Source organism: Sphaerodactylus townsendi, linkage group LG06, assembly GCF_021028975.2.
Source record: "Sphaerodactylus townsendi isolate TG3544 linkage group LG06, MPM_Stown_v2.3, whole genome shotgun sequence".
Classification (NCBI taxonomy): Eukaryota; Metazoa; Chordata; class Lepidosauria; order Squamata; family Sphaerodactylidae; genus Sphaerodactylus; species Sphaerodactylus townsendi.
In genome coordinates this window covers 133693676-133764832 of record NC_059430.1, presented here as the reverse complement: position 1 = coordinate 133764832, position 71157 = coordinate 133693676, and the positions used below count along the sequence as shown (strand labels likewise).

Below are 71157 nucleotides of genomic sequence, written 5' to 3'. Positions count from 1 at the left end.
TTAAACCCCCTTTGTTCGTTTGTTTTAAAGACGGATAAAAAGGAATGTTTTCACGGGTCTCCAGTCTTTGCCAGCTGGCGGGCACCTCTGGCCTTCTGAGAGTGTGGCGGGTGCAGCTCACCTTCTGTCCTCCCTGTGAAGGCCCTTCTGGAGGCCAGCGTTCCACAGCAGCATCTTAAAAAGCCTGCACAGCCAATCAGCTCCGCCGGGGCCCACGGGGCCCACCTGACCCTGCTCACTTTCTAAAAAGACTTGTCAGGAACAGAGGTGTAGCTAGGCCAGGGCGCGCCCGGTGCACACTCTGGCTTTTTCGCCCCCCCCCCCACAGCCCCCCATTTACTGTTAGGAAAGGAGCAGGCCGAAGAAGCATTGCCTGGGCCTGGTAGAAACTACATTTCCCAGGAGCCCCTCGGAAATGTAGTTCCCACCAGGCCCAGGCAATGCAGGCAGGCAAGACTTCTTCTCTGCGATGTTCCATTCCTAAAAGTAAGTGGGGGGTGCGCCGCAGGGGGGCGGGGGGCCGCGGGGGGGATTTTTCTGCCCCCCACATGACCAGAATCGGTGTGCCCAGTGCGTTGCGCACCCCCCCGTCCCCTGGTGGCTTTGCCACTGGTCAAGAACCAGGAAATGTAGGCACCAAAGCATACAACGACATCACATGGGGGGAGGGGTTCCTGAATGCCCCTGACTCTTTTCCTGCTTCTTTCATCTTCCAAACTGTTCTTGCCTCTGAAATGCCAGCTCCACAGACCCCTCACCTCGGGGAGGAGGTACCCCCGGAACTGAGTATCCCGGATCACAGTGTGTGGCAATCCCATGGGGACAATGTCTGTCAGCCTTTGGATCTCATGGATGACGGCATCTGTGTAGGGCATTTGTATCCTGTCCTCAGTGGCCGGCATGCGATTGTGTCCAATGACCTGGTCAATCTCCTGAAGGACTTTCTCTGCCAGAACAACAAGGAAAAAAACTCTCAGGAAAGCAACTTAGATTCCACATATCAGTGACTCATCATGGCATGGAAGGTGGGAAGAGGCATAAAAATGAAGGAAACCAGTGAGTGAATCATGTCTTCTGAAAGGTGGGTTCCTGCTTCACATGTAGAAGACCCCAAGTTCAGCCCCTGGCATCTTCCATTAATGGAACAGGGAGTAAAAGATGTGAATGACCGCTGCCAGGACAAGCAGAGGCTCCCAGACGTCTAGTTTCATGTACAGCAGATGTCCATATTCCAAGGAGATTAAGCTAAACTTGGCACATGGGTGCCTTCCCACATGACTGTGGAGCTCACATATGAATGGGAGTCTTTACTATCAGGCAGGCAGATCAAGCAGTATATTTGCTGCCATTTGGAGCAGACACCACAGGTGAGCGTAAGCTGGAAGAAAAGGAACCCCTTCCCAAAGGTAGCTCTTCCATTTCCACACACACATTTTGGAATATGGAAGTGCCTTTTTTGTTGCTCTTGGCTTGATGCATAGAGGAACCCCTGAAGTCACAGGAAAGGAAGAGGGTGGCACGTGCCCATCTAATGAAACTCCCCTCTAAGGTAGGACACCAGTCATGGGGTTAGAAGCAGCCCTCTCTGGTCAGCATTTGGCTTGAGAAAATGATATTGTGCATCCAGTTCTCACTTGCTTTTAATTCTCCTCCTCATTAGTGCCTTCCTACCTTCCACATCTGGGTGCTTCATCAGAAAAAGAAATCCATATCTCAGGGTGGAGCTGACGGTCTCTGTCCCAGCAAAGAATAAATTGAGAGTGGTAAGGATCAAATTCTTCAAATTGAATTCACTGGAAGGGTTTTCTTTTTCCTTTGGAGGCGTCAAAAGAAAGAGTTGTCATAAATTACTATGCAGGGGTGGGAGGGGTCTCATCATAACTAAAGAAAAGGTGACTAAACTTTGCATGGGAGCCCAACTTTCAGCTTAACACCAGAACATTAATTCATAAATGAAAGTTATAAAAACCTCTGCCCTATCAAGGACAATATGGATATTCAACTTTCATTTCACTGTTCACAACACTTATGAGAAGGAGCGAGAGACAGCTCTGAACTGCCTTGGACTCCAAAAAGAATGTTCTAGTGTAGCCACTCAGCAGTGCCTTGCGATGCATGGTGTTCATGCTCACATTTGCCCGTTTTACAGATGTGAATCTGACTCTGAGAAGGAGTGGGTCCTCTGGCTGGCTCTGAAGCAACAGGCACAATTTTAAAAGAAATAACCCCAAACTCTAACCCAGGAATCCCCAGTTCTTTTGGGCGCCTTTGGAATCACAGGAGGGATGTTGCAGGAGGTGGCCCCACTTCCAAATGTCAGGGAGTTACATTGTTCATCACTGTCATGGTAAGTCTTCAATATTTCAGGCAGATGCTCTGTTTAAAAGGATGGCTTTTAATCTGCACAGCCAATCGGAAGTCCTGCTGGCCCAAAGCCCTGCCTAGCCTCACTCACTTTCTTAAAGCCAGAAAATATGTTGGTGGGCATCTTGATGGGGACCTTTGCTCTAGCCTTTCTCATGATCATTAAAGTTACCATTTTCTGTGCTGATTTCAGCTTCTTTTAGGGAAAGGGTGGTTAGAAGCATGCACAGAAATCCCAGTGCAGCCATGCTAAAGAAGCATACCCACAAATAATTCCTGCTCCCCCTCCCTTCCCCAGATCTCTTAGGACACAGGAAATTAGGGTTCTTCTTGGCCACTCTGTTGGTGCCAATAAATCCACTTTAATACCTTCTCCATCTGGATGAGAAAGCAGTCTATGAAGTCCCGAGGGTTGTTAGGATCAAGTGTTGCTTGGTTGGTTTTGACTTTCTGGCCAATGAATTCCTTCAGATCCTCAATGAGGTAGTAGATGCGGTTGTGTCTCCCAGGCAAGTACTGCATGATGCTAGAATACATATCATAGAGCTGAAGAAAGAGTGGACATTATGAGTTGTGATTCTTACCTGATCCACACAATAAACACCTTGGTGATTGTCTGTGTATTATTTCCTATCCCATTAAAATTAGACTTGAATGTTTGGGCTCCAAGTAACCATCTTCTCCCCAAAACTCCTCTGAGTAACCAGATGGAACCAAAGTGCCTGGAGAACTGATCTCTGTGGTTGGTTCTTCTCTATCATGGAATTCCTTTTCCTGTATACACGTTTTCCAACTTGTCTCTGGGAAGCTGGGGGTTCCTCAGGGAGTTTTAGAAGCTCTTGAAAAGGGAAAGTCAGAATTGATGAACTGATGAGAGAGACTGGTTCTGGTGGGTTTTCTGGGCTGTGTGGCCGTGGTCTGGTGGATTTTGTTCCTAACGTTTCATCTGCATCATGTTTTCCGAGGGTTGCTGCACGCAATTCCCAGCGTGTGGCATCCCTGGTGCGCGCCCGGGCGTCCCCACGACCCCGCGCTCTGCGCAGGGTCATCAAAAGGCGCCCTTTGAAAGAGCGCCAGGAATGCCTCGCGCTGAGGGGCGCGACAGCAGCAGCGTCGGGGCAGCTGCACTGTCGCCGCCCCTCTCAGTGGGGAGTGCCGAGGGACCCCGTGCTACTTTCCTCGAGTAGCGCGGGGCTTAAGGTAAGTGGGGAAAGGGCCTGTGGCTGGCATCTTCAGAGGTGTATCACAGAGAAAAGTCTGTTTCACACTGTGTCTAAGTGAGAAGGGAAAGTTTAGTGTGGTATATTGTCCACGTCCCAGTGTGGGGAACCAATCATTAAGTGATTCAGACCCTTAATACGGGTCTGAATGCTGCGTTTTGTGGTTCCTAAGGAACACGAAAGACACTGTCGGCTTAACCATCCTGAAAAATCTGCAGTTGCAAAACATGTGTTAAACAAAACTGGACATAATATTTTATTTGAGAACACCGAAATTCTGGACAATTCAGAAGCTTACTATGTCAGACTGCACAGGGAGGCCATTGAAATTCACAAACACCAGGACAACTTCAATAAGAAAGAAGAGACGTTAAAAATTAGCAAAGCCTGGCTCCCAGTACTTAAAAAATGGACTGATAACCCCACTTGCAACACAATGCACTCAACCACACCTTTGCATAGCAAGTTGCACCCAAACACTTAATGATTGGTTCCCCACACTGGGACATGGACAAGACTTTCCCTTCTCAGACACAGTGTGAAACAGACTTTTCTCTGTGATACACCTCTGACGATGCCAGCCACAGATGCAGGCGAAACGTTAGGAACAAAATCCACCAGACCACGGCCACACAGCCCGGAAAACCCACCAGAACCAGTTGAATCCGGCTGTGAAAGCCTTCGACAATACATTGATGAGTTTGCACATGGCCACTAGTCTTCTCCCTTTGATTAGGTGCCCTCTCAAATTACATGAGGCAAAACATGTCCCAGCAAGTCTGGGGCAGGCCCTAGATTAGGGTTGGCAACTTCCAGGTGGTGGCTGGAGATCTCTCACTATTACAATTGATCTCCAGATGACATTTTCTCCAGGGGAAAATAAAGACCAATGATTAGCAACCACATCTCAGTGGCAGTGTCACTCCCTTCTTCTCCAGTCTGTATTAAAGTCTGTCTACTTGAGTCTTTCTTCAGTCCCTGTGGGAACATCGAAGTATAAACCGAGTAACTCATAGGGTGAACACAGCTCAGGTTTTGGAAATCCCTGCAGATTTGGGGGTGGAGCCTAAGTAGGTTTGGGTTTAGTGATCTCACCTCACTGGGCAATAGTGTCCCGGAGTCCATCCCCCAAACCTGCCATTTCCTCCAGGGGGACTGAAATGTGTTGTCTGAAGATCAGCTGTCATTCTGGAAAATCTCCAGACACTACCTGGAGGCTGTCAATCCGACTGCAGCATGCCTGTTTCCAAGTGCTAGAAGGAAAGGCTTTTCAAGCCCTGCTCATTACCTGAGCCCAAGGGGTACTCATCTCAATGAAGGATTCGTTGATCATGTGCAGGAGGGAGAGGAAAGTCTTGTCTTCATAGTCAAAGCGGCTGCCAAAGACAACGGAGCTGATGACGTTGGAAACTGTGCGGCTTAGGAAGAAGGTGGGGTCAAAGGGCAAACCTGAGGAAAACAAAGAATGTGCCAGCTTGTGGCCGTGGCCTCTTCCCACTCCCCTCTCCAGCACTAGGTGATGCTGCTGTCAACACCAACCTTGGGTTTTCCTGAATTCTTCCATCAAGTACTGGGCCTCTTCCTGGATCCGCTCCTCAATGGACCTTTTCCCCATCCCAAAATTTCTCAATACAGTGAGAGAAAAGCGACGGAGCTGCTTCCATCGTTCCCCATTGGCGAAGGCAACTCCTGGAAATGAAGTAATTCAGGTCAGCTTCAAGACCTTCTCCCTCAACATCCACAGTGGTTGTCCCAGGTGGAAATTCAAGAATTGTGCAATTAAGAAAAAAAGGACCCTTAACAGACTGCCTCTCATTCTCCAGTATAAACCTATTTACTCAGTTTATACTTCGATGTTCCCACAGGGACTGAAGAAAGACTCAAGTAGACAGACTGCAAGTTCCCCCATGTTTCACTAGGATTCCTCACCCCCAGCACCAAACCAATCAAGTCCACTCACCAAAGCCATTGAAGTTCCGGTCAATGCTGGCCAGCTCTCCTCTCCCACTGAAGTCATCAGCTTGATCCACCAGGGCTTCCTTAACTGCCTCATGCCCACACAAAACCACAACCCGCCGAGGCCCCAGGTACACGGTGAAGACTGGGCCATATTTGTCCCTGAGCTGTAGGAAATATCAAAGTGGAGGATTTTGTGGAACGGGCAACGCTTTGATGGGGGAACATGCCAAGCTGCCCGATATTCAAGTCAGACCAATGAACAACATATCTCAATATTGCCCACTCTGAGTAGCTCTCCAAGTTCTCTGGGTAAAAAAGGTATTTCCCAACATCTCCTTCAATCGTGGCTGCCAGGGATTGAACATGGAACTGTGGGGCCAGGACCGCATTTCTGGTCCTACCGTTTTGGTGACCACGAAGGGACTAGCGAAAAGACTCTTTTTGTGAACTGAAGGTACTCTTGTGAACTGTAAGTGGCAATAAATTGGGACCATTACAAGGGCTGAGTGTGAAGGTAAAGCAATTTTTAGCGCGCACATGGGCCTTTTTGCCTGTGAAGGATTGCTTCATCACCACCTCACAGCCTATGGAAAGACCAGGTAAACTTTCTAGTAAAAGGTAAACTTTGCAAGGGTGGAGTATGGTTGGGTTACAGGTAAAAGGTTTTGGGAGGAAAGCCCAAAATCTAGGAAGTTAGCTGGACTAACTGTAGAAATCCTGGGTGGCCAGAGGTGCAGACCGCAGGAAGAAAAATCTTTTCCAAGGACGCTTGAGAAAAGTAAGTGGTCACAGAGGACCATGGGTAACCAACCAGTGAAGCCAGAGGGGCTTACTCCATTGCAATGTGTATTGAAATACAGGAAAGACTTGGGATTTTCTTCTTTGAAAAAGAAAACACTTTCTAAACTGTGTAAAAAAACTTGGCCGCTTTACGTTCTGGAAGGGGGGATTCATTGGCCTTCTGAAGGGTCTTTTGATTGCAATGTAATTCTTAAAATGAATGCTTTTTGTCGACAGGCATATAAGTATGATGAACAAAATTATCTGGCGTGTTTTTATGCATTGATAAATAACCCTGCCTATGTGGAAAAATGTGTGATATCTAAAAGTGATAAAAGCAGCATTGTAACTCAGAATTTGACCTCATGTGCTCCAGAGCGGGGAAAGATTGAGGAACAGGTTAGGAAAGGGAAAGGGTATCCAGATCCCCATGTCATCCCAAACATTTCTCCTTCTTTGCCTAAGTCTGACTCTGTGATAGTGACATCAGCGATTTCTGCGTCTGTGGCAACTGAGATGGATGAGGAACTGAAAGCTCCAACAGCTTTGAGTGGAGAGCCTGAATTGCCTTGGAAGAAGGTAACAAAAGCAAATCTAGCTAAAGTGTTGCCTGAAGAAGGAATCTGGGAAAATGAATGTCAGGAAGACATAAGTGAAGTGAGTTGTATCAAGCCATGCAGAAGTGATACCTCTATGTTAAACCCTGACTGTGATATCTTTCCAGATAGCAGCAGCTTTGAGGAAAAGAGTGTAAGAAAGGCTGGCTATGCTGTTGTGACTTTGTCTAAAACTGTTGTGCTAACTGTTGAAGCAAGTGCCCTGTCAGCAGAGATTTCAGCTCAAAAAGCGGAGCGGAAGGCTTTAAGCAGAGCATTGGAATCGGCTGAAGGTCAAAGGGTAAAAGGTTTCACAGAAAGCAAATATGTTTTTCCTATGATGTTGCCTGTGCAAGGACACATGTGGAACAACAGTGCTGTGATGTACAGCAATCCTGTTAAGCGAGGGAAGAAGATTCTTCTCCTCCTGCAAGCGGAATGGAAGCCCAAAGGAGAGATCCAGTGCAAAGTGCACCAGAAAGGTACTTCACCAGAGGTAAGAAGAGATTTCTTGACAGATTCTGCAGAGGAAGCAGCAGCAAGTGTCTTACCTAACGTGACTACCAATTGCTGTGGAACAGAGACTTTAGAGAAAAGTCCTGGAATCCAGCAAGTGGAATGGACTGAGAAGCAGCAGAAGAGACTTGAGAGCAAAATTTGCCAGGAGGCAAATCTGAAAAGAACAGAAGTTCTTCTGACAGCTTCGTCATGTAGCAAACTTCTCAAGAAATCTGGGTTTAGTCCTTTTGAACTGACCAGTGCAGGTCTAGAGTTCGTGAGGAAAAATTCAGATTCTGAGAGTAGGGATGTGTTATTGCTGTGTTGTGCTTTGTTGTTCTCTCTTTCAGATGTGTGCAGGAAAAATCTACCTTAAGCAGTGGACATCAGAACCACTCCAGCAAAAGTGGATGGCTCCAGGTTTTGCTAACTATGACTGCAGCTTTAAACTGGAAAAGGTGAAGAATTGGATTCATCTCTCCAGATGCAAGGTTGTCTGTGTGTCAGCAGCAGCAACTGAAGAGTGACAGCGTAAGAAGATCAAAGTAACAGAGACTATCTCTGTGAAACCACTGAGAGAAGTGTGTTTCTTGTTAAAACAGCACTCTGATTTTGGTTTGCTAGATTCCAAGTGTGTTGCAAAAATTGTGACAATTTATTGTTCAAATCATTCTCTGTTGTGGGATTTTGAGAGATTTTAGTACCACATTCTGTGAAGCTAAATTATGAATTAAGCATGTTCAAACTTTGTTTGACCAATGTGGAAATGATTCAGTATTGCATTATAAACAACTACAATCTGTAGTAGAACAGTTTTTGTGCAAGGATGGATTAATGATACACATTTGAGTGTAAGTGCTAGGAATAGCACCCAGAAAACTCCTACATAGTTATGGCCCTTACATAGCTACTAATGTTAATAGGATTAGAAGGTTTAACAGTTAACAAGTAACATGGGCTATAAGTGGATAAGTTTTGGAAAAGGGGAAAGTATAATCAAAGCCATTACACAAACTCAAAGGTTTCAGGGGAATTTCACTATTGGACAAGTGTTATATTCTAAAATATGACAAAACTTGCTTGGCTAAAGGAAGTTTTTGTAATAGGATGATTACTGATTCGTGTGGAAATCATAAATTGTTGTGTGACCTCTGTAATTCTGTATCTATAAAAAATAAGGTTCTTCCTCTACTGGGTGTGCCTCTTTCGAGAGCCACCCGGGAGGGGGCAACCTCCTGTAACGTTCTAAATTCTGCTAAGTAAAGACTGTCTGTTTGTTTCTAATGTCAGATGTCTTTTGCTTTTATTTCTAACTTTAAGTTTTTCTTAAACTAATTCAGCTGTGTAGGACCAGTAACGCGGTCCTGGCCCCACAGAACCTTGTGCATGCAAAGGAAAGAGCCGTGCCCTTCCCAAAGCTTCAAATTGCCTGGCCGTGTTTGGATAACTTTCAACATTGCAATTCTTTAATACTAAGACCTCCTTTCCCACTGGAGCTTTGACTTCCTGCCAGCTACACTTCCAGATCCCATTCCTCCTAAACTTGCTATGCCCATGAGGACCCAACTTACCGCCATGAAGGACTTGAAGGTCTTCTCTGTGCTCACTTGCAACAAATTGCCAATGAAGGGGAGGGGGGTTGGCCCTGGGGGCAGCTTCCCCTCTTTAAGCATTCTTTTCCATGCTGTGAGGAGGACCAAACATGAGAGGCAAATGCCCAGGAAGGCGGTCAGCGCCCCTCCAAGCTCCATGTTGGACAGGTTCCGAAATTAGCTGGATGTGCCAGCTGAGCCATTATATGCAGCCCGCCCTGTAAGTGAAACCAGCCGGTCCTCCTTGAGGTTGTCCGTACCAGGAAAATAGGATTGGATTTCAAGGTGGTTTTTTGCGGGTGGTGCCCACCTTGAGAAAAGGTTTGGAGGGCATTCCTTTTGGATATGCTGTCCTTGTAGAGGGATTTGTGTCGTGGGGGCAAAGCTGTTATATAAAGAAAGTATCAGTTCAGAATCTTTATCTTATGGATAAATAATATTCCCCCCCCCCCTTCCAGGCCTTTATACCAGCCCTACTACATTGTGCTCTTTCGTTAGGATTTTTTTGGGTTAAATTGAAATGTTAACTGTTCAAATATTTTGCAATCAGCGTACTGATTTACTGAATATAGTGCTATTGTGCTTGTAATGTGCCTTCAGTCTCAGTGAGAAAGATGGATTACAAATGAAAATATTTTCTAAAAAACCAGTTCTACTCTTCTGCCCATGGTTGGAAGCATGTGGAGTCTTCCTCACCTGAACCATTTTGTGGTTGTGCCCACACTCTGAGCTAAAATGCCAAATGTGTGCACAGATTCACAAAAGTTGGGGACCCCTGCTGTTACCACATCCACCCATACCCTCAAGCCTCAGGCCCCTTCCGCACATGCAGAATAATGCACTTTCAATCCACTTTCACAATTGTATGCAAGTGGATTTTGCTATTTTGCACAGTAACATCCAGCTGCAAAGTGCATTGAAAGTGGATTAAAAGTGCATTATTCTGCATGTGCGGAAGGGTTTCCTTCTTTCTAGGGTTGTCATGTCCCTCCTGGCAATCAGTGGAAAATCATTGGAAAGGGGGCACACTGTGGGCAGCAATTGGCATGATGATGTCATTTTTAGGATAATGCAGAAGTCCTAGCTTGGCATGAGGGTAAGCTCATTTGCCCTCAAAACCATGGTTTCCATAGAGTTTTAGCAGACCTGTTTTTGCCCGCCAATCAAGTTGGCAGGCAGTGGCAGGAATTGGTGAAAGACTGCCCAGATTTTGCTTCATTTCACCATTGCACTTCTTCTGGCCATAAAAAAATGAGAAACAACCACATGTAAACGTCAAAATTGATGTCCAGATAAATGACCACAGAGACCCCCTCTGTGACCCAGGCAGGGGTTCAACAGCGCAGGCCTTTGTCTAGTGAAGCCTGTTCAGTCAGGCTGACAGGTTGGTGGAGGGGGTTAGCTTAGCACATGCAGTTATATAAAAGGAGATTGAATTTTCTTTTGGCACAGGTGACGTTATGTAAGTGTGTGCTGCACAACAAATCTTCCCCACATGCCTTTTGTGATTTTCACCTTTGCTCTTAAATATGTTTACCCAGTAATCACTCAGTCCTTTGTGAAAGTTGGGTGGGGAGAAAGTCAAGTGATTACACATCAGCTCAAAAGTCCTGATTGCCCAAGATTTGTCTGGCCAGGAAAAGACTTTGGAGGGCTCCACCAGGCTTAGCAACATGGACACAAATTAACAGATTCCCTCAAGACTGTCTGTGGGCCTTGAACAAGCCTTGTATGTCTTGCCTCTTCTTCTGTAAGCACCATTGTTTGATAACATTCCTGCTTGCAGGAAAAATTCCTCCTCCATGCAAGTCACTCCATGCAAGTCACCCATTTTCAGGGGGTCCTTTCCTTGTCTTAAAATCTGGACCTTCTTCCCAGAGAAGGCTTAAAGACCACAAAACAAGAAACAAAGTACTGCAAATATGTGGATTCCATGGTGTTTGGGTTGAGAAATTATGATCATTGCCAGAGTTAAGAAGAGTACCAAAACAAAGCAAAATAAAATCCCAGCCTGGCTATCTTTGGAAAAGGGCAACAGTGGAAAACTCACAGGCCATATATAATTGTTCTAAATTTTGTAGGAATTGTATGTAGGGTATATATATAGGATCAGATCAATAGTAATTACCAAAGAACTTACAGTGACTATTATACTATGGTTTTGTGATCTGTTCAATTCTTGTATGTTTATTTGTTTGTTGCAATAACTTTAAATAAACTATTTTAAAAAAAGAAAACCCACAGGCCATAAGAGAGGCAACATTTCAGTGTCAAGTTTCTTCCCAGCCCATATTTCCCAAACACAAATTGGACATTATCCTTACAACAGTTGCTTGAAACTGAACAGGGATGGGAGCATGGCTATGAGGTCAGTATATCAAGTCACTCACTCACTCACTTACTCACTCACTCCAGGATCTTGTCTTGTTTCCCCAGGTGCACAGAAACAGGAAAAAGAATGGAAAACACAGCTACACTTCACAGCCATTCTAGTCACTTCTCTGTGACCTCTTGGAGGACTGGAGCTATAATCTTTTTATACAGCCAGGAAGGCGACTGCCAGAGGACAGTGCACTTAGACTAATACTCCTAGCCAAGGCAAATGTGTTCCGTCGAGGCCCCACCACATGCTGCACTAGGGGAGCTGCTGAAGTGGTATCAGACTTCAGAGCTTCATCCTCCTCCACTTCGAGGAAAGCAGAAAATATTTCATCTGTGGCAGGGTAAGGAACCTCTGACTTTCCATCAGTCCTTGAAAGAATGCTAAAATCGCCAATAAAACATGCACAACTTCAGCTGGCAATGGAAGCATGAAGTTGGCAATGTTTTGAGAGCACAGACTTAAAGTCAGTACTCCCCTGAATAGACAATGAAACACTTGAAAGTTCAAAGGCTTTATTGCTTGACAGGTAGAAAGCAGAAGTCTGCTTTCATTGGATAATATGTTGCAAAGGTTTACCCCCCACATCACCACCACCACCACCATGTGAACCAAGACAGTACAGTATTCACTTGACTATTTCACTCGCCCCTCAAGGCCAGACCTGACTGAGATAAGGCAGCTTCAGAAGAAAAGCAAAGCAGCACAAAGCCCCAGCAACAACCCAACCCCCATGACACAGAACCTGACATCCTACCCTTGGGTAACTTGGCTCCAGGGATGAGTTTAATTTTACAGTCCATGTGTTTATGAGGGGGCAGCTTGTTGCATTCTTGCTCCTCAAATACTTTGCTTAAATCACAGTACACCCTTGGAATGGTTGAAGATTGTTCCCCCTGGGCTGCTAGGGGGCTGGGGGGCAGTTGCTCCAGTTGGGGGGAGCATACGAGGATGGAGGGTTCCATGAAGTGGATCACCCTGTCTTTCCAGCGGATCTCCTGGTCATGCCTGGAAAACCAAGACATTACCAGGATCTCTGGGTAGGAGCCCAGTTTGGCCACAATAAATTGCTTCCTTTCCCAGTGTGAGCCACATTTGACTAAAACCTCCTCAGTCTTGTGGGTTGAGCAGGACCCATCCCGTCCATTTGCGCAAATTTCATGGGGGTTCTCAGTCTTGAGTCTCAACCCTAGGTCTTCCGCTACTATTGGGTTCATTAAGCATTTTGAGCACCCCGGGTGTAAGGGTCACAGGTCAATTAGGGTCCCCACAGTTACTTGGGTTTTGGCGAGGGCTAGGGGAACAATTAAGGGAGCAGAAGCTTCACTTACCTGATGATTGGTGCCTTGTGGGTTAACCTGGCTGTTGGTGCATTTTAGGCCAGGTTGTTGTTTCCCGACCATTCGCTACTTTCCTTGGCATCCAAGGTGTCTGGGGCACTCTCCTCATCGGTGGACAACCACGTGTGCCTCGAGTGCCATGGTGGCCTTTGGGGAAGGTTGGCGTTTGGGGCCCTTCTTCGCCCCTTTGCACTTGGGGGCCACAGTTGGTTCCTTGATGGCTGTTGGAGTTCGCTAGGCACGTTTCCCAGGGCAATTGGTGATCAGGTGCTCCGCTTGTCCACAATGCAGGAAGAGCCTGAGGTGGCGGCAGCAGGCATAGACGGTCTCCCAGGTTCCTTGATGCACTTGAACTCCTGTTCCGGCACTTCTTTGAGTGGACTGGCAGGGGCTCAGTCCCTGGCACTGCTTGATTTTCTGGACCTCCTTCAGATGGGCCTCTGCATCTCCAGCAAACCCATCCCATCAGGGTGTCTGGGTCACCAGACACGAGGGCCCACTGTAAGACCACTGGATCCAGGCCATCTTTGAACACGTGGGTAAGATGCGTTCAGGCCAATTCTGCAGGTGGCTGGCCAATTGGCGGAATTCAGCCCCGCAGTCAGCCACTGATCGGGATCCCTGATGGAGGTGCTGCAGCCTGGCTCTCACCTTCTTTTCCAGGAAAGGGTCTTAGAAACAGCGGCAAAACGAAATCATAAAGTGGTAAAAATCACAAAGTTCAGGGGCATCCTCTTTGAAGAGGCTGACCAGTCAGGCCACCACTTCCCACTCAGGGAGGGCCCCGATGTACACGCTTTCGGCATCATTGGCATACTCATCATCCATCATGTGCATGTAGGCTCCCACCTGCACAAGGAAGTAGGGCAGGTTCTTGGGGTCCCCGTCAGATGTTGCTTTCAGCTCCCTTCTCCTCCAGGTGCCGCACTTGCAGCGCTGCTGGCTTGGGCAAGGATTTGGCTGGGTGGGTTCTGTGCTCTCACTGCTGGGCCTGGCAGGGGTGTCACCATCAGGTCAGTCATCTGGCGTTGCATGGCCCGCATTTTGAACCACATTTGGTCACACTCCTGCTGGAGATCTTCCTTTTTCCTCCAAAGTGCTTCGGCCTCACGGTGCCATCATTCAGCCTCTCACATCAGGCCATGCTCAAACTGGCAGGGCTCCTACTGGTCACAGGCAGGGAGGGTCCCCTCATGCACTCGTTCCCATTGCCTGGAAGGGGCCGGTGTCATCCACGAATCCCAGGCTCCCAGGGACTGGACAAGTTGTTCCTAGCCATAGGCCCCAGCCAGGGTTCCTAGGTCAGCTTGAATATGTCCCCGAGTGAAGGGGGCTGACAGCCTCCCACACCATGGCCGGCTGGTTGTCCCCCATCGTTGGTATCTGACCCACTGTCTGAGGTAGTTTGGTTCCCCTTCGACCCAGCCATACTGAGCATAGAATTGGGGATCCAGAAGTTTTGACTTAATGTAAGGGTCTGTTACTCCAGTCAACAAACAAGACTCAGTAAAGTTTCAAGAGCTTTATTGGAACTGTTGTCAGTCCAAGATTCAGGGAGCCAAAGCTGGCTCTTTGTCCCCTGAACCCCAGTATATACCTGAACACGCCCCCATATGGCTCATCCCGTATTCCCCCCTCCCTCGCATTCCCAAAACATCAGCATAAGAAAAGATGGTGAGAAAGAAGCATTATTTGTGATAGCCGCTGATGCTTCCCTTCTCCAGGAAGTTGGAGATAAGGAAGCAGTTCGTCTGTTCCACTAAGTTACAAGCAGGCAATAGGAAATCTTCCCAGCTGTGACCTTGGCGTGGGCGTGGCTTCGGCCTGTCCTCTCCCGTCTCCATTCCCAAATCTCCAGGAGTTTCCTTCCTGGGTCTGGTAGCCTCACTCTACTCCCACATCCAATGGAGGGATTCAAATAATTTAACCACCGATTGTTTACAAGCACCATTTTAACAACCGGTTCTGCCTAAGTGGTGCGAACCGGCTGAATCCCATCATTGCCGACATGATCCCCCGCTGGTGATTGGTGGGCCTGACAACTGACGTTGCCAACCTTAAAGTTGTAGATGGAGATCTCCTGCTAGTACATCTGCTCTCCAGGTGGCAGAGATTACTTCATCTGGAGAACATGGCTGCTTTGGAAGGTGGACTTTATGGTATTATTCCCCATTGAAGTTCCTCACCCTCCCAACCCCCCCCCCCGCCCTCCCCAGGCTCCACCCCTAAAATCTCCAAGTATTCCCCACCTCGGAGCTGGCAACCCTATGCCACGCAGAGGCAGGCCATAGCAAGCCACTTCTGTTTGTCCTCTGCTTTGAAAATTCTCTGGAGTCAACCTACATTAGCTGCAACTTGACAGTTCTGTACACCACTAATTTGCCCTGACCTGCCTAGTCTAATCCCATCAGATCTCAGAAGCTGATCAGGGTTGGTCACAGTTAGTACTTGGATGGGAGACCACCAAGGAAATCCAGGAGATGGCAAAGCACCTCTGCTTGTCTCCTGCCTTGAAAACCCTGTGGGGTCCCCACAAGTCAACTTCAACTAGATGCCAAAAAATATGTTTTGTCCTCTCTGCCATGCTGTAAAATTCCACAGGTGGGACCCCAGCATCTGGGTTGAGGGGGAGTGTAAATTGCCACCAGAGTTCTCAGGCCTTCCGTGTTTACCAAACAGACTGTGTAAAGCCTGCCAAGGATTCAGGAGAAGCGGCTCACTGCCTCCACACCCAGAGTGAAGAAACCGGAGAGGCTCCCAGGAACACCAGACTATGAAAGGCCAGATTAGTGCTGCAAATCCACCCTAAAGGTAGCAGGAAACCTGAAACCTCTGACAAAGGTGGTCCAAACCAATTCTCAGTTGTGCTGCTGAAAGGAGGCTTAATCAGATTACATAAAAGCACATTCCTCCCCAAGGACATGGAGTACTTCTTGTGTTGTAATATATACTTTTGTCATGTGGAGCTGCATGTGTGAATGCAGAAAGGAGTGAGGATACAGCCAGACACTTTGGGCCAAATCACTGGGAGGCTGCAGCTGGGATGCCTGAGACAATCGACTACGGTTGGGTCAGGACTTCCCCACAGCCAGGGCAGGGAACTGTGGGAAAGATAGCCCAGATCCACCATCTGCCTGTGGCTGGGTGGCTGGTGAGAGTGTGGTGTAAGGCCAGGTGTGGCAGGGTCTCCAAAAAGGACTGCGGAGAAATAGACTCCCAATCCTCCATTTCTTTGGGCTGGTCCCTGAGAGGTCAGAAGACTCTGTGGCTGCCCCAAGGCCTGTCACAATGACTGGAATATTAGTCTGAATTCTCCATCAGAATATTAAGTGGGGTGTGTGTGTGTGTGTGTGTGTGTGTGTGTGTGTGTGTGTGTTGGGGTTGGGGTTGGGGTTGGGGTTGGGGTTGTGGATAAAGAGAAGGATTGGACTTCCAGGACAGTGGAGGTTTCCACAAGACTCCCTTCAAGAACCATAACTTTGAAACCACCCCCACCCCTATCTCAGGTGTGAAGAGGTATCTATAGGCCAGTCTATCAGGGGGTGGGTGCCACTGCCCTGCCTTTGTTTTGCAAGGATAATGAAGTCTAAGTTTGAAAGTCAGGAAGGTGAACCCAAGGCCCAGGAGGGTATTGAAAGGCTTAGATCAGTAATCTCCAACCTTCTCAGTATGGTGACACAGAAGTCCATCTTTACTTGGCAAGGTGACCAAACCAGGTCTGGCCAAAGGGTTTTTGGAGCCCTAGGCAAATGGTGACCTTGGCACCTGTCTAGTTCAGTATTCTATTTCCTACAGAGGCTAGCCAGATGCGTTTGAGAAATCAACAAACATTGCACAAAGTGTCTATTGCCCCCATCATGAATCCCAAGCAAGGGGCATCCTGACATGGACAGCCTTTGCATGTAGATCAGGACTTATACCAGCTAATGCATGACATGGAGGATTCTGTTTCTAGGATCAAATCTTGGTTTCCAAAATACCCAGGAGAGCAGTGGAAAGGGCAGGGGTGGCCATTAGAAAGGGCTGGCTTGTGACCCACTTTCAGAGGCCCACTTTGGGGTCCTGACCCACAGGTTGGGAAACACTTGATGAGATGATGAAGCACCAGTCTGGCCGCTCAGCACTCCGAACAGCAGAAGACAAAGAGCCGGGAACTGTGCTGCTTCCTCCTTCATCCTTCCAGCCCCCATTGAGGCACCAGAAAGAAGAGAGAAATCACTCTGAAACTAGTTCTCTTGTTACCAGATATTGACAGTCACATCTCTTATAGGTCAGCACTCTTTGCCCGCCCTGGCAACCAGGAAAATGCAAGCCAAAGACAGGGATATTCCACCTGCCTTTGGGCTGAGGACATCTTGTGAGTGGTGCATATCATCTGTTGCATCTGGCCTCCTTCACACATTATTTTACATCTAGTGCCAGATTATAACCACCTGCACCACATCATGAGCTCCTGCCCCCCCCCTTTTAAAACTAGGCTAGGGTTTTTTTAATTGGTGGCCATCTGAATTGGTTTTACATGGATGTTAGAATTTATTTATTTATTGTAGCTTGTTTGTGATTTTATTGTGGTATTGTTTTAATTTTCATCTGTAAGCCACCCTGCCTTGGTAGGGAATTGGGCAGGGTATAAATAAAATAAAATAAGAAAGAAAGGCTTGTTGATTGTGTCCATTTTCAGAGATAAACAGCCCTTCTCTCCACTTCTGTAATATGGCACTCCAATAATGAGTCGTTTGGCCCAAAGTAAGATACAACTTTATTGCATAATTCACAGCAACCACCACCTGTTACAACTCCCAGAGTTAAATGGATGCCTCCCACCTCTGATGATTAATGAGTGAATTGCTAACTCAAACAGAGAAGCATTATTGCATGGCCACTGCACAGGGGAACACAAGGTAATTAGAATAAAGAGTTCTGCAGAATAGATGCCAAACAGCCTCTTGCAATTCACTGATTGGTAGGGGCTGAGGGTGGAGATCTCTCTTCCTCTGCCTTTGGGAACCATTCTTATTATTGATTGGGAAAATGCTGGCGTGGCTCCCTTTCCAGAGATCTGCTCAAAACCATCTGCTGGGCTGGCCTCAACCGAAATGAATCACATTTCTCCCTTGGCCGGGTCAGCATCAGGAGAGCAAAGGGAGGATCAAGGGAGGACCCATTCCAAGGGAGGCTTCTTGGCACATCAGCTGTGGCTGACAAGTCATAGAATCATAGAGTTGGGAGAGACCCCAAGGGCCACCCAGCCCAAACCCCTGCCATGCAGGAAGAGACAATCAAAGCACTCCTGACAGATGGCCATCCAGCCTCTGCTTATAAATGGCCAAAGAAGGAGACTCCACCACACTCTCAGGCAATGTACCCCAGTGTCAACACATTCTCTTACTGTCAGATCTTAAAAAACTTATCTTAAAAATGCGGAGGAGCTCATCAGGGAGCGACTGTAAGGATGGCAGTTCTGCCTGGTTCTCTCCCAGCCAGCTGGCCTTGACGGAATGCCTCCAGCCGGGCGGTGGGCCAGAATTGGCGGCAACAACCTTGGTGGACGGCTTATCTTGCTGACCAAGATGAGCATTCCGTTCCCATGAGATGGGCCTGGATGGCCCAGGGAGGGGGAAGGGATTGAGTACGTTATAACCTGTAGTTTGGGCGGGAGGTCTCATTCCTGTCATGTCGTGTGTGTGTGCTTTCTAAGATGTCTGAATAAACGGTCTTATATCCAAAAGCCTTTTATTTCTGCTCTTTGGAATTCCTTACATTATGACAGGAATCACTTTTTAACCTACTGTTACTTCGAAGTGGATCTCTGGTGTTTCGACATGCAGAGATTGAGTACGCTTGACCATGTGGAAGGCACGATAGCCCCCATAGAGGGCTTCGAGCCTTCCCTTCCAGATCCCGAGGATCCTAGGAGATGGAGGATGGCCCGACATTTCTCTTGGTGACTCTCTCCAGACCTGAGAGACGAAAGAGTATACAAGTTTGCCCTTGTTTCATTGGGATGAACAAGGTGGAGTCCGATACACGTGGAGATGCATGAAACGCGTTTGGTGCATTATCATCCCATGGATCGGGAATACCTGTCGACTGGTTCGTTTCCCTCCGACAACGAGTGGATTACAAACCCCTTAAATGCAGCCAGTCCCTTGAGGAACTGGGACTGACAACCATCCATGCTGACACCCTAGGAATCCATATGGAAAGATTCCTAGACAAGTACTGATTACGATATTCCCAAGGAGCAGCAGTGGCACAGTACCTGGGCGCGATCCCCAAGACTACGGACTGCCAGAGGCTGGAACAATGGCGAGTCCGGATCACGATGATCTCTGCAGGGTTCCCATATTTCAAAACCGCGGCTCCAGAGCCGGGAGCAGAGAGTGAAGCGGATGGAAGAGCTCCGTGGAGCGGTCGGAGGGAATGTCGAAAGAAGTCCGTCTCGAGGTGGAACTTAATCCCGATCACTGACCCGTTCACAATGCCCTCAGCGAAGGAGAAGTTGGGACTGATGAAGTAGCAGCCTGCTGCGTGAAGCCAAACTTTGCATGGGAGCCTTGAACGCGAACTCTGGGAAGAGGAGCGAGAAACTCTGCTACGGGACACGTGAGACAGCAACTTGGCGCTTAGGAAATCCAAATGGAGTTGGATCGCTTGAAAGAGAAGCGTTCGTCACGACAGTTCCAGCAGAGATCTGACAGTTCATGACAAAGTTACTGGATCAATCAAAAATGGATTTACAACGCTTCAGCCTTGGCCGAAGGCATCAAAGGCCATCCAAACACAGAATGAACTGACTACAGCCATTACAGCGAGATGAACGAAAGCCAAATTAGATTGGGAAAGAGGCATGGCCTTTGCATGCGCTTTCAGGACCCCTTAACACATGAAGGAAAGAGAGTTGGCCGACTCTAGAGCGAGATTTGCGAAAACAAAGCCGGGCTACACTGGCAAGGGCTCCAGATAGAGGCCATACCTTCCGGCTTCTCCCGAGCGCCTACAGTTTCCCCTCCCGCCGGAGGCACGGGTACTTCGAGGTCCACGGATTTCAGCGGCCCCCAACTCAGGACGCCTCCAGCCTTTCCCGGTTCCCTCCAGCTCCCGCCCACTTTACTCCTTGCAACAACTTTCAGGCCACCTACAGCCCAACAACCTCAACACGCTACCTCGAGCTGTTGAGAGAGGATTTTACAGAACCCCGCTTCCATCCCAGCTTCGCTTTTGATGGGACTGCATCAAAACTCCCCTACTTCATCTTTACAACTTCGATGCTCCATATGCAAGGAGTACTTGATGACCTATATCGTTCTGAGCGTGGGAGAGAGAAAGTCCGAGACATTGGATCCAGTACTGGATGGCATAAGCGGCTGAATGGTTCACGTTACTCTCTACGTAGATTACAGGCTTCGATGACACTTTCGCCACCAGTGGGGGGGTTCCTCCAGAAGCGTTACGCCTTCGTTTCCAAGACCCTGGATGCAGAAAGCGTTTTTAATGCAATACGCATTACAGTAAAACCATCCAACAAGGTAACCGTTCTTTTTTAAGCTGTGAATACCTTCGGGAATTTCGTGCGGTAGCGGACCAGTAAAACTCCTCTCTCCAGATTGGCATGAAATGTGAGTACTTTTCCGAAGGCATGGTCATCAAACTGCTTGTGAAAGCGGTTATCCCTCATCCGGATCCCGCGGACCAATAGCCGTAATGGATCCGAACTGGGATCTCACAGAGTTAAGAAACTGCTCGTCCGCGCCCCAAACCTCGCCATGCGACACCCAGCACCAAGTACTTTCGCATGGAAACCAACTCCTGCCGCTTGCAGCTGGAAACCACGTCGAAGCGTCGCGCGCGCTTTGGGATTATGCCTTTTACTGCGGGGGGGCAAAATTCTGGCCAGCCTGGCTGCCAACTGCCCGAAGAAGCAAAAGCCCCAAATTCAGCTCTACACGCCCGGTGGCAGCCAAGCCCTCCACGTAAATCAGGTCCGCCGCCTCAGGGGATCGCCTTCACAAAGAAGCTGCTATCGAGTGAAGATTTACCGAGAGCGGAGATGTAGTGCTCTGCCTGTCAGCAGCACCCGAGGACACAATAACCCCACTCCAGATGCTGCGGTGAAGAGTGAAGGCGAGTGCTCCCATTACCATTTTAACCACATAGCCAATCCAGAGTAAACATCACGGCGCATTCTGGCTTCCGCGACTTGTGGACTCGGGCTGTTCCCCACTGTCTCCATGAGGCCACAGAGTGGCCGTGATTTAACTTGGTTTAGACCGAGTCCCCTTTGGTGAAACCCATTCCCTTCACCCAAATGGATGGTAGTCCTCTAGGAGGTGAAGGTCGAGGGCACGCGTTTAAAACCCAGCCAGTATTTCTCCGTTAGTGCCGCGACCATTGGGAGAAAATAAGTTTCATCCCTTGCTCCTGTTGCTAAACACACTATTGTAAGTTAGGGCATGCCTTGGTTGCCCGTACATGAACCAACCCTCATATGGAAAGAGCGGATCCTCCAATTCTCGGATCCCCCCTGTGGAGATCACATGAACGGGGAGGAAAGCCCGCACCTCTCACTGAGAATCGAGCTCATGGATCCTAAAGAAGCTTTAAATGTATTGTCTGCCCCTGGTCCTGCGGAAATCCCGCAGGCATATCGAGACTTATCCAGAGTGTTTCAAGAACAGGAGTGCGACCAATTGCCCCCCCCCATAGGGATACTGACTGCAAAATTTTACTGCAACCCGGAGCTCAGTTACCTAAAGGTAGAATCTATCGCATGAGTCCTACCAAGGAGAAGGAACTCCGCGCCTTCTTAGATAAAAACTTGGCTCGCGGATTCATACGACGTGCCACAAAACATACCCATGCCGCCCCTGTTCTATTTGTTAAAAAAAAGGACGGTTCGTTAAGACTTTGTACTGATTACCGCGGATTGAATGCAGTGTCCGTATCCAACAAGTATCCTTTGCCCTTAATTAAAGACCTCTTGGATGCATTGGGCAAAGGGCGGATCTTTACCAAATTGGACTTAAGAGAGGCTTATTACAGAGTCCGTATTGCGGAAGGCTATGAACACTTGACAGCTTTCAATACAAAGTTTGGACAATATGAATATTTAATAATGCCATTCGGATTAGCTGGAGCCCCAGGAGCCTTCATGGCTCTTATCAACGAAGTTTTACAGGATCTGTTATACAAAGGGGTGGTCGTATATTTAGATGATGTATTAATTTACTCACAAAACATTGAGGAGCATGAGAAACTAGTATGAGAAGTCTTACAATGCCTACTAGATAACTCCCTCTTTGTCAAGTTGTCAAAATGCTGTTTCCATCGCTCCTCCATTGACTATCTGGGGTATCGAATCTCTCATGAGGGCTTGGAAATGGACCCAGCAAAAATAGCCGCAGTAATTGAATGGCCTGCCCCCACCAACAGGAAGGAACTGCAATCCTTCCTCGGCTTTGCCAATTTCTATCGTGACTTTATTCCTCGATTTGCTGAAATTGCCCTACCACTCACCGATCTCCTACGTACCAAAGGCAAAGACTCGCAGGCTTCTAAACCCGGAGCTCCCCTTCTCTGGTCTCGAGAATGCCAGTCAGCATTCCAGCAGCTAAAAACAGCTTTTACTACAGAACCAATTCTAAAACACCCAGACCCAGATCTTCCTTTTATCGTGCATGTGGATGCTTCGGATAAAGCGCTAGGCGCTGCCCTCTTGCAGAAAAATAAAGATAACAAATTGGTACCGTGTGCTTACTTGTCCAAAAAGTTTTCTGGGGCTTGACTAAATTGGACTGTGGGAGATAAGGAGACCGCGGCTATCAAAGCTGCATTGAGTGTTTGGCACCACTGGCTAGAAGGAGCCAAACACCCCTTCCAGGTTTGGTCAGATCACAAAAATCTGGCTGCCCTGTCCACACCACTCAAAATGTCTGCTAAACAATTGCGTTGGGCCGATTTTTTCTCCAGATTCTCTTTCACTGTCCATTTCTTTCCCGGTAAAAGCAACAAACTGGCTGATGCGCTGTCTCGCCTCCCCGGGGAGGGGGGGGGGAAACATCGCTACGAGATATCCCGCGCACCGTTCTCTCTCCCTCCCAGCTGGGATTAGCTGTCACCCGATCACAAACTACGGCAGCTCCTCCCCCTCCGACCATCCCTAACATCGTCTCCCCCTTCCTCCAGGGATTCAAGGAGGCGGGGCTCCGCTGAACCGTCGGCTGAGGAAGAAGATTGACAACTGGGTTTATAGGATGGTGTTTGGAAACGGGAGGGTGTTGGTACGTCCCTCCTCCTCTCCGGAGGCAGGTTCTCGAAATATGTCATGATGCCCGTCAAGCTGGAGCGCCGGGTTTTTGAAAACGTTGCATCTGGCCCGCCGACAGTTCTGGTGGCTCCATGCGAAAGACATTGAAACGTATATCAAAGGGTGTTCCGTCTGTGCGGAAGCCAAGTCGATACCGGGAAAGCCGCATGGGTTATTAAAACCCCTCCCTGTTGCATCTCGACCCTGGCAAGTCATTTCCATGGATTTTATAACCGATTTGCCGGAAAGCCACGGGAACACTGTTTTATGGGTGGTGGTGGATCTTTTTTCTAAACAGGCGCATTTTATTCCTTGCACCACCATCCTGTCGGCACCTAAACTGGCCCGTTTGTTTATCCAACATATCTATCGCCTACACTCCTCTCCCGACAAGGTGGTATCCGACCGCGGTCCCCAATTCATATCTAAGTTTTGGAAGGCTTTCCTGGAGCTGTTGGGAACCACCCCAGCGGTCGCCGCCCCCTACCACGTTCAAAGTGACGGCCAATCAGAACGGACGAACAGAACGTTAGAACAGTATTTACGTTGTTATACTAACTATCATCAAGACAATTGGTGCGAATTACTTCCTTTTGCAGAGTATGCGTATAACAATGCCATTCATAGTAGCACGCAAAAGACCCCGTTCGAGATTGTTTCTGGTCGGTCTTTTCCACCGTTGCCCCAGCTGCCTGCAGAGGTACTGCAGCCTCCAGAGTTCAAACAATGGATTTCTTCGCTAGCCGAGGGTTGGAAAACAGTGCAGTCTACCTTGCAGCAGGCCCAAGAATCACAAAAGGTTCAGGCGGACAAGCGTCAGCCGGACTTCCAACTGCGTGTTGGGGCATGGGTCTATTTGTCCACTAAAAACCTTAGAGACGTGCACAAATATTCAAAACTTGGCAAGAAATTTGTGGGCCCTTTTCGGATTACAAAGGTGATCAATGATGTTACTGCTCGTTTGGAACTACCTAACTCATTAAGTAACATTCACCCTGTCTTTCATTCCAGCTTGCTCAAGGAGGCTCCCGTTTCAGATGCCTGGCACGACCCTCCGGAGCCACCCCCGCCAGTTATAACTGATGGCCACAAGCACTTTGAAATAGATGCTATTCTGGACTCCCGCTTTTCCCGTAATCGTCTACAGTATCTAGTTTCATGGGTTGGCTATCCCTCTGGCCATAATCAATGGGTATATACAGAAAATATTGATGCCCCCTCCCTCATTGCTGCTTTTCACAAAGCCTTTCCTGACAAGCCGGGGGGGGGAGGTTTTCTTGGGGGAAGCAGAGAGTAAGGATGGCAGTTCTGTCTGGTTCTCTCCCAGCCAGCTGGCCTTGACGGAATGCCTCCAGCCGGGCGGTGGGCCAGAATCGGCGGCAACAACCTTGGTGGACGGCTTATCTTGCTGACCAAGATGAGCATTCCGTTCCCATGAGATGGGCCTGGATGGCCCAGGGAGGGGGAAGGGATTGAGTACGTTATAACCTGTAGTTTGGGTGGGAGGTCTCATTCCTGTCATGTCGTGTGTGTGTGCTTTCTAAGATGTCTGAATAAACGGTCTTATATCCAAAAGCCTTTTATTTCTGCTCTTTGGAATTCCTTACAGCGACCACATGGAACGGCAGCTGGAACCGATATCAAATTACCCTGTCAGGAAGTTCTTCCTAATGTTGTCATGTTTCTAATCTTGCCCAGTAAAGAATCTTTGTTTGAAAGAAATCTTTATTGAATGACAGGTATCAGAGCAGAAACACAGGGATCCCCTGACAGAACTAACAATTGGTGCCAAGCCTTATCCCACTCACCCCCACCCACTGCTAAGCAATCAGCAGGCTGTCCCCATTGGTCCCTCGCAGTTCACAAGCATTGCATCAATTCCCAAGCCTGGTTATTTCCCAGGCTGAGGCCTCGAGTCACTTTGAAGCACGCAGGCAAGGCGCAGCTGACCTTCACAGCAGCCAAAGCAATTACAAAGCACAGATGGGACAGACGAAACCATTAAAGAATCAAGTACATCATTAGGAAAACAATGAGAGAAGATAGATGTCATATTCTGCCCAGGAACTGTGGCACAAACTGACCAGGACATGACAACTGTTTATGTGGAATCTCTTTTCCTGTACTGTGAATCTATTACTCTGTGTCCTCTTCTCTGGAGCAGCAGAAAACAAGCTTGCTCCCTCTTCAACAGGGCATCCTTTCAAATATCTAAACATGGCTATCATGTCACCTTTCTCTTCACCAAACTAAACATACCCTAAGCCTCTCCTCATAGGTCATGGATTCCAGACCTTTGACCATGTTGGTTGCTTTCCTCTGAACCCGTTCCAGCTTGTCAATGTCCTTTTTGAACTCTGATGTTCAGAACTGGAAACAGAATTTCAGGTGAGGTCTGATCAATGCAGAATTGATAGGTACTGTTATGTCCCTCAATCTAGCCACTGTTGTGTTGTGTTGACTAATAAGCCTTACTCCTTGCTCAGGAAGACAATGGATCACAGTGTGAGGGAGGGGCCATTGTTGAATCATGACCAACCAAAAGTGGATGTACAATTTAAACACAGGATGATATGACAAAGACCTCAATGTTTTGATTACTATCCATTTATTATTATTATTATTATTATTATTATTATTATTATTATTATTATTATTATTATTATTATTATTATTATTATTATTATTATTTGCAAGTAGGTAAAATGCAATGAAAAAGGAAAATCCCTTTGGTACAGGCTACTGTGATGGAGTGTGACCCTGGGGAACTGCTAGGGAAGGGGTGACCTCAGTTTTCCCCACCTATGAAGAAGAAGAAGAGTTTGGATTTATATCCCCCCTTTCTCTCCTGCAGGAGACTCAAAGGGGCTGACAATCTCCTTGCCCTTCCCCCCTCACAACAAACACCCTGTGAGGTGGGTGGGGCTGAGAGAGCTCCAAGAAGCTGTGACTAGCCCAAGGTCACCCAGCTGGCATGAGTGGAGGCTTATCTGAATCCCCCAGATAAGCCTCCACAGCTCAGGCGGCAGAGCGGGGAATCACCCCAACTAGAGTTGCCAACCTCCAGGGAGACCTCCTGCTGTTACAACTGATCTCCAAGCAACAGAAATCAGTTCACCTGGAGAAAGTGGCTGCTTTGGAAGGTGGGCTCTAAGAAGTCCCCCACTGAAGTCCTTCCACTCCCTAAACCCCGCCCTCCTTTGGAGCCACTCCAAAATCCTCAGGTATTTCCTGAGGTGGCCACCCTTCCCCCCTCCCCCAACGCACTTGCTCCACACTTGGGAACAAGTGCTAACCTGAGTGCATAGTGTGAAGTTTGGCTGCCCTAATTTCAAAAAACCCCTTTGTTACATCTGATAAAGGTCACAACACCCCAACCTCCCCCACCCCCCAGACACACACCCTATGGGATTCTTGCTTGCTCAGATAGGGGAGCAAAAGCTTCAGGCTTGACTTCGCTCAGCGGCGGACCATGCACATCTGGTACATGGGTGCGATGTTGGCAAAGCCGCTCTCCAGGGGACTTGGGTCGATGTCCTCAGGGAGCCCGAGGGGCTTCAGCCGGAAGCTCTGGAGGATGGTGGTGAAGAAGAGGAAGAGCTCCATCCTGGCCAATGCCTCGCCCAGGCAGATCCGCTTCCCTGCAACAAGGAGGAAAACCGACGGGAAGAAATGTCAAGACAAGAGGAAGACAAGACAAGAGGCCATGAGTCAGCCTCAACGGCATTTGGTCAAGTCACCAGCAGCATCCTCTGGAATGTGAGGAGAGCCTCAGCATGTTTCAAAGCCTCAGAGATGATCCCTTTGCACAACACACCATCTGGCCTCAGGGTTAACTTCCTGGACTAGATGGCCATGGGAGGGACCTATATCGGTAAGACAGGCAGGGGCAACTGTGTGCTCCCACAGGTGGCAACCCGGGACTTTGGCTACGCTTCTCAGGAGTGAGGTTTGGTTGGGCTGACTGCACCGCCTGGCTTGAGTCCTGTTTGTGCGGGGGGCAGGGGCATAACGAGGCAAACTGTAGCTCTGGGCAAAACCTGAGTTGGATGCCCCCCCCCCATGGTCAGCCACTTCACCATGACCATTTTTTTTACACCCGGACATTGGTACATGCAGGGGGTGCATTTTTAGACATATCAGCACTACAATTTCAGCGTATCACCAGGAGACTGTCGTTATGCTATTCCCCAAGTTTGATGAGGTTTGGTTCAAGGAGTCCAAAGTTCTGGACTCCCAAAGGGGGTGCCCCATCCCCCATTGTTTCCAATGGGAGCTAATCCCCAAATTGCGTGCCCTATGCAACCCTTTGTCTGGAGTCAGGTCAAAACTCCTTGGCTGAGGGCTTTTAGATTCTGGCTGCGAATTCATTTTCTCTCGGACTGTAATTCCCTGGTCCACCGTCTGCTCTCTGACACCCATTCCAACCCCTGGTTTTCCATAATTGAAGAAAAAACGGCCTCTATTGGACTGTCAGTGAATTCACTTTGCCCTTTGTCCTATTCAGAAGCTTATAGAAAAGTAAAAGGTCAACTATTGGATAGAGAGTTCTCTACCCTAATCACAGCAGCCAAGAAAACATGCTCCCCCCTGTATTTTTCTCTCCCATTTCAACGGGGCCACTTGGCACACTACCTGTATTGCTTAATAAACCCTGCTCGTCTAAAGGAGAGAGCCATAATAGCACTTGCCAGGTTGAATGTTATGCCTTCTGCCTTGTTACATGGCAGATTTAATAAGCTTAAGAAAAGGTTAAAAGATTGTGCCCATGTAATGATGGTGGCTCAGTTGGAATCTCTGACCCACCAATCCGACTACACTGTCTCAGATCTGCTGAATCTCAGATCCAAGTATGTGAATCTTACTCCTTTATATTTACCAGATCTCCCTGTTTTAATTAGATTACACTACTTGTTGGACAATCCTGATCCTTCTCTCTGTATGATAGTGGCCGACTTTCTCCTGGAAATTACTAAATGCCAGTAGATTTCCTTCGACCTAACATTTATTTCCTGTATTGTATATGCTTTTTAATCCATTTTTATTATTGTTGTACTGTTGTCTATGCCAATAAAGGTTTGCAATGGGAGCTAATAGGAAATGGGGGCTACAGTTTTGAGGGTCCATAACTTTGGACCCCCTGAACCAAACTGCACCAAACCTGGGGGTATCATCAGGGCAGTCTCCTGATGAGTCCCTGAAAGTTTTGAGACTGTGCCTTCAGAAATGTGCCCCCCCGCCTGCATCCCCCATTAACAGCAATACAGAAAATTCAATGCAGAACAAAGATTCTTGGGCAAATTTCTGGGATGTTCCTGAAGGGGGAACATTTTTGGATGTATCAGCACCAAAATGTCAGGTATCATCTGGAAGCTGTCCTAATGGGACCCCCCAAGTTTGGTGCAGTTTGGTTTAGGAGGTCCAAAGTTATGGACCCTCAAAGGGAGTACCCCATCCCACATTCTTTGCTAAGGAGATGGGGGCTACCCTTTTGAGGGTCCATAACTTTGGACCCCCTGAACCAAACTGCCCCAAACCTTGGGGGTGCCATCATGACAGTCTCCAGATGATACCCTGAAATTGTGGTGCTGATATGTCCAAGAATGCCCTCCCTGCAAGAACATCCCATGATGATGATGATGATGATGATGATGATGATGATGATGATGATGATGATGATGATATTTGATACGGACATGATGATGATTCAGGAGGCCAAAGCTATAACCCCTTCAAACTGTAGAGCCCCCATCTCCTCTATTAGCTCCCATTGGAAACAATGGGGGATAGGGGCACCCCCTTTGGGAGTCCATAACTTTGGACTTCCTAAACCAAACTGCACCAAACCTGGGGGGTATCATCAGGGCAGTCTCCTGATGATATGCTGAAATTTTGGTGCCGCTAGTCTAAAAACGGCGCCCCCTGCAGGCCAAAAATGGAAAACCACTAAAATAACCAAAACCGAACCCAGCATCTTGATGCCCCCCACCAGGTGATGCCCTGGTCAGCTGCCCACCTTGCCCAATGGGCATTACGCCAGTGGTGGGGGGTGGGGTGGGGTTCTCTTTGGAGCCCAGGCTCCTGCGAGGGTTCTGGTAGCAATTCTGGAGGTTCCCTGTTTTTGTATTAATCTTACCTCGTGCTTTTTATTCCCAGGCTTGGGATTGGTTTTAATACCAGGCAGTTTGAAATGTTTTCTTTTTCAGTGTATTGTCAAAGGCTTTCACGGCTGGAAACACTATAGTGTTGTGGGTTTTCCAGGCTATGTGGCCGTGTTCCAGTAGCATTTTCTCCTGACATTTTGCCTGCCTCTGTGGCTGGCGGCATCTTCAGAGGATCTGATGGTAGTAAAGCAAATTACACTTGCAAATTGCACCCTTAACACTTTTAACCAACACAAATGGTTCTTTATCCACAGGTATAAATCCTCCACTTGCTTTACTACCATCAGATCCTCTGAAGATGCCGCCAGCCACAGAGGCAGGGGAAACATTGGCCCCTTCTGCATGTGCAGAATAATGCACCTTCAATCCACTTTCAATGCATTTTGAAGCTGGATTTTGCTATGCAGAATCCACTTTCAAACAATCGTGAAAGTGGATTGAAAGTGCATTACTTTGCACGTGCCGAAAGGGCCATTAGGAGAAAATGCTACTGGAACACGGCCAATACCCCACAATGCCCTAGTTTTCCTTTTCAAGTTCACTTTCTCTTTGCTGGAGGCTGTTTCTGTGAAGACGGCCGTCCAGCTTGCCTGTTCATAGAGATATGTGTGGGGCGGGGAGGGGGGATGTTTTTGTCTCCATTTTCATTTGGTGGCAGGGCTGGTTGCAACCTTGGAGAGTTGACCATTTCTTGGTTAACTGAAATAATCCTCCTTCCTCCTGTTTGGAAACTGCAAGTGACTTGGGAGGACCTGGTGGTGGGGCAGTGGGGTTGCTGGGGTTTCGTCGCTTAGTTGACCTTTGATGGCCTTTCACTCTCTCCGGTGGATGAAGCCGGGGCTGGAAGAAGAAGAAGAAGAGTTTGGATTTATATCCCCCCTTTCTCTCCTGCAGGAGACTCAAAGGGGCTGACAATCTCCTTGCCCTTCCCCCCTCACAACAAACACCCTGTGAGGTGGGTGGGGCTGAGAGAGCTCCGAGAAGCTGTGACTAGCCCAAGGTCACCCAGCTGGCGTGTGTGGGAGTGCCCAGGCTAATCTGAATTCCCCAGATAAGCCTCCACAGCTCAGGCGGCAGAGCGGGGAATCAAACCCGGTTCCTCCAGATTAGATACACGAGCTCTTAACCTCCTACGCCACTTCTGCAGTTGGTGTTTTGTTCGTAGTTGGTGCAGTACGCAGTTGGCTGCAGTTGGTGTTTTGTTTGCAGTTTCTTGTCCCATTTGCCAGGTCTTGGGATTTCAGCAGCTCTAAAGTTGCTCGAGAAGAGCCGTGGTACAGGTATTGTGCACTCCCAGGGCTTGAACACGTGGGGAACAGGTTCCATAGCGTTTGAGAGAGCCAGCGTGGTGTCGTCGTTAAGAGCAGGTGCATTCTAATCTGGAGAACCAGGTTTGATTCCCTGCTCTGCCACTTGAGCTGTGGAGGCTTATCTGGGGAACCAGATTAGCTTGTGCAACATCTGGGTGACCTTGGGCGAGTCTTAGCCCCTGACCTCACAGGGTGCTTGTTGTGAGGGGGGAAGGGAAAGGAGCATGTAAACCACCCTGAGTCTCCTTACAGGAGAGAAAGGAGAGGATATAAATCTAAACTGTTCTTCTCTTCTTTCTTGGCTCACGCGTGTCCCACTCAAGGCTGCCCCTTTGCCACTCAGGTTGCTCCCATGGAGCGTTGTGCTTCAGGCTGGCCGATTTGTCTCCCCTTGAGGGGTAGTTTATGCCACTTGTTTAGCCTTTTTCTGATCAGAACCAATAATGTAGGGAGGGATGAGCTGCTTTCCATCTGCTGCCCCGAGTTATACTTTGCATCTTCTTCTTTTCAACTTGTAAGTTCTTAGTTATAAATTATAACTTCATGCAGGGGACATTTTTGTTTTGTTCTTGCTAGCTGCATTGTAAAAATAGTAAAAACCACAAAATAAGGAGTGGCCGGAGGTTGGAGCAGCCCCCTTGCACAGCTGCTTGGCCAATTTCTCTAGGTGCTTCGTGACTGATGTATGTTGTTTGTAAACATTTAGGCTTAGAGGCAAAGGTTATAGCAGTGTGTGTGGGTTTTTTTTTAAAAAAAGAAATGTCCTTTTAAATATAATTTTGTATCTAGATATTTTAGGTGGGGGGGGGCTTTGTGGCAGTTTTTTTCCTTTGTCTTTTTAAAATGAATAAGAAAAGGGCGCAACAGATTGATGGTGAGCGTTTTATAAAAGCTGAACAAAGCAGACTAGATGATGTCTTAATAAACTGCCTCCTGTGTCTTTGAAAGATGTTTTTGATATTTTAGAGAATGACTTTGCTGTACATGGAGGTTTTTGTTTAAATAAGGATTTGGATTTAGAAGATGCCTCTTTTTGATCAGGAGTTGACACCGAATCCCATAGTAAAAAGACATCCGAGAAGCTACAGCTGCTAGCCATTCAGACTATTTTAATAGCTGACACTTTAAAGCTAATCTTTGAGTCACTGGAGATTGTAGTTGATCATTTATTGAATTCTCCTACAAAGAAGTTTTTGACTGTAAATAAAATGATTTAGTTGGTGAGAACAACCCGTACTCTATAAAGAGGAAACCTCTATCAAATTACCCCATCTCTACAGCAGTTTCTGAGGGAAAGGGCAGCCTAGAATCAAATAGATCCCGCATGGTGATTGGAATCTTTGCCTACCAGGGCAGACGGATAAATTGGTGGGGGAAAATAAACAGCTGGTCGCATTTTTCCTTCTTGCTGTGAGTGCCCTCTTCCTATGTTGATATGAAATCCATAGAAAAAATTCAGGGCCCTATTCATAGAGAATGATATAGGTTAACTTTTTAATGACTAAAATTCTTATTATGATGTTTTCTAGTATGGGGCATTTTAGGAATCTCAATATCCACCTGATAAGCATTTTAAATAAAATAACAGGAAAGCCCTTGATTAATTCAAAGCCTGAACTAGTTCCCATATGGAAGAAGACAGTAAGATGGCGGAATTTTACTAATTAATTTAGCTCCTCCTCCAAACCAGAGGAAAAATCAACATCCCTTAAGAAACAGAAACAAAAAACAACTGTCCCAAGAGAAAATGAAATTGACAATGAGGAAGAAGAAAATAATAAACCCACTGGGACAAAGACTGTTAGCCGCCTTCAGCCGTCTTCTGGTGAAGGAACAGCAACATATCAAACAGATATTGGGAAAACTTTAGCAGACTGGCAGGAATTAGGCAACCATGATTAAGCCTTATAAATAATAATTTCTCTATTCACACAGTCCAAGTAATTAGGTCAAAAGATAATGATGGTATTGGTATTGACCAGAAGAGGGAGAAAGTTGATAACACTGGTCGATTCCCCACTTCAAAAAACTAGATACCAACCGGGTAGGTTTGAGGAACATGTGCCTTTTGAGCACGGTTTCAAGGTCCCCACTGTAGCTTCTGCCCCATAAGCGGCAGCAACGCAGCAGCCAGGCAGGAGTACCCATTGTTGGCAGATCAAATGCGCGATCCACTCAGGGGCTATCCTGATTGGCTGCTGCGTTGTGCTTGGGGAGGGAATTTTTTTATTTTCAAAACTGACAGATCCACATCTCTGCGAACATGTGCAGAACAACCCTATGCGGTTGTGGATATGTGGATGTGATATGATACGATGTTTAGCGTTTCATTGTATTGCCTTTTACTCAGTGAAGCATTCAAACTGGCCCCACGTTGTTTTGTTTAGACGTGGATCTTTGCTCCGCAAAAATTTTTTTTAAGGGCTGCGCGCACATTGTACACAGCCCACTGCTTCCTGATTGGGCAAGAGGCTCCACATCACTACCAGTGGTGGGAAAAATGAAACTAAATTCACTCCCTAAATTCCCCACTGCTCCACATTCAGCGCATGTTTTTTCAAAAGGTCTACTTTCTTCCAGGTTCTAAAATAACGTGCGCTTGGGGGGGGGGGGGAGCAGCCAAGACGGGGTCAATCTGTTTTCGGTGCTGGTGTAGTGGAGAGTTCTGCTGGAAACCTGGATATTTTCTGTGACGAGCACGCATCTAATTGTGAGTGGGGAATTGACCATGGGCAATCTGCTGAAAAAACCTAGAATTGCCCCAAACATAATTCTGGATCATTGCATTGTTTCCTTTGTTACTTCTAACAATGCATGACTTAGAAACCAACTCAACTCCATATTAAAATGGTGTTCTTGGAATGCTGCAGATTGGGCCAACATATTTAATTGGTTTGGGGAGAGAGTTTCTACCCTGATTCAGGATATATTGCTGCAAGAAATTTGGGCTAATGAGGATATTTTTCTCTATGGCTTTGTTTCATTTTGTTCTCTAACAATTAAAAAAGGCGAACAGGGGAGATCAAGTGCTGGTCTGGCATGTTTTGTTTCCTCTTTCCTACTGGTAAAAATGTTAAAGTTGAAATCTTGCCTGTCTCTGGCCATGGCAATCGCAGTCTATATTCCCCCAGCATAATTGGACTAAATCACAGTTGGAGGGCTTTGGAAAACTAAAGTTTCTGTAATGAATTCCCTAAGACCAATAATACTTGTGATTTCAAAGCAGGATTGGGTAATGCTACAGATAAGGCACTGACAGAACTGAGGAAATGGAGTGGATAAGTAATGGAGGGATGGAAAATGCTTTGAAGGATAAAACAAAATGTTTTTCAGCTATGATGCTGTTAAAATTAGGATTGGGAAATAGTTTATTATTAGTGGCCTAGCTGGTACTGACAGTTGTGGAGATTTCACATGAATTAATTCAAGGGGGGGCTAACATTATTGGCTATACCAGGGGTGTCCAACTCTGGCGCTTCAGATGTTCATGGACTACAATTCCCATCAGCCCCAGCTGGTATGGCCAATTGTAGTCCATGAACATCTAAAGCACCCTGGGCTATACGTTAACCAATGAGAATGTACTCCTACTTTTGGTGGGTGAGTTTTTGAGCAGCAGCCCATCTGCCCCTGTGGTTGGACATCCAACTCTTAGACTCATGTGCCCTCACGAAATCTCCTTATGATCCCTTTTGCCACAGAGAGATGTTAAAGTAAAAGTGAAATTCTGGACATTAAAACTGGAAAATGCGGTGAGAGAGGCCATGTTGTAAACTTATGTTCAAATATAGTTGAACAAATAAGAGGAGAATCCTCAATAGTACAAATCCTGAATAGAGAGGCTTTATGATACAATTAAATTTATTGTGTTAAAACATGTAAAAATTCAGAGCATCCCTAAAAATCCTTGATTCGACCGTGGCCCTCAGAAGGAAGGTAAGACAGAAGCTCAGAAAATTCCAGAAATGCAATTTTAAACAGGAACTAATAGGTCTTTAAAAGAAGCTAAAGGGATTGATAAAACGAAAGGATATCATATAAGGCTGGGTTGTGTTGTCCTACCCTTCATACCCTGCCTTATGGAATAATGGATTTAATATGATTTTTCTACAATATGTACTGGCAAATGCCAACTTTCATATACTTGTATGTGTGGAGCAGAGGTCCAAACCAAAAACAGGCTAAGTGCAAAAATGCCTGTTAGCAGAATTAAATCACTTATTGAGTTATTCCAGATAACTAAGGCTGGAAGTCTCATGGACTGTATCTTGATTACCACATCCCGCCAAAGCTGCTGAATATCAGATATCAGATCTTGCATTTCCTGTACCTTTAGAAACCATCTCCTTAACAATCGATCCTTCCCTGATCCACTCAAAGCCAAATCTGAATACCTGGGCAGAGACTTTTAGAAGACACTCTGCCCAAAGCCATTCAAGGCTTCCCTGATACAATCAAAAGACAATTGGCTCTATTATCCCGGTACTTAGAAGACAATAGATGAGCTATTGATTAGCTCAGCCCAGCGATCCCAGCATGGGAAACCCAGGAAGTCCAGGAATAGAAACTTACTTGCTACAGGAATAGAAACTTACTAGCTCCCATCCCAAACTATGCTAAGGGGTATAAAAATACAGTGTACCCCAAGTCCCACAAGCACTCTACAAGCTGGCTCTCCAGGCTGGCTCTAGCTGCTGCTGGCCCCCGCTCTCCATGCTGGCATAGGAATCCTTGCCTTCTTCCAGAACTTCTCAGCTGAATTTAGGTAACGTATTAGTCTCCTGCTTCCCTTCCCAATCTATCATCCAACCTATTTTTCTACTCTTTTTATATCTTAGGAACTGTGTGTAAACTTCTCCATGTCTCCCTGTATGAATGTTTGCACCAAAAACTTATAAAACTATTTAAAATTACAATCTGGTCTCATTGCCTTCTCTGTGGAACATTTCAAGCCATTTTTCCAGTATAGCTGTCGAAAAGATCCGACCTAGCCTGCCTCTCACACTGCCAAGCAGAGTTATTCCCCGTTGCTACTTTAAAAATATATTCTGTTAAGCTAGGTAACAGTTGCTGTGGGATGCGTCAGTTGCAGCCAACTTGAACGTTTTTTGAAAACTGATAAATAAGAGGGTGATCTATGTGTGATGTTGCTGCTGTGACTTGGGAACAACATTTCTTTCAGATCAGAGGCATACCAGGCGAAAATGGCACCTGGGGCATGACTGGCTCCCTGCACCCTCCCTGGCCGGCTCCCCACACCACCACCACCCTGCCCGGCCCCAATTATGGCTCCTGCAGCTTGTTAGCTCTCGGGATTTGGTCTGGTGCCAGGCTTAGACAGCAGATGCTCCCAGAGCCTTGGATTTGTAGCCCAGTTCCTCCACCATGTGTTAGGTGGCCGGGCAGCCTCATGCTGAAGCGCCATGGCCTCAGGCCAGCTCCTGCCTTCCCGCCCTCCTTGCTGACAGGGAGGCCAGGGAGGGCAGAAGCCGGCCTGTGGCCATGGCGTCCACCTGAGCTGCCCACTGCCAAGCATGGAGAGAGCCGCCACGGTCCCCCCCGTACATGATCAAATGCCATGCGCTGTGGGACAGGAAATACCCCATGTTCCCATGGACAGTATGCCACTGTTTCAGCCATTTTAGGATTCTGCCATCCCTAATTCAAAGGTATCTAATAGTTTGGATCCAGTCAGGGTTCTTCCCACATGTGTATTCAGACTGGCTGGTTTTCAAATGATTTGTACCTGGAAATGTCACAAATGGCCCCTGCAGCTCCTCAGGCACTTGGGACTTCCTTCACTGAGAAGCTGTTATCTGAGTTGCCTCCAGTTTGTTTATTTAAAATGTTTGTCAGCTGCCTCTCTCCCTTGCAGAGCCCAAATCTTACAATATCAACAAAACTTTATTTCTAAAAGCCCAATAAAAACAACCTTTATAAAACCCATAAAAGTCACAGTCTCCAGTTAGGACTGAAAAGAACAAAAACGAGACCAGTCAAATGCCATCCTAAAGAAATCTTCAACTGCCTCTTGAAGATCGAAGGGGGCATCCCTGGGGAGGTTGTTCCATAATTGTGGGGCTGCCACCAAAAAGGCACCCACCAAATGAGCAACTCTAACTGGTGACATAGGAAGCCCTGTGATCTTAATTCCCAGGTAGGAATGTATGGGAAAAGATGATCCTTCAGATACCCTAGTCCCAAACCATGTAAGAACTTTAGAAGACAAAACCAGCACCTTGAACTGGGCTCAGTAGCCTGTGTAGTTCCTGTAGCACTGTGGACATGTACTCCAACGCTGGCCCTGACCTACAGTCTAACTGCATTCTGTAGCTTCCAAAGACTCTTCAAGGGTAGCCCTAAGTAGACAATTGGAGTCCAGTCTGTAGCCAGATCTGACTGAACCAAGAATGGGTGCAGCTGAGCAAAAGCATTCTGAGCCACAGCAGCAGCCTGGTTTTCTGAGGTGACTCTTGTGTCAAGGTACACTTCTGTGAACCTGGCTTTTCAAGGGGTGTTTTCAAGGGGTGTGTGACTCCATCCAAGGCCAGAAAGACCTTGTCTGCCTTTCTACAAACCCAAAGAGCCTCTGTTTTGTTTCAGCTTGTTCACCCTCATCCAGCCCACCAGTTCAGAACATCAGCAGCATCCTTGGAATTAGGTGGGAAAGAAAGATAGAAGTGGGTGTCATCTGCATATTGATGACACAGCAGCCCCAGCCTCCAGATGACCTCTCCCGGCAGCTCTGCACGGATACTAAACAGCACAGGGGAAAAGATGGAGCCCTGCAGCAACCCACGGACCAGTGGCCATGGGACAGAGCAGGTTTCCCCCACACCACCTTCTGAGACCAGCCCTCCCCCCAGACAGGACTTGAACTGATACTTGGGCAGACATCCCATGATGCCCCTCTCCCCACACCCTGTCTCTTCGTCGCCAGCAGCTTTTCCCCAGCTGACACTGCCCACATCAACCTGTTCAGCAAAAAAATCTCAGTTGCTTTTGCTGAACGTACTTAGAGCGGCACAGGGCCAATCCAACATCTGAGCCTCAGAGCGGTATTTCAAATTGGCATGATATATTGCTGGATATTGCTATTTGGGTACCTTCATGTTGGAAAATAGGCTTTTAAACATTATTAACTAAAAGCCCCAGTGTAAAAAAGGTCAGAGAAGAATGCCAGTCCTTGCTAAAAACACTGGTCTATTATTTATTAGGATGTCCACCCCATTCCCCCCCCCCCCTTATCTTCTTCATTTACAAGAGTACACTTAATTTACCTGAGGAGAAGGGCACAAATGCATCGTTCTTCTTGAAGCGTCCGTGCTCATCCAGAAAGTTTCCTGGGTTGAACTTCCTTGGATTTTGAAATTTGGTGGGGTCTTTCAAGACTGTGCTGAGCACTGGATAGACTTCGGTCCCCTGGGGAAGACAGAACTTTGCAAGCCAGCCTTTCGAGGTTTCAGAGAGGACACAACCTCAGAATCAGAGGAACTTTTATCCTCCCTTCCTGGTTTTAATTGTTTAAGATTAATTTAGCAAGATAATAATCCCAAACAGTCCACTCTGCAATGCAGCCATTTTCTCCAGGTGATCTGATCCTTGGCCATTAGTTGTAAAACTCTAGATCTCACCTAGAGGTTAGTGATTCTGTGACAGCAAAGGGCCATCTCAGCCAGCATCCACTTATTGGAAATTCACAAAGGACAGGACAGAAACCTGCACACCCTTCTCCTTTTCCATCCCAGGTCTCTGACCACAGCAGAGGCTATTGACTAAAACTTCAAACTCAAGTGCATCTGATCTCAATAGCCAGCACCATCGCCTCTCTCTAGCATCACATTTATTTAAAATACTTCTCTTCCTCCATTCTGCCGATGCAAGATGGCTAAATTCCAGATGTTAGTGGCTGCACAGATTCCCTGGCCTAAAGTCATCCGGTTGTCCTCAGCCACAGTCAGAGCCCTTTTGGTTCTGGCCCCAGCCTGTTGCAACTCTGAAGTGAGACCAGGGTCCTGTGGAATCGGATGCAGTTTGGCAGGGCCTGTAAGACTGGGTTGTTCTTCCAGACTGATGGTGAAAGGCAGCTATGGCCTCAGTCCCTTCTCCCTATTTACTATTGCAGTATTGCTATTCCCAGGGACGTAGGTATAGATTTTTATGGGGGGAGGGTTCGGGGGTGTGGCCACACCCCCACCTGCCCCTAGGGCATGGCCACACCTCCCCAAGCCCCGCCCCTGGCCTAGTGTTTATAAAAGCAGCTCTCCGAGGTCGGGGATGGCAGACTCCCCTGCCCTGCCCTGCCCTGCCCCTCCCCTCTGGGCAGAGGCATAGAGGGAAAATGGAGCCTGGTGCAAAATCTGAGTGCCCCCCCCCCTCCAGGCAGCCGCTGTGATGCTGGAATCCACCCCCAAACAGAATCACTTTCAATGGTGTTTAAACTAGAGAGCCCAAATTCTCCTTTTAAATCCACCTTAAAGGGAGAATCTGGGGTCCCTCGTTAAACAGTATTGAAAGTGATGCTGTTTTGGGGTGGATTATCCCCCACCCTGAAACAGCATCACTTTCAATGTGGAGTAGTGGTTAAGAGCAGGTGCATTCTAATCTGGAGGAACCGGGTTTGATTCCCTGCTCTGCCACTTGAGCTGTGGAGGCTTATATGGGGAATTCAGATTAGCCTGTACACTCCCACGCAGGCCAGCAGGGTGGCCTTGGGCTAGTCACAGCTTTTTGGAGCTCTCTCAGTCCCACCCACTTCACAGGGTGTTTGTTGTGAGGGAGCAAGGGCAAGGAGATTGTCAGCCCCTTTGAGTCTCCTACAGGAGAGAAAGGGGGGATATAAATCCAAACTCTTCTTCTTCTTCTAAACTGAGGACCTCAGATTCTCCCTTTAAATCCATGCCGAAGGGGGTGGATTTAAAAGGAGAATCTGGGGAAATTTGAGGGGGGTGCTCTGCTGTCAGGGTTGCAACTGTTCAAACTAGCAAGCACCAAACTTTTAGGAGTATCTTTAGGAGACTCTCCTAATGATACTCACCCAGGTTTGGTGAAATTTGTTGGTTCTAGGGGGTCCAAAAGTTATGAGACCCTCACTAAAGTGTAGCCCCCATCTCCTACTTTTGCTAGCTCCCAGACATTGGAAACGGGGGATGAGGGGCACTTTGCTACAAGGAGTCCATAGCTTTGGGCTACCTGGACCAAACTTCACAAAACGTGGGTGGTATCAATAAAAGACTCTCCTGATAGTAAATCCCAGCTTTGGTGAAGTTTGGTTCAGGATGTCCAAAGTTATGTATCCTCAAAGATAGCTTTGGACTCCCTGGACCAAACTTCACCGGAAACCTAGGGAGATACTCGTACAGAGGCTCTCTTGATAATAGCATCTGAGCCAGAAGTTTTTTTTTTGTGAAGTTTTACCCTTCAGCTGGTGCTGCAAAGTTATGGACCCTCAAAGGTGTAGCCCCCATTTTCTATTAGCTCCCATTGGAAACAATGGAGGATGGGGGGCACCCCCTTTGGGAGTCCATAACTTTGGACCCCCTGAACCAAACCTCACCAAACCTTGGTAGTATCATCAGGAGAGTCCCCCAAACAATCTCTGAAAGTTTGGTGCTGCTAGCCCAAACAATGCGCCCCCTGCAGGCCAAAAACCGAAAAAGCACTGAAATGTTTTAAAAACCCACAAACGGAGGGGCGGAGCTTCAGACATGAATGGGGGAGGGGGTCAAAACCCGAGGAACCCCCCCCCCTTACCTACGTCCATGGCTATTCCTATTATATTGGCCCTTGCTATGATTGGCTTCTGGTGCGTGTGAGTTTTTATTATTAGGTTTTTAACATATTTTATGTATTTAATTGCCATATTGCTATATTTGTATTTTATAGGAAGCTGCCCTGAGCCCCATTTGTCAAAAAAGGGTGGGGAAAAACTGAACAGAAGAAACAAAGAAACATTACTAATCCTGTCAAGACACACCCTTACACACCTCCCAGACTGACCTTTGGGATGATGTAACCTCTGAACTCGGTGTCGCGGGTGACCATGTGGGGCACATCCATGGGAATGAGGTCGCTCAGTCTCTGTACTTCGTGGATGACAGCATCAGTGTATGGCATCTGGTTCCGGTCTTCAATGTTTGGGGCACGGTTCTGGCCGATCACCTGGTCTATCTCCTCATGCATCTTTGCTGTTGGCATATATTGTTCATTACCTCAGTTTCCTCCCTTCCCCCATCCCCTGGATCCAGGGCAGTGGATGAAACCATGAACAAAAACCAGATGACATTTTGAAAGTATTTGTAACTCTGTTTGTGAAACTCCGTTTTGAGGAGCATGCCCCCTAAGCCAAGACAGTCATCATTATTTTACTTTGTCAAATTAGGCAGTTCACGTGGTTTCTAAAACAAAACAAAAAACTGCAAGGATCTTGACTTAAGGGAATGCACATTTAAATACAGAGGTGGTGTTGAATACACATTTAAATACAGAGGTGGTACTGAGTAGAGCATCATCCTAGAATTGGGGACAGCCAGATTCAAACCCCATTCAGTCATGAAGCTCCTTGAACCAGTGACTCTCTCTTAGACTAGCCTACCTTGTCAGAGGGTTGTGAAGGTGAAATGGGGGGGGGGATCCTGGGAGGGAGGGCAGGACAAAAAGGAAGCTCAAACAAATTCAGCCTAGAAGAAAATGATAGAAATATGATGGATCTCCCCCCCAACCCTCCCCTCACTGGCAATGAATTCTCTTGAGACACGTGAATTCTGACACATGCCCACCCCCAGTTTATAATGGCAGTGTAGTTGACCAGCACCTCCCTGTGCAGAAGTATCTTTGAATATCAGGTTGGTGTGCTTCCCAGAGCCATGTCACTGGCTACTGTTGGAAACTGGATGTTGGATTAGATTGGGGGTGTCCAACTCTGGCGCTTCAAATGTTCATGCACTACAATTGGCCATGCCAGCATGGGCTGATGGGAATTGTAGTCCATGAACATCTGAAGTGCCAGAGTTGGACACCTCTTGATTAGATCTAATCTAAAAGCTTCCATTCTTTTAAAGAGGGTTTGTTTGCACTTCTCTGGAGCTCTTATAAAAAAATAATAATGTGCCATTTCTGAACACAGAGCTAAGTCCTTCCTTAGGGCAGTTTCTCCTTAGCCCAGGGAGACTTCAAGGCGGTGTTTGTATACCCCCTGAGTCTCCCCTCCATACCTTGAACCTGGGGGTATTTCATCAAGAGCAGGAACCCGAATCTCAGGGTAGAGCTGACAGTCTCTGTCCCAGCAAAGAACAAGTTGAGGGCGGTGAGCTCCAGATTCTTGATATTGAATTCACTGGTGGGGTTGCCTTTTTCCTGAAGGTAAACAGCAGCAGGACAAAAAAAAAACATTAGGAGGTTCGCTGGCTGTCTTTATGCCAGTTTATGGTGGGACAGCCAGAGTGAGTTGTGTTTTGAGGGTGAGCAGGGGACAAGGTCACAGGATCTCTGCATTAGGAGCTAGATTCCCTTTCAGTTATTATAGGGATGCAAAACCGGTAAAACAAGTCGGTTGGCCTACAATGCATGGGGGGATTCCCCCATGGCCCTTCAAGCACTGTGGCAGGCCAGGAGGCAGGGCCCTCGATTCCCGTGTTGCCAAAGCAATGCACGTGACTGTGGAACTTGGTAAGGTGCTCTGTCTCTTGCTGGGAGACTCTAGCACCTGTTCCACAGGGGCCAATAAACACAGGTGTAGGATGGTAAAAACCCTGTTTTGTGGGGGAACTTCACACAGATCTCGCCCCTAAAATGAGTCTGCCCTGTGTTATTTCTCCCAAACCATTTTTTTAGAATAACGCTACTAGTGATTCTTTTCAAAAATCCCAAATTGCAGCCACTTGCAAGCAAACGGCTGGCAAGGAAGCGCTTTATTCACCTCCGTTTTCTTTTTTAAAATTTTTTGCAGCTTGCATCTGTGTAGCTACACAGGTGCAGATGATCGTATCATGAGACATCAGCATGGCTGTGGGGGTTCATTTACACATGCCTGCATAGCTACGAATTGGTGGGAAATAATTTTTAAAAAGAAATGAGTCTCTGTGCAAAGGCATGAGAGCAACTCAGATTGCAAAAACTGGAAAACAGGTTACGTTATCTCAACTGCAACAACTACATTTACTGTGCAGAAGGGGCCCAGGTCCATGCATGTGTAACCTCTTTCTATGGGTTCTGTGGGGCAGAACTTGGAAGGAGTTGCAAAGAACTACATTTAAAACAAAATGGTTTACTTCTCTTAACAAATAACACTTTTTAAACATTTAACATTTAACACATTACAGTCCTGTTAAGTTGCATTTTCAAGTCCTTATATTAACAGTCTACTGATATTGCCAATTCTTCTTTGCAAGTGGGTTGGCTCCTGAAGACTCCAAGGGCTTGATGAACAGGATTCAACATGATGAAGGTTTCCAGGAGAACCCATTACAACCACAAAAACCCTTAACAAGGTGTTAAGGGCTTATACAAATCAAGGTCTGAGTCTGGTTGCCTTGTCTCCTCCAAACTACATGAGCTCTGCAGCCTCCTGCTGCTTTGAGTCTCCACCCCTTTCTGGGTCAACCCATTCTGAGCATGGGGGTTTCACACAGACTCTGTCATTTGAATTTCTTTTCTTCACTGCAGGGCCATGGGAAAGTGTGGGATGCATCGGCATACCTGGGGCTTTCTGGTTCCTCCCATTGTACGGTGGCCCTAGGCCACTGTGGGATCTGGCTCCTTTGGGCTAAGTTTGTGGGCCATGTGGGGGCCAGGACTTTGCTATGAGGTACAAGGGATTTCTGACATTGGGCCCACTTGTCTTTGCTGTGGGCAAAGGCAGCCTTCTAAGATTCACAGAACTCTTAGTCAGATAGAATGGAAGGAGAATGTGCCTGTGATGAGTTGTGAGTGTGAGCACAGCAAGCTGGACTACCAGTGACTCCACCAAAATCTTTGCTTTCCTATTTGCAGAAGTGACATGCACAGCTGCTAGGAGTGGATCACTGGCGTAATGCCCATTGGGCAAGGCAGGCAGCTGCCCAGGGCATCACCTTGTGGGGGGCATCAAAATGCTGGGTTCGTTTTTGGGTATTTTAGTGGTTTTACATTTGTGGCCTGCAGGGGGCGCAGTTTCTAGGCTAGCGGCACCAGAATTTCAGCGTATCATCAGGAGACTGTCCTTATGCTACCCCCAAGTCTGGTGAGGTTTGGTTCAGGGAGTCCAAAGTTATGGACTCCCAAAGGGGGTGCCCCTATCCCCCATTGTTTCCAATGGGAGCTAATAGGAGATGGGGATACAGTTTTGAGGGTCCATAACTTTGGCCCCCCTGAACCAAACTGCACCAAATGTGGGGGGTATCATTAGGGCAGTCTCCTGATGAGACCCTGAAAGTTTTGAGACTGTGCCTTCAGAAATGTGCCCTCCACAGCCTGCAACCCCCATTGACAGCAATGCAGAAAACTCAATGAAGAACAAAGATTCTTGGGCAAATTTCTAGGATGTTCTTGTATTTTTGGATGTTTAGATAGTTTATAGATAGTTTAATACGGCCAAAGGCCAGCAAAGACAAAACAAAACAACAGCACACATTCACAACAGCAAATTACAACAATTATTACAGCTAACCATTTACATGAATGTTTGGCTTTCAGCTCATCCCTGATTAAGTAGGCCCTTGCGTTTTTTATACGCCAATGCACAGAACTTTGCTACCTGCTGGGAGATGGTTGCATCCTTGTCTTCCAACAGCATTTTCCTAATCTCTTGGTCAGGATCCTTTGCAATTATCAAGCTGTGTTGCACAAGCAGAGGTAATATAAAGAGCTCTCTTTCTGCCTTATGCAGCATGCAGTGTAACAAGATATGTATCATAGAATCAACGTCCCCAGAGTTACAAACACATTTCCTCAAATGCCAAGGGTTTTCCCAAATCTGCCTTATAAGCATAGATGATGGAAATGCGTACAAACCGCGCTCTAGAAAAGGCCCCATCGGTATTTGGCTATGGTAATATGTTGAATGTAGGGGGCCATTACAAAATGTACCACTACCAGATTTCAATGGGTCTATATAGAGCAGGAAATGAGGCATTATCATTTTGGTAGTCAATGTCAGTCCAATCAAGCTGATATACCATCTTAAGAGCTAAGGGCAAGTCCCATTCAAGCATCAGCATAGGGTTCTAAGCTCTCCAAACTGTTTAAGCTTCATGGGATAATCTTCTCCGACCAGATTGGGTATGGTGATGTTGACAGAAATGCTGGTAATAGGCCCCTGGGGTGTAGGTGGACTTTAATCCAATATTTGATGGCTCTCTTCCAGACTATAGTTTCCACTTTAGCTATTCCTGCTTCCATGTCTCAATACAGTGTTTGGACGTACATTTTGGTGTATTGGAATAGAGATCTAAGGAATGTTGTTGCAACTTTTTCCAGAGGTGTAAAGTTGGATATGTTGCCTAGTTGGGCTCCATATGTTAATTGTGGAATGGATTTTGCTGTAAACAATTTAACAGCAGCTGGAATGTATCCTCCCCCCTGGGTAACGGTAGGAATCTCAGTATTGCTTGGGCTTTGAGCAGATTGGACAAGGGATTGATATAGAGCTGTAGGTTTGCCATTATACTGGAAAAAATTACCCCCAAGTATCTGGAAGCATTTGACCTGGATCGTAATTGGATGCCCTTCTGAATGGTGTCCATCTTTCCTTCTCTGAACCTGGCATTAAAATGTGCTCATTTTGGTTTTAGAATGAATTCATTATTAGATGTTCCTCAGCACATTTTTGGGTAAGCTATTGCATTTAGGGCTCTCTTTAATCCCTAACATTTGGTTAGTGAGAGGAATTTGACAATATCGGGTCCAAGCATACATTAGAATGGGGTAGTTTTTTTCCCTGAAGGAAAGTGTAGGAGCATGAACGTCCTTATCCTTGCAAATCTATTATGAAGGAGTTGACATAAAAGTTGGAATAGGATGTGGTGCTAGAAGGGCACCTTTGCCTTGCACACCCCCTTCTTGTACTGGTATAGATGGTGTTAAGATGTCCCTCTTTGTGTCACCCTTACTCGCCAGAAGAGGTGTTCTCAATGCAGTTGGATGCCATTAGTGTGCACAAACGCATTTGTCAATATTGGTGTTTGCTAGTTTGGCCCATAGGGCGGGTCACGTAAGGGCACATTTTCATCGAGAGGCTGCCTTAGAGATCGATAAAAGGTTGCATATAGTGAGCCTCTTTGGAGTTTTAACATATATTGTCAATCAGATGGTTTAGAATCAAGCAGTGGTCCATTGCTGATCGATGCGTCCCTTTCGGAAGCCAGCCTGTTCTCTGGTCTCTCTAACAGCTTTTTTTTCTCTCCCTCGAAGCCACATACCAGAAACCTTGTAATAGGTAGTTGAGGTATATATCTTACTTATAACATTATTAAGTAAGCTTTTGATTTCGGCCTGTAGTTGGCTGGGTCCGTGATTACCCCCTTTAAATATAGGGACTATTATAAAGCTTCTTTCCAATCTGTTTGGAATATAGCTTCTGTATTATTAATATACGTGAAAAGTTCAGCTAGGATTGTAGCCCACTCAGTCAATGTTGACTTTCAATAGCTCTGAGGGATATATAGGTCATTCCCTGGGGCTTTCCCAGATTTTAAATTTGGGAAATCATAAGTGCTGACTTCTGCTTTGGTTACAGGGGGCCATGTAGGTGTGTTATCCAGCGAGATATAATGTCCCAAAGAAGGCTGGATGGTTTGTAGTAAAAAGTTTGGAAAAAATGCTCCACCCAGACTGTTATTGTTATTGAATTAAGCTAGGCTCCAATTTACTTAGATTATTATTCTGGTTTGTTAGTCTCCAAAAGTGGCAGAATCATTATTCGGATCTACCGCCTTGATTAGAGATTGCCACTTTTTGTGCATGGACATTTTTTTCTTATATTTTAGCATGGCCTTATAAGTTTTTTTTTCCCTTCCAGTACCAGTTCTTTGTTAGTCACGCCCTCTTTAGAAGCTGGATGGAATAGTCTTAGCAGGTTTCTTTTGGCCATTCTACAGTCAACATGATCAAACCATTTGTTTGTCAAAGCGGTCCCTTTTTGTTGACTAGTCACATTGCTTTTGGACAGGAGGGGTTTAAGTATTGCTGCACAGTTCGTTCACATAGGTCTCTAAAATGGCTTCCAGGTCTCCCTCTTCACACATATCTAATAGTGCAAATTTTTTTTAAGTGATACAGCATTTCATACTCTTTGATATATCTGGAAACAAACCAGTTCACAAAATAGCTTCTCATATCATCATTTCCCATTTCCTCTCAGACTGTCTTCACTTCCACTGCCAGTTCCGTGATGCATAATCCTAGATCTTGGTAGCCCGGAAACAGTAATGCGGTATCATCTAAACCAAGGGTTAATGTATGCGGGCAATTCAAAATTTCAGGGTATCATCTGGAGATGATGGCACTTCCCAAGTGCCTGGTGCAGTTTGGTTCAGGGGTTCCACAGTTATGGACCCTCAAAGGGTAGCCCCCATCTCCTTAGAAAAGAATGGGGGATGGGGCACCCCCTTTGAGGGTCCATAACTTTGGACCCCCTAAACCAAACTGCACCAAGCTTTGGGGAGTACCCATAGAGACAGTTTCCAGATGATGACCCTGGAAATTCTGGTGCCGATACATCCAAAAATGCGCCCCCCTGCAGGAAACATCCCAGAAATTTGCCCAAGAATCTTTTAGAGTTATGCAATTGAGTTTTCTGTATTAGCTGTCCCATTTATTATAATTTATTTATTTATTTATTTATTTATTTATTTATTTTCTTATTTATTTATTTATTTATTTATTTATTTTATTTATTTATTTCTCCAGTCTTATAGATCCAGCCCAACCTCCCATGGGGTTGCAGGCTTGGGGACATTTCCCGAAGGCACAGTCTCAGAAACTTTCAGGGTCTGTCATCATGAGACTGCCCTGATGATACCCCCCAGATTTGGTGCAGTTTGGTTCAGGGGAGCCAAAGTTATGGACCCTGAAAACTGTAGCTCCCATCTCCTATTAGCTCCCATTGGAAACAATGGGGGATGGGGTGCCCCTTTGGGAGTCCATAACTTTGGACTCCTTAGAACCAAACCTCACCAAACTTCTGGCAGGCAGGTAGCATAGAAGACAGATCTCCTGATGATATGCAGTTGGAAATTATGGGTGCTGATTAATGTCTAAAAAGGCACTCCCTGCAGGGGCAAATCTTTCAATGTCCTGGTGCAAAAACATTTTTGGTCATGGTGGAGTGGCCGCCCATGGGGGGGGGGGGCATCCAACTCAGGTTTTGCCCAGGGCTACAGTTTGCCCAGGGCTGCCTCGTTACGCCACTGAGTGGATTGCCAGAAGTGGCTGAGAACATTTTCATGGCTGATAGCAAAGCCTCAATCTCGATTTGAGCCATTGTCTTTTAAAGGAATTGCTACCATTTTACTTCTTTGGCACATCTTTCCAAGCCGTGAATGCTGAGTATTTTGTAAAATGCTCCCCAGCAAAGCTGCAGAGTCTGCAGACGGCCACTTAGTCAGCCTGAGAGCTCCCTGTTTGGCAGAGGCATAGCTAAGGGAAATGGAGCCCGGTGCAAAATAAGAGTTTTGCTCCCCCCCATGTTCATTTGTGTATTTTGTATTTTTTAGTGTTTTTACAGTTTTCGGCCGTCAGGGGGTGTAGTTTTTAGGCTAGCAGCAACCAAATTTCAGGGTATCTTTAGGAAACTCTCCTGATGATACCTCCCAGGTTTGGTGAAGTTTGGTTAAGGGGGTCCAAAGGTATGGACCGTCAAAGGGTAGCCCCATCTACTATTAGCTCCCAGTAGAAACAATGGGGGATGGGACACCTTCTTTGGGGGTCCATAACTTTGGACCCCCTGAACCAAACTTCACCAAACTTGGCTGGTATCAGCATGAGTGTTGCCGGACGATATCCTGAAATTTTTGGTGCTGCTGTCCTAAAAACTACACCCCCTGTCAGCCGACAAAGTAAAAACACTAAAAAGATCAAAAATACATTTTTGCTGCCCCCCCGCCCCGCCCCGTGGTAGCCACGCCATTGCTGTTTGGTCAGCTAGGTACCCTTCCAGGTATATCTACCAGCATACCTTTTCCATCTGGATTAGGAAGCAGTCTATGAAGTCCCGTGGGGAGTTTAGGTCTAAAGTTTCTTGGTTCTTCTTCACTTTCCCGGCAATGAAGAGCCTCATGTCTTCTAGCATGTCATAGATCTTGGTGTGGGGGCCAGGGAAGTACTTCAGGAAGCTGGCATAGATGTCGTAGAACTGCAGGAGGAGGAGGAGGGGGCAAGGATCAGATGTGATCAGCTATTTATTTAATCTCACAGCTGGAAGGAACCACCAGGGTCCAAACCACTGTTGATGCAGGGGCTACTGCTATAATGTCCCTGACAAACAATTCCTGCTGGCTTGTGGGCTCAACAGAGTTTACACCTGAAGCAGTAACACTTGAGGTGGCATTTAAAAGCCACGGGGAATTATTTGCATCTTTTTAGCATTCTGGCAAAAAAGAGAGGAAAAAAGTCTGATGTCCATTTCCAAGCCATTGAGTGGGCTACTGAGGAATCACAGAATATTCACAAGCATTCCACATTCATTGCAGTGAGCATGCCATCTGTTGTTTGTTTGTTTGTTTGGTTGATTGATTGATTGATTGATTGATTGGTTTTCAAAAGATCTTAGAGCTGGAAAATTTGTGTGCCACTGTTGGCAAACATGGGACAGAAGGCCCCTTTCAGAGGGCTGGAGAGACAAGAAGACAGAAAGGGACTCAGGGAAGGAAGAGGGATGGGTTTTGCACACAGATTTGAAATGGGTGGCAGGTATCTGATAAACAGCATTTAGCCCCATGGGAACCAGCGCCTGTCTCTTCCACCAGCTGGAAGTAGGGTTTTTGCAGGGGGGGGGGGAAGGGGGATGCTACCTGAGCCCAAGCAGTGCTCATCTCCCGGAAGCTGTTGTTCATAATCTCCATCATGGCCTGGAATTCCTTGTCTTCATAGTCAAAGCGGTTGCCAAAGACAATGGAGCAGATGACATTGGAGACCGCACGACTCAAGATGTAGGTGGGGTCAAAGAGCTTCTCTGGAAGAGAGCAAGGCAAGAGAACACAGAGGCACATTAAGCTGCCACCCACTGAATCAGAGCCCGGGTCCACTGAAGATGGAGTTGTCTACTCAGAGCAGCATCAGCTCTCCAGGGTCTCAGGCAGACGTCACCTGCTGCCTGGTCCTTTCAACTGGAGATGCTGGAGACAGAAGCTGCATGCAAAGCAGCTACTCTTCCACAGGACTTGCTCTAAGCTTTCTTTCTCCTCTATCTCACAGACGCCTGTGCTCTAGCACAAAGTCTGCAACCTTATGAGCACTTCCTAAGGTTTTGTTCTAACTGAAAAAAAAAAGCTTAACATGCAAGAAGGAAGGGGGGATGAGAATGATTAGAGAATTAAGGCAACGAGGCATCTTTGAGATAAGGAAATGCCTATACACCTGAAGCAAAAAGTCTACAAGACCACGGTCCTCCTTGTAGCGCTCTATGGGTCAGAGTGCTGGCCTGTAACAAAAGCGGCTGAGAGATGACTCCATGTCATGGAAATGCGCACTACTCGCTGGACGCTGGGTTATCCCTCCTTGACCACATCACCCATGACATGGTCCGAAAACAATTTGGCATTGTGCTCATCAAGGCAAAAATGAGAGAGAGGAGCCTGCACTGGTTTGGCCATTTCTGACAACAGCCCTGGACACTGTCGCCAGCATTGCCTGACACACAGAGGTTACTGGTTGGCAGCCACGCAGACGATGGCAAGATACCATCAATGTGAATCTGAAAGTCAAGACTGTCAAGGCTGTCAAGACTGTGCCTGTCAGTAGATGGGTGGCAAGCATGGCAAGGGGAGAATGGTTTATCACTGCTTGTTACTTTACAGACATCCGGGGCTCTCTCCCCACTTCCCAGGACAGCCTGGCCACAGATCTTATCTGGAGGGGAGTGTGAACTGTGCTTTGAAGTGGGGAAGGTAGTGGCCATTTGGCTCTGGGGGAGGGGGCAGTAGAGAATATAGGCAGTGGGTTTGAGCAGGAATCTTCAGGTTCCTCTTTGCTGATATTCGGCCTTCACTGTGAAGTAAAGACTTTAGAACAAATCTACAGTTTCTATAATTTTCGGACTTGAGGTCTGACATTGGCTTGCAACAAGACATTGTGCTTGATTGAGAGAAGTGGCGTTCAAAAATCCGAGCAGCGGGCCCTGCATTAGTGGGACAGGGCTAGGAAGAAGAAGACTGACAGGAAGGAGAAGCGGGTAGGGAAAAATAAGATGAGAAACGAAAAAAATCTTTATTACATGAATGATTGTTAAGGACAGAGGCTTCTGGTAAAACTGAGAACGCACTCCCCTGATTATTATTGTGAGTTCTACATGGTGGACCTCGGGATGGAAAGTTCTGCAGCTGTCAGAGAGTACAGAGTCCTCACAAAATGGCTGCTTTAATTTCCCTGCATATTTGCTGGAACAGGTTTCAGCAGACCCGCAAATAGTTTAAACAAGGCTGAAAAGTTTGGGTGCTGTGTGGTTTCCGGGCTGTATGGCCGTGTTCTAGCAGCATTCTCTCCTGACGCTTCGCCTGCATCTGTGGCTGGCATCTTCAGAGGATCAGAGATGCAGGTGAAACGTCAGGAGAGAATGCTGCTAGAACACGGCCATACAGCCCGGAAACCACACAGCACCCAAGTGATTCCGGCCGTGAAAGCCTTCGACAATACAAGGCTGAAAAGTTTAAACAGGCTCAGTCTCTGGAACCAGCAGAGAGGAGTAGCAGTGGAGAAGAGGACTGGGCCAGGAAGAGCAGAGTGAGCTCTGGTTCTCATTTTGGAGGGCTTTTCTCAAAGCCACATCTTTTTAAACAGTATATTTTAACAGGGTTTAGCAGGGGTTATCTTTTTTTCTCCTTGTAAGGCTGCTGAAATGTGGGGCTTAACAGGGGTTAGCAGGGGTTATCTCTTTTTTCCTTATTTTAAAAAAACTAAATAAGGACGTATCTTGAGGAATAGCAGGTGCAGATAACTCAAGGGAGGCACTAATTAAAAGTTTAATATTTAAATATCTAAACAAAATCAGATATGAAGGCAGGAAGCCAGCAGGGGGATGGAGGCTTTCCAGTGTTTTGCACTGAGTGTCACATGAATGACTATCTGCCACTAGGACAGAAGTTGTGGTTGTGCCCTCGCTGCAGTGAACTCCTGGCACTCAGGGAACGTGTGCGTTTTCTTGAAGCCAAGGTGGCAGACCTGGATAAGCTGAGAGAGGCAGAGAGGGTGACAGACGAGGCTTTCAGGGACCTAACAGCCGGGTCCCACTCCCAAGGTGACATCTCTTCAGATGTCATGGAGAATGAAGGTCTTGGGGACAGAGGGTGCCAGTCTGAGGTGGGGGAAGATGCTCCCTTAGATGGGACCCTTCCTTAGCTGGTGATCAGCTATCCTCTTGCACTGAGAATACCCCTCGGGGAGGTGGGGGGCTCCTCGTAGTAGGTGATTTGATCATTAGAAATGTAGGGAGTTGGGTTTGTGAGAGGCGTGATGTCCGCATGGTGACTTGCCTGCCTGGTGCAAAGGTTGCAGCTGTCACGCTTTGTCTAGATAGGCCATTTGGCTCTATCTGTGCTGGGGTGGAGTCAGCAGTTGTGATCCACATTGGCACCAACGACATTGGGAAATGTAGCCGGGAGGTTCTGGAAGCTAAATTTAGGCTGCTAGGAAACAGGTTGAAGTCCAGGACCCCCAAGGTGGCATTCTCGAGGAAAATGCACTACCTGTTCCATCAGCTAGCCAGAGGCTGAAGCTAGGCAAGCGGAGATACAGGGTCTCAATGCATGGATGAAAAGATGGTGTAAGGCAGAGGGTTTCAGATTTGTCAGGAACTGGGGAACCTTTTAGGACAAGGCAGGCCTGTACAAAAGGGACAGGCTTCATCTTAACCAAAGAGGAACCAGGCTGCTGGCGCTCAATGTTAAAAAGGTAGCAGAACAGCTTTTAAACTGATCCCTGGGGGAAAGCCAATAGGTGCTGAGGTGACTTTGGTTTGGAATACAGTATCTATGGGGATGCAAGCAGAGAGGGAGGTTTTTCTAAATCAACCACATACAAGTGAGGAACATAGCAATGTGCATGTGATAAGGGATAGTGTCTACAAAAGACTTGAGGGTAAAGCACATAAATCCCAGGTTAGGGACAGAGACAGGGTATATAGGTGTCTCTATGCTAATAGTAGAAGCCTTTGATTTACAAAGGGGGAGCTGGAGTACAGAGTTTTGAAGAAGGACATTGATTATAGTGGGTATTACAGAGACATGGTGGAATGAGGAGAACCAGTGGGATGCTGTTATCCCAGGTTACAGACTCTACAGGAAGGATAGGACAGGGCGCATTGCAGGTGGAGTTGCCCTTTACATAAAAGAGAGCACAGTATCACATAAAATAGACAATGCAAGGGGAGCTGATTCTCTTACAGAATCACTGTGGATATCAATACCAGGTGTGAAGGATAGTTTAATAATAGGAATATATTATCGTTCCCCTGACCAATGAGCACAAGAAAATTCTGAGATGGAAAAAGAAATTAGAGAGGCCAACAAAAGCAAAAACGTAGTGGTAATGGGCAATTTTAACTATCCCCATATAAACTGGAAAAATGCATGTTCAGGTCATAGTAAGGAGAGAGCATTCCTGGATATGCTAAATGACTGTGGCTTAGAGCAGATGGTTGTGGAACCAACCAGGGGAGAGGTGATCCTAGATCTAATTCTATGTTGGACCCAGTGTAAGGTTGCAGTTCAACATTGGAGAAGTTCCTGCTGAAGTTTCTGGCGGAACGCCCGGGAAGGGGAATTTCACTGTTGTGGTTATCTTGCTTTTGCTCGCTTGCCTGTGTGAAAATGTCTGTGTGAGATTCTGTGTGAGAACCTGAATTGATTATCTTCTTTTGGCAGGAGCTTGCTGGGGGGCTAGTTCTCACATTGCCTGTGCCTGACTAAGAATGCCAGCTCAATAAAGAACTTAACGTGGTTACTTTTGACTGGACTTTACTGGCTCGTTACACCCAGGACCTGGTGCAGGAAGTCAGTGTTGTCGAGCCAATAGGGAACAGTGACCACAATGCTGTCAGATTCAGTATCTCTGCATGCGAACAAGTGACAATTACTAATGTAGTTACATTCGCCTTCAGAAAGGGAAATTTCTCAAAGAGGAGGGGGATAGTGTGCAGGAAGCTGAAAGGGAAAATCAAGAGAGTCAAAACTTTCCAAGATGCTTGTGTCAGGATGGGCCCCTTGGCTCATTCTCCCCTCCCCCTTTCAGCCTTCCAGGAAACGAAAGGTAAAATGCAGCCACAGCTCTCCAAGGTGTGGCCAATCCCCTATCCTTTGTAATGTTAATTCTGTATTTGAATGTTGGCATTCTTCCCTTAATGATCTTACTGTGTAATGATCTTACTGTGACTGCGTCTCTTGGGCTTGGCAAGGGGGCAGGCCAACAGCAACAGGAATTTAAGGTTTGGTTATTTCTATATTTTTCAGAATTCATCTATTTCTCACATGCTTCAGTTCTCAATAAAGTCTTACATTTTTTTTAAAGAAAAACTACAGGTTGCTTTATTTTGGGACTGCGGTCTCACAGCTTGGAGGTTATTTAAAATGCAGTAATAAAAGCTCAACTGGAAGCTGAAAGGGAAAATCAGGTGAGTCAAAACTATCCAAGATGCTTGGAGGTTATTTAAAAACACAGTAATAAAAGTCCAGCTAGAATGTGTCCCGCAGGTTAGAAAAGGCAGCCCCCAGTCCAAAAGAAAGCCACCATGGTTAACAAGGGAGGCTGAGGAAATTATCAGAAAAAACAAAATGTCTTTTAGAAAATGGAAGTCCAGCTTGACTGATGAAAAATATGAGAGGGAACACAAATGGTGGCAAAAGAGAAGCAAGTTAGCTGTAAGGGAGACAAAAAGGGATTATGAGGAACGCATGGCTGCAAACATTAACAAACAGTTCTTCAAGTATATCAAAAGTAGGAAGCCAGCAAGGGAAGCGGTAGGCCCGTTAGATGACAAAGGAACAAAAGGTGTGCTAAAAGATTACAGGGAGATTGCAGAAAAGCTGAATGAATTCTTTGCATCTGTCTTCACCCAAGAGGAGATGAGGAAAATTCCTGCACCTGAATCAAGCTTCTTAGGAGGCGAATCCAAGTAACTAGCAAAGGTAGTGGTAGACAAGGAAGAAGTTCTGGCAGCCATTGATAAACTAAGTGCTACCCAATCCCCTGTCCCAGATTGTATTCACCCTATTCTTAAAGAGCTCAAGCATGAAATTGCTGATCTTCTCACTTTAATATGCAACTTATCCCTGAAATCTGCCTCCATCCCTAAAGACTGGAAGGTGGTCAATGTCACACCAATCTTTAAGAAAGGATCTCGGGGGGACCCAGGAAATTACAGGCCAGTCAGTTTGACATGGTAGTAGAATCTATCATTAAAGATAACATTATTAAAAATATAGAAAAGTAAGACTTGCTGAGAAAGAGTCAGCATGGCTTTTGCAGAGGCAAGTCCTGTCTTACAAACTTACTAGAGGGTGTAAACAGGCATGTGGATAAGGGGGAACCAGTGGGCATTGTCTACTTGGATTTCCAAAAGGCTTTTGACAAAGTTCCTCACCAGAGACTGTTGAGAAAACTCAGCAATGAAGGAATAAGAGGGGAAGTCCTCCTATGGATTAAAAACTGGTTGAGAAACAGGAAGCAAAGGGTGGGTGTAAATGGGAAGTTCTCACAATGGAGAGATGTAGGGAGTGGTGTCCCCCAAGGATCCGTTTTGGGACCAGTGCTCTTTAACCTATTCATAAATGACCTGGAAGTAGGGGTGGGTAGCGTGGTGGCCAAGTTTGTGGATGATACCAAATTATGTAGGGTGGTGAGAATCGCAAAGGATTGCGAAGAGCTCCAAGCGGACCTTGATAAATTAGGTGATTGGGCTAAGAAATGGCAAATGCAGTTCAATGTAGCAAAATGTAAAGCGATGCACATGGGGCAAAAAATCCAAACTTCACATACACGCTACAGGGGTCAGTGCTATCAGTCACACACCAGGAAAGGGATTTGGGCGTCTTAGTTGATAGTTCCATGCAAATGTCAACACGCATGGCAGCTGTGAAGAAGGCAAACTCTATGCTGGGGATAATTAGGAAAGGAGTTGATAATAAAACTGCAAGGATTGTCATGCCCTTATATAAAGCCGTGGTGTGACCGCACTTGGAGTACTGTGTTCAGTTCTGGTCCCACATCTCAAAAAGGATATCAAAGAGATAGAAAAAAGTGCAGAGAAGGTCAAACTTGAGGATGATTGAGGGATTGGAGCACCTTCCTTATGAGGAGAGGCTGCAGTGTTTGGGACTCTTTAGTTTGGAGAGGAGACGGCTGAGGGGGGATATGATTGAAGTCTATAAAATTATGCATGGGGTAGAAAATGTTGACAGAGAGAAATGTTTCTCTCTTTCTCACAGTACTAGAACCAGGGGGCATTAATTGAAAATGCTGGGGGAAAGAATTAGGACTAATAAAAGGAAACGCTTCCTTCCACACAACGCAGGCCAGTTGGTGTTTCTCGTGAATATGCTGCCACAGGAGGTGGTGATGGCCACTAACCTGGATAGCTTTAAAAAGGGCTTGGACAGATTGATGGAGGAGAAGTCGATCTATGGCTACCAATTTGATCCTCCTTGATCTCAGATTGCAAATGCCTTAGCACACCAGGTGCTCAGGAGCAGCAGCAGCAGGCCATTGCTTTCACATCCTGATTTTGAGCTCCCAAAGGCACCTGGTGGGCCACTGCGGGTAGCAGAGTGCTGGACTAGATGGACTCTGGTCTTATGTTCTTATGTTCTTAAAAACCACCCATTTTGGACGGTCAGCATTGGCTGTGGGCAACTTGGAGAGTGCTTCTCTAACCTTCTGATTATCTAGGCATGACAGGAATAGAAGATCAAAACAAAAATATCTACTTTTTATCTTCTATATATATAAAAATCTATCAGTTCATTTTTCTGCTGACAGATAATCTCCCAAACTACTGGACCGATTGCTTTGAAATTTTCACACAACGTCGCATTCACGTGCTGCCAGGTTTGCATACTGTTTCCACACCTCCTGTTCTGTACATGTCACAACTGTGGCCATTATTGTGAATCTGCCACACCTGCGACAGTTGGAACCACAGTTCTGTTCCGCAACAGCGCCATCTGCTGGCTGTCAAAGCAACACCCTCTGATACAAGGGAAACAACCATGCCTTCTATTCCAGACTCTTCCAGAGTATTCCAGCCTTTCTCAAAGCAAAAAGGACTTTCAAATCCCCACAGGCTAACCATATATATGACCGCCTGGAATGTGCATTAGTACGTGAGAGAATTCACACCACCTGCAAAGAACTTGCAGCCATAGACAAGGTGTTACTACTTCTCCACATCCACATCAGTCAAAAAATGAGAAGCCAGGACTGGGACAAAATTGACAACCTCACCTACAGAAAAATGGAGAAAGACATTGCCAGCCACACAAAAAGCAGAGGAATTAAGAGGAGAAACAGCAAGAATATTGCGAAAAGCAAAACTTCCTCCCAGTAATATTACACGAAAGGAAAGAAATGCTATTAAGAATCTCAGCTCAGATCCAGAAATCATCACACTTCCAGCAGACAAGGGAAATGCAACAGTAATCATGAAGACTGAACAATATAAAGAAAAAAATCAGAGAACTCCTGGATCCCACAACATACAAAAAACTGAAACCAACCAAGAAAATCACTCGCCAAACCATCACATTGATTAAGAGCTCCTCCATTCAACCAGACACATGCCAACGACTCTGCAAGTCAGGGAAGCTCTTTCCACCGCAGTTATATGGACTCCCCAAAATCCACAAGGAATCCATCCCACTCAGACCTATTGTGAGTGCGATTGGTTCCCCCACATATGAACTGGCAAAATTCTTGACTTCACAGTTACAAAGCCACATTGGACACACAGCGCATTATGTTAAAGACTCAGCCCACTTCATCAAGAAAATTAGCAATCTCCATCTCAACCCTAGTGACAGACTTATCAGCTTTGATGTTGTCTCACTGTTCACCAAAGTTCCAGTGTGTAGTGATGCACTGCTGACCCAGCAGCACCGTGGTAGAACGTTGGGACGCCAATGGATCTACGGCCTTGCTGGTCGCACCGCACCCCCACTCCTCATCCCCCTATGAGTCACGGGTCATGAACTGTCTGGCTCAGTCACCGGGCGCAGGGACAATGGTCTTGCCCCCAGGTGAGGATTAGGCTCAGACGCTTACGCTCCTCTCCGCACGTAGCCAGGTGAGATCATGCATCACATGATGATCTCCAGGTCTCCCGGTCTCCCGCTCATCTCCCTACCCACCTCCTTTACACGCCCACAATGAAACCCTAATAAAAGGTGCGAGAGACCAGCACAGGGCAGAGTTGTCAGGATCATGAAAACCCGCGCTTCCTGTTGCTGACGCTCTCCGCCAGATGAAACCTCCTCCGCGTCTCGCCTATTCCTTAGCGACGACCCTGCGGGGTTGACTACACCAGTGAAAGACACACTTGCACTCATCAGCCAAATGTTTCCAGATGACATCACAGCTTTATTTCAACACTGCCTAACAACCAGCTACTTCCAATGGGACAATGATTATTATGAGCAGACCGATGGCATGGCCATGGGAAGCCCCCTCAGCCCAGTGATAGCCAATTTTTACATGGAACATTTTGAGAAACAAGCCCTCAACACAGCACCTAGGAAATCTGCAACTTGGTTCCGATTTGTGGGTGACACTTTTACAATCTGGAGCCATGGTGAGGAGGAACTGCTGAATTTTCTGAACCACCTTAACAGCATCCACCCAAACATACAATTTACCATAGAAACTGAAAAAGAAGGGAAACTGCCTTTTTTAGATGTCTTGGTCTTTTGGAGACCCAACCACCAACTGGGCCACACAGTATACAGAAAACCGACACACACAGACTGGTATCTACATAAAAACTCCAATCATCATCCACAACAGAAAAGGGGCATAATCAAAACTCTGACAGATCGTGCAAAACGAATCTGTGAACCTCATCTCCTCCCTGATGAAATCAACCATCTAGACTGGGCTTTGCAGGCTAACGGCTACTTCACAACAGAAATCAGAAGAGCTTTAAGACCAAGAGAAACCCAGAGGACTAAGGAGAAACAGTCTACCACAGGAAAAATATTTCTACCATACATCAAGGGAATCACAGATCAAATAGGGAAACTGATGAAAACCATTTTCAAACCCACCAGGAAAATACAGCAGATGCTACGCTCAATAAAGGACAAGAGAGACCCCCTCACTTCTGCAGGAGTATATTGCATACCCTGTAGCTGTGGAAAGGTCTACATAGGAACCACAAAACACAGCATTCAGACCCGTATTAAGGAACACGAAAGACACTGTCGGCTTAACCATCCTGAAAAATCTGCAGTTGCAGAACATGGGTTAAGCAATTCTTAAATTCTGGACAATTCAGAAGCCTACTATGTCAGACTGCACAGGGAGGCCATTGAAATTCACAAACACCAGGACAACTTCAATAAGAAAGGAGATTAGCAGGGCCTGGCTCCCAGTACTTAAAAAATGGACTGATAATGCACTCAACCACACCTTTGCACTCAACCACACCTTTGCATAGCAAGTTCCACCCAAACAGTTAATGACTGGTTCCCCACCCTGGGACATGGACAATATACCACACTAAACTTTCCCTTCTCACTTAGACCCAGTGAGAAACAGACTTTTCTCTGTGATACACCTCTGAAGATGCCAGCCACAGATGCAAGCGAAACGTTAGGAACAAAATCTACCAGACCACAGCCACACAGCCCGGAAAACCCTCCAGAACCAACCATGCCTTCCTTAAAAACTGCTGCCATCTGGAGTGAAAGGGATGGGGCCCGCAATCTGGACATGACCCACCCACCCTAGCGGAGGAAGGGGAAGATGAGGGAGAGTCTGGGGATTTTCTGGACCAAACGCTCTGACACAACGTAGCTCATGCCTCCCAGCGTGTTTTAAGCTAGGTAATTCGCCTGCAAGGGAAGGGAGTGAAAGGGACAGGGACAGCCACCTAGACATGGCCCACCCACCCTAGCAGAGGAAGGGGAACGTTAGGGAGGGATGGGGCAGGGTGCCATGCAAGGGAATGGGAGAGAGGGAGGGGAGCGAGGGGCCCCTTGCCCCTCCCTTGCAAGCATTGTGCAATGATACATGTTCGAACCGTTCGCTTCCCCTTTTCTTTCTTTTCCACTTCACCAGACTGAGCCACAGCAACGCGTGGCCGGGCCCGCTAGTACATAATAAAACATTTGGGAGTGAATCTACTAGACTGGTAGAGAGGTACATCACAGAATTGGACATTGAGTTAGAACTGACAATGCTCAAATTGCACAAACATTTTTACATCTTTATAACTCCCTGCCCACAGTGTTCTCTTTGGGTACACTCAGTTTGTAAGCCTGTCCATCTGCTTGGCTGGACTGAGGCCTAATCTCAGTCTGTCTGAGAGATGTTGAACCCCACTCATGTGACATGAGAGCAGAGGTGGAATTCAGGGGGTTCTGAAGGTTCTGTAGAACCTGTTGTTAAAATTTTATTTTTCACTTTTTTAATACAATATTTTATTAAGCATTAATATTTTAATACTTAAAAAAGTGATATTAATAATATTTTAATACTTTTTAACAGTCATTATTTTAATCCCACCACCATCGGAACCTGTTCTTAAAATATTTGAATCCCACCACTGCATGAGAGGTCTGAAGGAAGTGGAACAAAATGAATGCTGACAAACAGAAACAACAATGCAGCAAATCAGCTGCCTGGGAATTGTAGCATGACACAACGGAGATCTGTGACCTGTACTGCTGTCTCTGTTGCACTTGAGAGGAGCTAGTAGAGTAAGAGTTCATGACTGAGTACAAGGCAGCTACACAAACAGTTGGAAATATAGTAGACCTGTTCTGCACTGAGGTGTTTGCTGAGAGAGACTTGAACATACTGGCTCACCCAGATGACATTCTGCTAAAGGGCTGAGAAGGAAGAAATCCCCTGAAGGGCTGCTAAGAAGAAGTGTAGGTGCAAGAGACAGTAGTTGAATACAGGTTGCGAGAGTGGAGCCCAGTCTTCATTAAACAACTTGCTTTTGGAAAGAGCCTGCTGACTAGGGCAAGTATAAGCTTTGTATGCATCCATAAAGATGCAACTGGACAGAACATCCCAGTCACAAGGTGTCACAGGTCCACTCCACACGGGCCATTAGGCACTGGTTAGAACGGGGGGGAAATCTGTTTTGGGAAGGCACTTTGCACAGATCCCGCCCCTAAAGTGAGTCTGCTCTGTGTTATTTCTACCAAGCCGGGGTTTTTTTGAGAATCGCACTATTTGTGAGTCTTTGAAAAATCCCTGGTTGCAGCCACTTGTGAGCGAATGGCCAGGCAGGAGGCGCTTTATTGGGCTGTGCTTTCCTTTTTAAAAATTGTGTGGCTTACATCTGCATAGCCACACCAGTGCAGATGGTTGTATCATGATATCATAAGGTCATTATGGTTGTGGGCATTTATTTGTGCATGTCTGCGTAGCCAAGCATTGATGGGAGGTAAATTAAAAAAATAGACGCACCTTCATACAAAGGCGCAACAGCAATCTGCATTGTTTCCATGGGCTCCAATCGCTGCCTGCACGGATGCATGCAAATGCAAAAAAAAGAGGAAAGTAGGTTACTTTATTCTGACTGCAACCCACTTTGCATTTGCTGTGTGGAAGGGGCCATAGTCCCACCATACACTGCATTAGTCAGGCTGCGTGTGGAGTCCTGTGTGCAGTTCTGGAGGCGTCACTTCAAAAAGCACATGGAGCAGGTGCAAAGGAAAGCAACAAGGATGCTCTGGGACCTGGAGGTGGGAGGAAAGTCTGAAGGACTTCAGGATGTTAAGTCAGGAGAAGAGAAGGTTGAGGGACATGATTTCTCTCTTAAAGTATTTGAAGGGAGGAGGACAGGGGACTGTTCCTGTTGGCAGCAGAGGAGAGGACCTGCAATAGTGGGTATAAATTATGGGCAGAAAGGTACCAAACTGGATATTAGGGGGAAAAGAAATTTACAGGAAAAGTTGTGCATCACTGGAATGAGCTGCCTAGGGAGGTGGTGAGCTCCCCCGCACTGGCAGTCTTTAAGCGGCAGCTGGACAGACACTTGTCTGGGATGCTCTCAGTTGATCCTGCACTGAGCAGGGGGCTGGACTAGATGGCCTCCATGGCCCCTTCTAACACTTTGATTCTATGATTCCGTGGAGGCAAAAACACAGTTGTCCTGCTTTTCTTTAGCCCATTTGGTCAGTTGGTTGTTAATCTATTGTATATCCTCTCTACCTAAATTTTCTTTCTGGTGCCAATTTTATACCAGAATGAAAAAAAAAAAGAGATTGATCCAAGACTGCTAGTGCAAAACGAGGATACATTCTGTCACACACTGGTTTGTGCCATCCAAGAAAGCTTACATCACCGCTTACATCATCACTGCTAGCCTAGCTCACACACCTCACGCATCATTTGCTAGCATTTCATTCACCACTACATACCCATCTGCACCTACTGATGAACCTTTAGGGTTTGCTGATGCTGCACAAGAAATGTTCTCATCTCATAACCCTTCATCTGCCAATAATCAGGAAGAAATTGGGGCACTCCCACTGTTGTTGGAGATGCTGAAAGCAATACATCCAATCCAACTCAGTGTGGAGTAGTGTCAAATCAGAAGGGTGTTATGAAACCAGCATCCAAATTAGACAGCACCGTTAAACATTTTCATCTAAATGGCCAACACTATATTAAAAGCAGAATATATTTGAAGTTTTCTGTAACAGCAAAATTATTTTCAAAGATGACTTAGGTTACCACCCCCCATTGCAAAAGAAGCTGGAACTATTTCCAGGACTGAGACAATTCAAAAACTTTTGAGCAATGCTGTCACACTGAAAGCACTATATGTGCCAGCAAGTATAAGGCAACTGTTGAGACAGCACATATTTCTTCTATGGGGAAAGAAATGTGCAAGGTGAATGAAAAACTGGCAGACAACATTGGTGGCCTCCTCCTGTACCCCCCTGGAGAGGCAAAGAAACTGGTAATGTGTATATATTAATTTCCTGCAAGAATAGTTGTGAGAAGGTTAGCCTCTGTTTTTTTTAATAATTTTATAATAACAAGACTGAGATGGGCTTCAGGTACTCCAAGTGCCCACAAGTGCCATGGGGTGGGGGGGCACCCTGCTTTGGGCACTCACCATTGGCATCACGTAGAAGGCAGAAAATTGCCCCCACATTCCTCCCCCCACCCCCGCCAGGCAGAAGCCCAGAGCAGCCTAGTGGGCCCAGCCAGGCTGCTTTTTCAGGATGCCACTCTTTGCAGCAGGCTGAACTACAAGGTTTGTGCAAAGAGTCAATGACAGCTTCACTGGGCTTTTATGCACTTGTAGTCTCCTTCATATGGAGTGTACATTCCCTTTGGGTTGAATTCTTGGCTATTCACCCACTTACCCCTCTGCAGAACTCACTGTGATGTCAGATCTGAGAATGTTCAGTTTCTGAAGGTTCTCAAAGCCTGACTTTTTAGGGAAAATGAAAGGAAAATGAAGGGAATCAATGGTCCTTTATGCATGCGCTACTTACCCCACAGCTATTTGCATTGCAGTGGGTTTTCCCCACTTTTTTGTTTATGCCTGAGATTCTCCTGCTGCAGAATATCCCTAGCTGAGCCAATCCATCATTTTGTCCACCCCCGTTTCCTTGTTCTCTCCATGCAATCTTCATCTGGAGAGGTTACTGGCTGCTGCCTCCTCCTTCTTTTTCATCTTCTTGGCGCCATTTGTGGTCTAGCATTAATTTGCTAGTCATGTAAGTTTCATGTCAATTTTGGGGTCTAGCGCTCCAGTGATAGACCCTCAGTGTGAAAATAAAAACAGTCCTTTCAATCCTTCCAAAATGGTGGCTGGAAGAATGGAAGAAACTGTTTTATGGGTGGGGGAAGGCAGGGAGGAGCAAGAAGGAAGCAAAATGCATCCCAATTCCCTTGGCTTTCCCTGTGAAGGGAGAAGAGGAGCTGCACTGTCAGGACTTTCAGAAACCATGGAGATTCTCTAATCTGAGAGTACAGTGTCAGTGGAAGAGCCAGAAACATCTGCATAGCTGAGAATCCAACATTTGCATAACTGAGAAGCCAGAAACATTTGCATATCTCAGGCCGTTTCCGCACAGGTGGAATATGGCGGCCTGGGGACGGCGTTTTTGCACAGGGGGCGCAGCTGCTTCGCAGCCGCACCGCCCTCGCGCCACCCCCCCGGTGCCGAGCCAGAGTTTCCAGATTGCGCTGGGAAGCGCACTTTTCTGGCAACGCCGGCTGGAAGCCGCTGCCATGCGAACGGCAGCAGCTTCCCCGCGCTTGCCCCCCACTCCCTTCCTTCCTTTACCTGCTCTCCGGCCCTCCGGCGCGTTGCCAGGGCCTGGGGACACGACCCCCTACTCTGTGACACGGAAGCAGGTGCGCAGGGCAGGGGAGGCGTGTCCCCAGGCCCCAGCAAGTCGACCGGGTGACGGCGCCCAGCAGCGCCGTCTCCCCGGTTCTTTCTGGGACCATCCATGCGGACGGTCCCAGCGTCGTCAGGTTGGCGTCAGAAACGCCAACCCAAGCCCTTCCACCTCCGTGTGGAAAGGGCCTCAGTGTGGAAACCTCAACTGAGGAAATAGCCAACACATGTTTCCTTTTCTTTGGGTTTTCCTTTTCCTCCCAGCTTTACCAGCCCACACAAGAGCAGTAGCTCCTGCATGGGATGAACAAGTATACTCCTGGGCTGCTACTGCATCCCAAAAATGTAATGTCTGTAAAGATTTTGCACTTTCTAAGTGCTCTGTGGCTCAGCTGGGGAGCGTACCTGCTGCGGGACTTCTCACCCTGCTTGTAGTTCCCCACTGCTGCCCAGCTCTTTCCTTCGCTCGAGTCAGGACCAGTGAGGGAAGCCCCAAATGGTTTCCCACAAGCCCGGGGCTTCCCCATAAGCACCGCTTGAGCACGGCGAGCTCTTCCGTAGTCTCTTTCATGCATGTGTGGGCAGCCTCCGTTTCCTGTGTTCGGACTGGCTGAATCTTGCCCCATTCTCCCCACTCACGTTCACTATTTTAGTTTTAAATGACTCTGAACACATCTAAAATCCTTGCGTGTGTGACGGAATCGCCGTCCTCCACCACCATCTGTCTAAAATGTAAATAAAAAATCCTTGCATGTGCGAGAGAATCGCCCCGCTCCCGTTTGTGTCGCCTGCCCATGCCACTTTTCTGCCCAAGGTTTCTCCCTCCATTATAGAAACCGTTTCTCCCTCCATTTTTTTTCACTGGAGCAGGGGAAGGGCCCCCTCCCAACAACACCATCCTGACACCAGAGCGGCAAGGTGGGAAAAATGGCCCCGTTTCTGCTATAGAGGAGTTTTGCACGGCGGCGGAAGCCTCCAGAGCAACAAAGGGGCATTTCAAAATGACCTCAACCTTTGCGGTTCAGGAAATTCGTGGAGCAAAGCCATTGCTGCGGGGCAGCTCTGGGGCAGAAATGTGGAAGCCGTGCTGCAGCACCAGGGGCTGTGCAAAACTCCCGATTGCATCGGGGCATTCCCTGTGCCAGCAGATGGGCAATTTCAGCATGCAAAATCAGCCTGGTATTTTCTTTCTTTTGTTCCTGGACAGCCAGTGAAAATACCAAACATCTGGTATGCCCCTGTCTGCCTGGCTTTTATCATGCTTTAACAGTAGCTTGATCTGTATAAAGCAGAAACAAACAACGTTTCACTTCTAGGAAATAAAAGCTAATGTCTGAAGATACAGCTGCTTTGAAAGGCACAATCTGTTCCAAAACTTGGAGACTCCAGGGTGAAAAGAAAGTTCAACATTTAGATGCTGGGAGATAGAGAAGCAGCAGACTTTGCTGTGAGTTGGCCGAAGCACCTGCAGATGTGCATGTGTGCAGGGTCTCTCTGTCTCTCTTCCCCAGTAGGAATGCCTCCATGTCTCCTCCTCAGCTTCATCTGCAGGTAATATATAAATCCAACAAAGGTGTTCTCTCCTCCAAAGGGAACCAACCTGGGCAAGTGCTACCTAGCAGCATTCTCACCATTGGTCTTGCGGAGTTCCTCCAGCAGGAACTGAACTTCCTCCTGGATCCTCTGCTCGATGCTTTTTTTCCCCATCCCGAAATTCCTCAACACAGTGAGGGAGAATCGTCGCAGTTGCTTCCAGCGCTCCCCATTGGCAAACACCACACCTGGAGAAAGGGAACCCGAGGTGTCAGGGCAACCAGGACATAAGCAAAGAAGTGCCCTTGCAGAGAGGCCAAGGTGGGTGCTTTACCGTGTTCTTGGAAGGTCCTTTCTATGGTGGGCATGGTCTTTCTTCCACTGAATTCCTCCGCCTTGTCTATCAGGGCCTCTTTCACAGCATCGTGCCCACACAAAATGACCACCGGCCGAGTTCCAAGATAGACAGTGAACACGGGGCCATATTTTTCACGCAACTACATAAAAAACCAAGAACAAATATTTATTTTTGTTTTTTAAAAATGGAACTGTCTCTGCGTCCTGCTGCTCTTTCCCCCTAACGTTGCAAACCTCACACACACCCCTCATCGTCCCCTCAACAAGGGCTGCCCCCATCATTGCCTTTGGAGGAGGGAGGACAGCTGGGTGGCCAGTCACAGAGCCTCAGAGATGCTGGGGAGAAGGATTTGAGAGGCGCCATCTGCCTCTTACCCATCTTGAGAGCTTTGTAAGATCGACTGTTGGAGACAGGCTCCTTATCAAGATGGACCTTTGGTTTGAGTCAGTACACACTGTTCTCTTCTCAGGTGTTTACCTTCACCCAGCACAAATGCCACAGTTCAAGCCTGCAGTCGGCACCTTGGAAGTCTTATCTTTAATGATCACAGGCCCTCGAATCTGTCGTTCCAGATTGAACCCTGGCTTTCCAAGGTTCCTGGTCCACTTTTTCTGCATAAAACACTGCACAAATGAGACAATAACTTTCCTTTCTAGCACTGTGTAAGTTTGACCTGGTGACACAAACTGGGGGTGTTATCAGTGCAGATGCTGTGGCAAGAAAATTCTGCAGATTTGATCCAATGTCTTACACAATAATAATTTGTGGCTGACAGAGAAACAAAATGGACAGCTACCAACAAAAATACCAGCAGAATTTCTAGGGGAAATCTCTGCTGTTTTGACATACTGTGGTTTTGTTAGTAAGGAAACACAAACATTGAATCTGAGAGAATCTGAGATACTATTTAATGTTTTTCCCAAGCTAAGGTCTCCCAGGACAGTTGCCTTCCAGGTGACGAACAGTAAAAATGTGAGTTCAGGAACTGTCCCTTGTAAATGACAGAAACCACAGTCGAGTTGGGTGTGTGTGTGTCCCTATTAATTGCACATTTGTATGACCAGAGAAGTTGAGGACAGCAAAGGAAAAAAGGAATCAAACTGGAAAAGTGGGAAGGGATTGCCAGGAAACCAAACTCCAGCCAAATAATAGATCCCCACCACCACACTTGCAAAAGGTCAGTGTCTTAAAAGGGGCTGTGATAAAAGAGCACCCTTGTTTGAAAGAGCTTTTGGAAGTGAAGCAAACAACGATCACCCTGCACATCTATGCATGATGGAGAGGCTTCATATCCTCAAATCTTCCTGCCAGTTTTGAAGGTTTGCAGAGCTTTACGCTACCTAAGGCAAAAAGGACACCCTGAAGACTAACAGATCAATTGAAGCAGCTTTTCTGGGTGAGAGAGCAGACGCATGAAAGGTCAATGATCAACAGCCCTGCAAAGCATGCAGTTTTAATGCAAACACAGCTGGAGGGTTCTGCTGGGCCTACCCGTCGGCACGCATTCTGCAGGCTTCTTTTTCCCCAGTAGCCTGTCTGCCAAGCTGGCTGATATTCAAATCAGCAAACCTGAAAATTCTAGCTGTCCTTTGTCTGGCATTGGACCAAGCAAGCATTTTGGGCTCCCTGAATGCCATGCTGAAGAGTTGTCTGGAAAACTTACATACGGGGCCTGAGCCAAGTAAAACTGCTCCACAGCGAGAGAATGGCTGGGCCCTTTCCCTACCCTTTGTGATGGATGTAAAACAAAAGAAGAGACAGAAGGGATACAAGCAAAGGGATGAGATGCCAAAGGGAGCAGAAGAACCCTTCGACTGGGGGGAGACTGAGACAGTCAGAAGAAGGTGCAGACACACATGTTGTTGCTGGAGCTGCCAGAAAAAAAACAGACAAATCTTTGGAAAGGGGATGATGAAGGAAGGCAGAGGATAGAGTGAAAGGAAAGTAGCAGCCAGATAAAAACCAAATAAGAGCCCTGCTGGGTCCAGGGTTCGGTCTGGAGGGTGGGGGGTGACTCAGGCACCGGCAGAGAGGAGATTGCACTAGGAGGTGCAGGAGGCTGAATCGCCTGGCAAAGATGGGTCATTCTGCCGCGCACAGACCCATTCCCACAATTAGGCTGCTGCTAGGAGGTGGCAGGGGCTCAATTGTTTCAAGCCCTTTGGGGGTGAGGCGGCCTATAAATCTAATAAATAAATAAATAAATGTGACTCAAAATGCACCCCCCACAAAACCCAGGTGAGAAAATACAAAGAGCTCAAGAAAACTGTTGTTGCAAAACTGGAGCCTGGCTTTGCAGATGAAGGGGGTGCCTGTGAAGAACTTCCCCCACTTCCATAGGCAGTCCCCTCTCACCCCTATTTTGCAGGGGGAGGGGGAGCCAGCAGAGTGCTTGTGAAAATAGAGAAAGTTCTCCTAATCTCTATAGGCATCCCTCTTTGCTCAGGAAAGGATGCCCTCTAGACTACATCTCCCAGAGTCCTCCATTTTTTCTGATGCGTGGTCAGGAACACACTGCTCAATTGTATATAAAGATGACCCCCAAACACCCCCTCATTAAGAGCTTTGCTCAGATCTTGCAAATGGGGAGGCTGTGGCAATCCATATTTTCTTACCGTCTGCAATGTTTCCTAGCATTATTGTCTCCTCCAGTGAGTCTTTTCCAGAAATTAAATTCCAGTAGCTTCAGTTTAGTCATTTTAGCTTCTATCAGCCTAATTACCAGATAAAGCATTTCTTTGGCTGAACTTTATCAGGCTGCGAAGGAGCATGAGGTGTGTTTGGAGTTTCCCATGTCAAAATTATGTGTGTTGTATTTTTTAAAAATTTCAGGAAAAGACGGCTGAAAAACTTGGGTTAGCAAAAGAATGGAGGGAATATTCAAACATTACAGTTATATAAAATAATGTAAAAGTGTAATTATTCATTAGCTCATGGAGATCAAAATAATTACATCATTTAAAAGAAATGTTGATTATATATGTATATATAAAGAAAAATATGTATATTTTTTAGATTTTGTAGAATCATAGATTTTAGATTTTGTAGAATCATAGAATCATAGAGTTGGAAGAGGGCCATGAAGTCCAACCCCCTGCAATGCAGGACACACAATCAAGGCACTCCTGACAGATGGCCACCCAGCCTCTCTTTAAAAACCTCCATCTCCAAGGAGACTCCGCCACTCTCTGAGGGAGTGCCTTCCATTTTCAAACAGCTCTTACTGTCAGGAAGTTTTTCCTGATGTTTTGGTGGAATCTCTTTTCCTTCCCCTTGAACCCATTACTCCTGGTCCTGGTCTCTGGAGCAGCAGAAAACAAGCTTGCTCCCTCACCAACATGACATCCCTTCAAATATCTAAACTTCTGCCCTCTTCAAAAAAATGTAGATCCAGCCCTGGCTAGACCAGTGAAGGTCCTTTTAGTCCAGCATCCTGCCTCACACGGTAGGCAACCAGTTCCTTCCCCTGATGTTGCCTCCTGACACTGGGATTCAGAGGCTGACTGAATGTGAAGGTTCCCTTCGGTCACCTTGGTTAGAAGTTTCTGATAGACCTCTCCTCCAAGAATCTCTCTCATCCCCCCCCCCCCAAGTCATCTATGCCTGTGACCTTTACTGCATTCTCTAGAGGCCTGCATTTTAATCAATCAAGCAGCAAAGAAATATTTCCTTTTGCCTGTTCTGAGTCTACTTCCCATAAGCTTCATTGCAGACCCTCAAGAGAGAAAATTTCTCTGTCCATACTCTCTACCCCGTGCATAATTTTGTAAACCTCTATCATGCTCCCCAGCACAAACACTGGCAATTTCCTCTAACCTCAACAAATCTATGTACCCATGTGACCCTTTCTGAGATTCCTTGCTCACCTTGATCAGAGATTTTAAAGTCTGCGAAGCTTTGATCTGCAGGAAGTTTCCTATCAGAGGCAGGGGCGTGGGTCCAGGGGGCATCCTCCCGTTGGAAGACATTTTCTTCTTGGCTGTTAGAACCACTAGGAAAATGGTCAGGAAGACGGTGAGTGCAGCAGCCAGCTCCATGGTCGATGCTGCCCCTGATCTGCTCCTTCTCTCCCTGTGGTGGTGACTTGACTCATTTTAGCTGGGTTCAGTGTATTTATTCAGGCTTTTGTTTGGCACCACCTTCTACATTACGTAAGAGTTCTAGGCAAACATATTGCATGTTAATCTCATACACTCATGCCACATTTAATAGACTATTTCTTAGTTAATCAGTGTTGTGAATATATTGTCCATGGAACAAGCACGTATGCGCTCGCTGGTTAGTTGACTCCTAAGGGACATCTTAGCTGTTCTGATTGTCTGTGCTGCTCAGAATGCTACGGAGGGGACAGAATGCTGGGGTTTGTGGCATGGGGACTCCCTCCCAGCGGCCCAGGAGCTGGTTGGCCTGGTGTCAGGGTTTTGTACTTCAGTTAACAAACAAGACTCAGGAAAGTTTCAAGAGCTTTATTGGAGCTGTGTGTCAGGACAGAGCTTGTCAGTGACGGATGGCAGGCAGAGCATGGGGAGGGGGTTTACCATTCCTTGATACTGGGCGAAGGTCCAGTGTCTTCCTCTCGCCACCCCAGGACAGCCCGGACACAGATCTTATCGCAGGGAAGTGTGAAATGTTCCCAGGCTCGCAATGCTTTGTAGTAAATGCTTTGTAGTTGTAGGGGGACAGTAGGAGCCATTTGACTTGGTGGGAGGGGGCAACGTAGGTGGTGGTTTTGCACGGGAATTGTCAGATTCCTCTTTGACAATGTTACCTACGCTCTGAAATAAAGGCTTTAGAACTAATCTACAGTTTCCGTTGTTTCCAGACTCAAGGTCTGTTTCCAGACTCAAGTGTCAGCCCAAAGTTCAGAAAGCCAAAGCTATCGCTTTGCTCTCTGAACCCCAGATTATGTCTGTAAGTTGCAATATTGCTCAACCCATAGTCCCCCCTGTAGGGATGGGCCCCGCGAACCCAGCAGAGCCTCAGACAGAGCGCATGGAATGCCTGCGCCATCTGTGCCCTTCTGGGCGCACACGCTCCCCCAC

At 46.8% G+C, this 71157-nt stretch overlaps 2 protein-coding genes across 2 annotated transcripts in view; both read right to left on the bottom strand.

The window, feature by feature from the left end:
• LOC125434977 (cytochrome P450 2G1-like) overlaps positions 1-9170 on the bottom strand; it is a 14707-nt gene extending 5537 nt beyond the window's left edge. The window contains exons 1-7 of the mRNA XM_048500889.1: positions 8989-9170; positions 5545-5707; positions 5124-5273; positions 4873-5033; positions 2734-2910; positions 1672-1813; positions 759-946 (exon numbers count right to left, since the gene is read on the bottom strand). Coding sequence (XP_048356846.1) covers positions 759-946; positions 1672-1813; positions 2734-2910; positions 4873-5033; positions 5124-5273; positions 5545-5707; positions 8989-9168 — 1161 coding nt within the window. The 5' untranslated portion in view covers positions 9169-9170. The remainder of the gene's footprint in view (positions 1-758; positions 947-1671; positions 1814-2733; positions 2911-4872; positions 5034-5123; positions 5274-5544; positions 5708-8988) is intronic.
• Positions 9171-26158: 16988 nt separating this feature from the next.
• LOC125435017 (cytochrome P450 2G1-like) lies at positions 26159-70186 on the bottom strand. The gene is made up of 9 exons (XM_048500984.1): positions 69982-70186; positions 66092-66254; positions 65856-66005; positions 49496-49656; positions 48661-48837; positions 41723-41864; positions 40509-40696; positions 37790-37931; positions 26159-26676 (listed from the first exon to the last, which is right to left on the bottom strand). The coding sequence occupies exons 1-9, from the start codon at positions 70150-70152 to the stop codon at positions 26495-26497; spliced, it is 1476 nt and encodes a 491-aa protein (XP_048356941.1). The 5' UTR covers positions 70153-70186; the 3' UTR covers positions 26159-26494.
• Positions 70187-71157: the final 971 nt, after the last annotated feature.

Coding starts and splice junctions, on each gene's coding strand:
- LOC125435017 (XM_048500984.1), bottom strand. CDS start 70,152: ATGGAGCTGGCTGCTGCACTCACCGTCTTCCTGACCATTTTCCTAGTG. Junction 66,255..69,981: donor CTTTAAAATCTCTGATCAAG/GTGAGCAAGGAA, acceptor TTTTTTATGTAG/TTGCGTGAAAAATATGGCCC. Junction 37,932..40,508: donor GAGGTTACATCATCCCAAAG/GTCAGTCTGGGA, acceptor TGTCTTCCCCAG/GGGACCGAAGTCTATCCAGT.